Source organism: Watersipora subatra, chromosome 10 (genome assembly GCF_963576615.1).
Source record: "Watersipora subatra chromosome 10, tzWatSuba1.1, whole genome shotgun sequence".
NCBI lineage: Eukaryota > Metazoa > Bryozoa > Gymnolaemata > Cheilostomatida > Watersiporidae > Watersipora > Watersipora subatra.
Window position 1 is genome coordinate 4,543,960 of NC_088717.1, and position 58,380 is coordinate 4,602,339.

Consider the following 58,380-nt stretch of genomic DNA (forward strand, 5'->3'; position numbering starts at 1 on the left):
TTCCACCAAAACCTTTCCCTCATGACTGACTGACATGGCCACACCCCGTGCTGGTCTGGGCTCATTTTATGTTTGACTTGCTTCTGAGTTTCAGGATGGCCGGAGGCTGATCGAACTCATTTGAACATGTTTAAAAGGGTTTACGGCGGCTTTTGTTCTGAATGGAAGACTGGCCCTACCATTACAACAAGTACCCTAGAGGATGAAAATATTCGCGGAGTGAAGTTTCATGCAAATCGCCTTTTTCATGCAAATTCGCGGACTAATTTATTCACGGTGAACACGATCACTTTTTATTAAGAGTTAACTCTATTGCAGCTAGCAATAGATTTAACCCTTCGCATGCGTAAATCACATGGTTAGGTTTGCATTTAGTTGCCAACTACGAGTCGATCATGCTAAGCTATAAATTTCTCACTGCGTTCAGAGGTTTTCACTAATATTTATTGCTTTGGAGGCCTTTGATGAACCAACAACTTGCAGTAAGTAATGAGTTTTTTCAAAACCATTTACTAAATTAATAATTGAATTTTACTTAGGTTCTTTGGTGATACGCAATATTTATTTTTTCAATCCCTACCACTTCGTTAGGGATTAAACTAAACTTCGTTTAGTGTGAGAGAGGAGCCCAATAATATGCACGACCCATTTGCAGTAAAGCTAATAAACGCAGACTGAGCAGCGGTTGGTCATCTACCCCGTGAAATAAGTAGAGTAAGCCGCTTTTTCATTATACACGGAGGCATAATGACTGCAAGGGTGGTGGATGTCATTCTTAGAAGATCACCAATCATTTAGGGAGGTCTTGAAATTGAAGTAGAAGTGACCGCAGCAGCTAACGAGGAGAATATATCTGTTTTAAAAAAGGAACAAGAACGCTTTTACAATCACAAATTTTTAGCCAATCGGCAGATCGGTGCGATGGTAAGCCACAAGGAAAGTTCTAATGATAACTCCCTTACCAGCCTTGTAGTAGCAATATAATCACCTTTAAAATCTACCCAAGACAGTGACAGCGATATAGCGCTGCTATTACTAAAATAACTAGTCAGAGAGCACAATTACACGCTAGTATTTACTTATCAAGAGTATCAGTTTAATTTTATTGCCAGACAACCGCCATATGGGCCGAACTGTTTTTATTTACTCCATTCATTGTTTGTAAAATTTTATTTGTATTTGAAATATTTTATTTGTACACTCAAGTTTGTAATTAATTATAGTATATTTATACATAAAAATATCTTTATATAAATATCTCTAAAAATCATTAAGAAATGTCTATATAAATTTATATATACTTATAAAATATTTATTAATATATTCTGAATATATATATCTACATATGAATATATATAATACAATCATGTTTCCAATATTCATGCCTTGGTAAACCCATTCCGTATGGTAGCCTTATGTGATGGTAACAGAGAGTTCCTGTAAATCCGTGAAAGCTTCTAGCCTAGAGTAAAACCTTCACCTGTGTATACCACGTGTTTAGGTTTCTGTTTAGCTAAGAATTTTATGTCGATCATGCTAAGCTATAAATCTTTGATTTCATCCAGAGGTTTTCATGAATGTTCATCAATTTGGATGCCTTTAGTGAACCAACAACTTGGTTATTAAGTGGTAAGTTATGAGCTTTTTCAATGTAAAGAACTGCAGGGGATTTTTGTCGATGATGATGCCGCCCCGAATTCCGAAGAACTTGTGACAACCTTTAATAATTTTGTAAAGAAGTGTGATGCATTGGCAATGGGGTTAACTCAAATTCCCAGTGATGATTTAAAAATAATTTGGAACTCAGCTACGTTTGCTACTTCTGCCTAGCTACTAGTTTTTAATCTGAGACAGTAGTTATCCTCCTTTGTGTTTAAAAATAGAACTAATTATTCACAAAATTTAATAATTTGCGAAATCGTCTGTTCATGAAATCACGAATTATTAAATCCATCGAATATTTTTATCCCGCAGCATATGTATGATTGGCCCAGGCTTTGATGACCTAATATGCCACAGGTGGGTACCGGGATGACTCCTCTTTGTCTTCCCACTAGATCTTTATTTGAGCTTGTCTAAATGCATTATGCACAGCTTCCAACCAGCCCTAGAGCTTGATTACATGCGCATGTGTTGGAAAGAACCCGTAATGTGGGTAATGCTTCAGCTGCAAGCTGCAAGCTCTGTTCATGGAGTGTGGTGTGCCTCTGTGTGCCCTAATTAGCTTAATAAGGAGCAGGTTCCATTTGCTTTGTTTTTTGACTAACAGGACCCTGAGATAATCTCCCAGTCCCTGGTTGTTCTAATCCACCATTCCTTTGGCTTGACGATGATTTAGGGTGGTGCCTGTCTGTTCAATTCAGCAAAACTGACAGAGTTCAGCCGCTATCTAGCTGTCAAATAGAACCCCTTAGTCTGCGTGTACTTACAAGTTCAATGGTCATTATTACCCTGTAAGGTCAAAGCATTCTACCACCATTGAAATGATCCATGGCGACTAACGCACATCTGTTGCTGATCTAGGAGCAGACAGACTAACTCGTTGGCTATTTTGCTAAGAACAACCAGCATACAATTTTTGCTTGCTTCCTGCTATTGTAATCTCGCTGTACTTAGTGGCCTGGTACACTTCACAACTCTTTACTAGCCTTCTACTAGCGCCAGGTGAGTCGAAAGCGGCTTGCTACTTTTCTCACCCAAAAGTGAGACAAGGTGTGTGTCTGCCATACAGTGGACTCTCATAGGGTCAACAAGATGTTACAGGGCACCACCTCGAGCGGCTTTACTGACCTACCCACCCTTTTAGCTCACTTTTCAGACAGATTATGAGAGAACTTATCCTGCTGTGCAGTCTTCAGCTCTCTGTCTTCCATTTCTAACTGCTCCAAAGTTGCTTTTGTCTTGACAGTGATGGTTTGGTACATGACGGCTACTGGTTCATGACCTGCAGCCATTAGCTTTGCTCTTTCATGCTGTTGTCTGGTGCTCCCGGCGGCTACCTGTGTTGTTTGGAGAGACCCTACTGAAGGCTGTCTTGAAACTGACTCGAATGCTCCGATTGGGCTGCCAATGGTGCCGGTGGTCAATGTTACTACTTTGAAAGAAGGAAACACTTTCAGGCCACAGGTTGGTACTCATGTGATCTAAACCCTGTGAGTCAGTCACTTTGAGCCAATTCTTTTTTGTGGGCCTCCTATACTTCATCTCAATGAGCTCTCACTGGTGACAGCCATTGCATGCCGGCTTGCTCAGACCATCTGCATTGCCATGCTTCTGACTAGCTCAGTTTTAGTGTGTACCCCGTAGCAATGGGCAAGTCTACAGAGAAAGCTCTGTAGACAGAGAAAGTTCTTCGATCTGCTCAAAAAAAAGGAGGTCTCTAAGCAGAAAATATGCTTGTGACCTGCTGTTGAACCATCCGAGTTCTCATCCCAAGAGTGGTTGAACATAGGACACTACCTGGATAAGCTTGCCTTAAAATAGGAAGATCAACCTTCACTCAGCTGGTAGTAGCCAACCAAGGACATGAGGCATTCACAAGGCCAAGAGTTTCCCAACTGTCTGACTTGACTCTATTATGACAAAGAGAGGTGTTTGATTCTCTCGAGGGCAGTAAGGCAGGCCCAAAAACAGCGCAGGTAGTAAACTGACTCTACTCCACAAATTAATTCCTTTCCCAGAAAGTTGAAGAGCCAGCCCATCTACTTCCTTTCAAGCATCAGCTGTATGACAGAAATTTTGTCGAGGAAAAGGAACAGGCCAGCATCTCACTACCTCTGTCTTTCTTGGGTTGATAGACACTCTGTTTTTAGTGAATTTTGCTTAAGGACAGAACATTAGGCTGCATCAGCTTGTACTTTTATAGCTTCAGTTTCAGCTCGGCTCTCTGAAGCTTCTAAAAAGACTTCCTCAAAGAGGTGCAGGTGTGCTTTAAAATCAGGTGCAATGACAATAATGTTGTTTAGGTACAGCAGAAAATTACGCCTGTAGAGTCTGGGTAAAATACATTCCAAGAGCCTCAAAAAGGTAGCCTAAGGAGACGGTCAGACTAAACAGCAATACCTTCCATTTCTAAAGGCCCTAGTGTGTGGTGAAAGTAAACTTGTTTTTGGTGCCAGGGTCCAAGGGTACCTACCAGTATCTGTTGACCAGGTCAAGTGGGCTGAAAAGCCAGCAGCTAATTAGTGCAGTCAGGCTTCCGTATATCCAAAGAAGTTGATATGTATAGTAATAGTATTTAACTGCTAGTAATCGATGCAAAATAACTATTTCAGACTAACACTACTGGCAAGTTAAACGCACCAGCAGTTGGTTTGATAAAATCCTTCTACAAAAGGTCTTATATATGCCTTTATACTTTTGCCTGTTTTTCTAGTCCGAGCCAATGGGGAAGCTGGCATATGAGATGAGCACCTTCTATAAGTGAAATTGAATACTTAATACCGTAGGTCCATTTATATCTCCTTCACTCGTGCCGATTACAGTACCATAACTCTTCAATAGATTGACTAGCCCCTCTGCTTAGTCTGGCTTCTGGTAATGTGGTCAAGCAGTTTAGAGCAGAGCTTTCAGGTTGAAATTCACAACTCTCTTTGATGTTCTTTGATTTGTAATCTTCCACTGCCAGAGCTCTTTTTTATCCACTTGCTAGCTTTCTATCTCTGTGTAGAAGCTGATGGCAGCACTAGACCGTAAGGAAAAGCTTTGTTGACAAACTTGAGGTATCTCACAATTACCTGACTATCTGTCCTTGAGCGATTTAGGCTGATTGCCAAAGTTGGACCATCTAGGCTTTTCTCTAGCAACCTGAAAAGGCAGTAGTTTTAGATGGTCACCCAGCAACAGATGGCTGTTTTCAATTGAGCTGGCGTCACCAGCTCTCACAGCACTTGAATCTTGGCTTGCTGCAGAGGACTGTGTCTGTCTACACCAGTCAGTGATTTCTTATTCAATTGGACCATGAGCTGCTCGAACCCCGAAGAGCATTGGTGAACCACCAATAATGGACAAGCAAATCAGCTCAGAGAATGGTTCTCGCTTCGCATCTGCCAACAGCCTGTGGCTGTCATTTCCCTTGAGCCAGTATCGTACTGTTTGCAAAACTCGGTGAAACACTTGTTTACTCACAAGTTTTTGTCATACAGCCAGTTTCTAGCAAGAAATAAACAGGCCAGTCATTCAATCTGTTGAGAAGGAAGTAACTTGTGGCATGATTTCAGCTCTGAATCTGCACCATTACTGGATCTTCCTTACTACACTTGGGGAAACTTAGCATTTCCCAGTGTTAGAGTGGACTAAGTTCACACAGTTGGCAAATTCTGGACCTCATGAATGTTTGGTGTCCCTGCTGGTCAACTCTTTTTAGTTGAGTAGAGGTTAGTTCTGTCACTTTCAAGACAGGTTTTTAGCCATTTTCTTCGGCAAAGCAGGGTTTGATCACTTTTGGAATAAAAGCCTGACTGGTGCAGTGCCTGGAAGTTTCTGGAAGCCTCGTAGTAGTTATGGGTGGTCACAAGGTTATTTGGTTATTGGTTGAGTCCTCACAGGAGAAGTCCACTCATCTGTTCCCTCCGATGAGCTTGGGTCATCTTTTCTATATGTTGAGAAATTGGGTCTTTGTTCAACCAGGAGTAGAAGCTACTGTTGCGGTTTTTCCCACTTTTTTGGGTTGACTCTTTTGATTGGAACGGTTCAAACATGCCCCTTTCTGCCATGACCTTAGCAAATAGTGAGTTCCAAAAGGTTTTGCTTTCTTGAAACAGGGTGAGTCACTCCTACAGCTTCTTGACTTTTTGTGCCAGCTGGTGCATCATCAGCATGAACTGGCTGATGGCCTCTTCCTTTACAACCTGAATATAGGTGGCTTTTCATTTACTACACTGATGGGGCACCGGTAGGCTGGTGCTTTCCTATCATTTTTGTAGGAAGTCGTTGCCAGCTCTTATGGTGCCCGCCAGCATGGAGTGAGCACTGCCAACATATGTTGCCAAAAAGAAGGGGTTTTAGCTAGTTGCCATGTTGAACTGGCATGATTCAGGTAAGTCTTTATGGGTAACATGGACCAACTATTCTACTGCTATGGAATGCTAGTGCAAAGATATACCTTGTCGCTCTGCCTCAAGTAGCTAAGCCAATTCTGATCCTGTTGGAGGAACAACTCAAACTAGGCTGGTATTGCATTAAAGATAGCTGCTATTGACCCTGCCAATCTGCGGTCCTTGAATTCCTTTTTAAAAGACTTTTTAAACTGCAGCATAATGGCCTTTTGTCGAAGTAGCGATTTAGAATGTAGCGATTTGCATCTGCTACATTCTAAATGCTAATGCAACATGCTACATTCTACATAAGACGCCGTGCATCAGTACCATTTGTTCTGAGGCTTCGACTGTTTGGTCAGTGCTCAATTCCATCTGTCTGGCACATCTGTTAGCTATCATGCATCCTGCTATATTGAGGTTTCATATAAGCACTGAGCTGCCGGTTTTAAAGTGGGAAAAACCTGTGTCGTATCCACTAAGTTACAGTAGATGCTATTTTTAGGCCAGACTCACTCAGCTACTAGGTTGCCACTTCAAGGGCGGCTCTGCTTGTATCCTGAGTTTCTGCTGGCATTTTTTATGCAGAGCTTATTTAGCTGGTCCTAGATTTCTTCCTAGCTGTCAATTTTAAGCCAGTGCTGGAATTCCATCCAGCAAAGGGTTTGGTGAGAGCCTGGGATCAAGTTATCCCACCGCTACCACCGCTGTAAAAGAGCTCTAGGTATCTCCTTTACATAGGACCACATCAATGTCAAATCAACTGAACAGTGGTATATGTATAACAGATGTATATATGGACAATACATTACCATATACAACAAAGCACACATGTTGAAAAGGAATAAAGATGCTCTGCTTCTGTCTTGAGAGCCTACTTTTTATAAGTGGCTTGGCGGAGCAAGCTCTTTTCTTCTTTTCCAAGTGCCAAGCCATTTTCTTTATTTTTTTTTGTTAGGCCGTTTGGCTGAGTTGAACCAGGATGGCTTGAGCTTAGTTGAAAGATGACTCAAAAACAGAACCACCGTGCCAAAACGCACACATTGGGGAAAAAGTCTTTACATAATTTGTGAGCCAGTGAGTGTAAGAGTTAGCCCTTTTAAATAAAATATTTTGTCTTTAGTGCTGCTTTATTTAAAAAAACAGCAGTCTGAACTGTTGATCGCCATTGATTCTCTCATTGCATAAAAACTACAAATAGTTGAGTTGAATCAAGAATATGAGCTATACCTTCTCCCTCAAAACAACTAAAACCTCTATAAAACAACTTATTGTGTTATTTGAATTTACACCGAGGCTCGCAAGCTCATAGCTCGCTTTTCTGTTCGAAATTGAAAAGTTGATTTTACATCGAGGCCCGAAAAGTACCAAATACTGTAGAATAGTTCCAATATATAACTGGACTGACTTTGACATGGTTCTTAAGAAAGGTCAAAAACGTTCGGCTAGCTGAAACTGTTAAGCCGCCATGCAATCTGCAGCCATAGAATCATGAAATTATTGAATCGCTAAGCTGCACTTCATCATGAATGAAAAAGATATCTAGTCTAAGAGGGGTACTAAACCTGAGCATTAGTTATAACCCGTGAGAACACAACTCCTTATTACTCATACAAATCTAGATCTGTGCGCGGCTTGTGAAAAGCTTTGCCTCTGATCATACTTTAAGCTAAAAAATATCAAAGGAAGGAGAGGGAGAGTTATGAAGGTGAATAGCCTGATTCGGTAAGAAGGCACCTTTTGACTTAGCATATTTAACCTTTGTCCTCTCAATTAAAAATGGTTATTGCAAAATTGCTAGCCTGACATCTTGACAAAACCTAATTATAATGTTAGATAAATCTTTCAAACGCTTTACTGCAGGTTTCCTGACATCATGACAAACTCTAACAATGATATCAGGAAACCTGCACCACAGCGTGTAAAATATTTACCTAGCACCGTTCTAGTTTTTACAGGATTTCAAAAGAGTGTGTTTAAAAGTTCTGCAACCTACCACAGCACCTAACTAATGCAAGAATTCACACAGTCAGCTGTGATGCCTGTTTGTGCACACATGGCATTAATTTACAAATGTATATTCTATTTGACACAGATGTGTTAAATATAAGCATGTGTAGAAAGCAATGACTGTTTTGTAACTTTTCCTATGTCTTACAAGCAGAGCTAATCTATTAATAAATTCTTCATGCATCACTGAAGTTACCAATCCTTTGAGGAACGTGAGTTGCTTGCAAACGCTCATCATGAGAGGTTTTATTATTGTATGTATGCTGCTAAATGCAACTAGGCTTTGCCAAAGTCATCGAGAACATTGTAAAGAAACATATGTGAGCTCACCACGAGATGCCTACCGAGACAGATATGACAAACAACCAAATATTATTTATATCATGTCCGATGATATGGGTAAGATTATCACAAACTACATAAATAATATATTTTGAATATGCTAGAACTTATTTGAAAAGTCAAATTTTTCTTCACCACGAGTCTCTGAAGTTCTAAATTACTTTATTTGTTACTATTACTGTAGAGTTCTTTTGTAGCTTTGAACTTTACTTTACTCATGTTTAGTCATAGAATTACTTTTGAACATAAACATAGTATAACTAACTACTTATACATAGGGAGTATAATATATAATATACATAATATATAATAATTATAATATACATAATATATAAAATACATTCTCTCCTACATAATATATAGGAGGGAATGTATTTCACTGTTTCAAACTTGATAAGCAACGTATAGTGGAATACAACAATTTTAGGTAGCCTACGCTTAGTGTCTAAGCTGTGGGCTCAGTGCTTAGTGCCTTATGCTTAGGCTTATTAACTTGGCTCAAGCTGGGTTGTTTTTTAATTAGAATTGCTGTTGCAAGTATATTTAAAAATGTAGTTTTATGCTCAGATATAAATTTGAGATTATTTTTAGTTGATAAATTGCAGTAATAACAAGTTTTTAAAGAGTTTGGATGTGTTTAAATTACAAGCAACAGACCTTCTGTTGTTACATTTCAAGGTTGGAATGATGTTGGCTTCCATAATCCTAAGGTTCGGACTCCTCATTTGGACTCCCTGAAAGCAAAGGGAATTGAGCTTATGCAGTCATATACTCAGCGCGTCTGCAGCGCGTAAGTTCACCTACCCAATGACAAGAGTTTATAGAAAACAAGTAAAAAAATTTTGTAACAAGATGTCTGGAATAGTTCACGCAGGTAATAAAACTGTTTTGTTAGACTATGCTTCATTATACAGTAGTTTATTCCTTTAGAAATAATAGTTAGTTGCAAAGGGTAACTGGACAACCAAACTTGAGAAAGCTGAGACTATTAGCTTTCAGACTATGCCTTCCAGCGAACTGGAAGACTTCTCTATGATAGGTAATATGAAGGTGGTTGGAAATATTCTAAACACTCCGAGGTTGTACCAGTCATCAGTATAGCCTCATTGTAAAAGATAGCAATCATTTATTATTATACTATATTATAGTTGAATAAAATAAACTATAAATTAATAATACAGAGGCATCAGTGAAATTTAAGCATTTTTACCATATATTCTGTTGTATGTTATAACAGCAAATACAACTTATGACAGTATCCGTAGTATATTTTAGAGTATATTGTGCACTTTTGCATACTCTGAGTATTTTATTTAAAAGCAGGAAGCCACTGTGGTTTAAAAATAATGGCATTTGCTTACAGCAAAACGAAACAATAAAACTCTTAATGTCACGATATCTCTAACTTTTATGCATAAAAAATAAACCCCAAAGGTATAATCATAAACATTACATAATCTGGTGCTCTGATAGGATTAGTTAGCTTATAGCCACACTAACTTCACTAAGTTCTTATCAACTCTACCTGCTCCTTTAATTTGGTGTCATTTTAGTCATTGTGTGTATGCTGTTGCTAATTTTACAGCCCTTTTTACACTATAGGTTTAGTGTGAAAACTGTCACAAAAACCAAAAATGATACAAAGCAAGCTGTCAGTAATATTGTAAGCAAAAACCATGCTGTAAATATGCTGATGAGGGATGTTACAACTGCCCAAATACTTATGAATAAACAAGGTGCATTCTCTTACATGTATTCAGTACCCTATACCCTTGTATACCCTAGTAGTCAGTTAGTAGGAAACAAGTAAGGCAAATTAGAAGGACTTCATATTTTGAAGCTTTTGGCACATTTCTGATCAGCAGTACCTCTTCACTGCAACTTGTTTTGAACTTACTTATAATTATGTTTCCAAGAGTATGAGATGAAATCAAAAAACAGTTTCCTACAGCTCGCCCGCCGATCCGCTCGCCTGCAGATCAGACTGGTGTCATGCCATACAACTCCAACATGTTTTTGCTTACAAGATAAACACCCCACAAATAGATTTGTATAACTGGTTTCTTCATAGGACATTCATAAAACTTATAGGTCATTCCCAAGCTTTTACAAAAAAGAACAGTTTTCGAAAATATGTTAAAGGTTTGGCGTAATTTTAGATCAAGAGCTGCTTTTATGACGGGCAAATATCCTTCCAGAACTGGACTACAGGTAAGTGTTGAAGTCATGTTTGTTAGTACAAAGCAAAACAGGTTTTGGTATAGTACTAATGCTTTTCTCTTGGCTTTTCTTGTTACCCTATCAATAACGATTTAAAGATTAGGAGATTTAGATACACAGTGGTGTGGCTCGATGACCTGACACCTAACTTACATACAGGCCTGAGCCAGCAAGTCATTGATGCGTCAGAATTTTTGCACCATGCTTTTGACACCTACATATCACTTACTGAGCACAATATTTTTGAGCCGGTCATAAATGCAACTACACCCAAACTTGGATATCTATAGCCAACCCACTGAGACATTTGCTTGGTATGTTGAAACTATCAGGTGCTGGAGCAAAGATTCAAATTAGAATGCACTCTAATGTACTTGATTCATTTCAAAGTTTACTGTAGAGCGATAAATATGTCACGTAGTAATTTATGGCACTGAAATAAAAGCAGTATGCAAAATTATGTAAAATAATAATTTGAAAAAGTCAAACTATACATAAAACTAAGGTAAAAAAGTAACAACTAATAAAAAGAAGTTTTAATATTAATTGTTTTTGAAGACAGACAGTTGAAAATGTAGGTTAATACTGAACAAGCATGGTAGAGGAGGAAGTGATAACAATAAATAGAGATACTTCTTTTATCTTACAGTAAATATAGTTTCAATTGATTGTGTTTACACTATAGATGTCATAATCACACTTTCGCTTGGTCTGAGCGCCTTAATCGAAATCAAGTTTTGTCGATTTTTCTTGAAGCATCCTGGCAATCAGATCACCTCAAACATGAAAAGCAATCGCAAATGATAGAGAAATACAAATAATTTATAATAAGATCTACTAAACTTTTGTGTGATATCATATTTAACCAGACCAACCTTTTAGTACTTTAAGAAATAGCTTTTTTGCAACAACCTCTGGTAATTGCTTTATTGCTAACATGCAAAACAGTATTTGAAAAGAAAACCATTAATTCTTAACAATATTAGTGTTGGACCGTACTTGATAAAGAACATTATGAATTGGAGCGTAAAAAACATTTATTGCCAGTCAGTACAATCCGGACTTAGGTTTAGACAGTTTCTGTTTTCTAGGGTTTAGTTTGAGGACAACTGATTAATCATTTTGTCCTCAAACTAATACTAGGATACTATAATCATACTGACACTTCTCGATTGTCAGCAAGGAAGATATTGGCAAGAGAGCAGATTGATCATAGGTTTTTGATAAGATACAAAACTAGGTATCCTATATTAATATCATCTAACATTCACATCAAGAGCTGCTATTTCCTTATGAGTCTGCATATTTTTCACTTATTCATCAAATGACGCGTGTCATGATCAATGATAGCTGGCTTGCAATGATGCGTGATCATTTCCGTCAGCGGTAGTTGTACAAGTAAGCTGAAACTAAGATCGTAGCAGTACTACACGACATAATATAACTGAGTCTAGGCACAATTGCAGGTCGATATGACATGTTACTGATAGCGTCACAATTGGTACAAGGAGAGAGATCGATGACTAATATTGATGTTGTCCCGAACTGATAGTTACATTCACATGCAGCCATGTAACATAGCTTGTGGCTCAACCTTTTCCTAAAATACTAGCTCATTGGACCACAGATAGCGCTAACAGCCAAAGTGGTTGCATCAGAATTTTTTAACAAGCTAAATTTTACTTTGTACCAGAGAACAAATTAAAGGACATATATTTTGTTGTTACAAAGGAGTTATTGCTTTTTTCTATTGTAATTAAAAATCTTTGACTCTCCATTCTTTTAGACGATTCCAGGTGTTACCAAGTTCAATTGACCATAGTCTCATCGACTGAAAAGAGTACATATTAAAGTGATAAGATTCAGTTATATAGTAAACTGTAGCAAGGAATATACACCCAGTTAAAGTTAAATATATACAAACATAAAGAGTTATATAGAGTTATATAGATTTCTACAAAATTTTTATAAAGTTATGTAAAATTATATATTTATATAGGACTATATGAAATCATATAGAGGTATGTCGAGTTGTACCGGGTTATACAGACTTGTATGAAGTTGTGTAGAAGTCTACAGAGTTCCATAAATATTCATAGAGTTCTATATTGTAATATAACAATACATAACATGATATAGAGCTATAAAAAGTCATATAGAGTCATAGAGAGTTACATAGAGCTGTGCAGAGTTGTGTAAGTTTACATACAGTTCTAAAGAATTCTATAGATTTAAATAGAGCTACATATAAAGTTATATAGTGATTGGTAGTAGTAGTAGTAGTAGTAGTAGTAGTAGTAGTAGTAGTAGTATTAGTAGTAGTAGCAGTTGCATGCTTCTGTCATATGATGACAATGCTTGGTATTGTTTTATCATGTTCTCTGTTCCCTTATCAGGGGTTTCCTCAAAATTTTTTGTGTGTCAGCCTTACTGCCTGAGAAAAGTTTAGTTTTCCATTGCACTCTGTTCTTTGATACCGATGTCCAGGTGTTAAGGTCAATGTTAAAATCTTTGAGATCTCGCTTAAGTATGTCTTTGAATCGCAGAAATGATCTGCCGATTGGGCAGGTCCTGTTCTCCAGTACCCATGAAGAAGCTGTTGAGGGATTTTGTCAGCTGGTGATTAGTAATTAGTGATTTGTAAAATAAGTACATATTATAACTACCTGCATTAAATTCTTGAAATGCTTTGATCCTGAGGACATGACAGGCCATGGAAGTAGGCTTAATGTATGCTTTACAGTATACATTAAGCCTATTTCCATATAGTTAGAGCTTTCGTAAAGTCACACTGAAAAACATCAATAGGGTGCGTTGGCAACAAGTTTTCCTAAAAAATGATGCAGCTGCACAATGCTTGGTATTAACGAATAGACTGTCCAAAGACAACTGGCTCTGTTAGGCCCATGAGTTGGATTTGTAGACAGGATCATATCATTCAAAAGTTAATCCCTTATCATAGACCTTGAGGAGTTCATACTGACAGTAGCATATCTGCAAGAATGTTGCCATAGTTTCTCTAGCCGAAGTAACAACCAGATAATTATGTTGAATCAAATGAGTGAGTTTTAAAGCCATAAGTTATCAAACTACTCTGATGTTAAACTGATCTAACTCTCTGGTTTAGTAGCCTATGTAAGATCCTTGAAACACATCCGTATAGTCATAGTAAAATTTTCCCTGTTCATAAAAAATCTATTTGTTGCTTTGAAAGATGTTTATTCTTTGTCACGAAATATGCAATGAAAATCATATTTTTTTATTGTACTTTTGATTTATGCTTGAATCATATAAATTTAAAGGTACATTTTTGTTTAAAGATGTTTTTGTGCCAACTAAATTTGCGTATCCTGTAATAAACCAGCTTCTTATTGTATTTTTAGCAAAATAAAATCTAAAAGTTAATTATTTCATTGCATGCAAAAACTTAGAAAAATTGAAAATTGGTCTCTATTATTTAAACAATAAGTGTCATAAAAATCTTCAAATAGACAAGTTAGACAGGGAGTTATGGGCTCCCAAATAAATGCACTAACTACAAGCGGCTGTTGAATAAAAACCTGCTTGGGTAAACAATGAATTTTAATACCAAAGTGAAAGGGTTTAGTCAAAGAACAGATCTAGCCAATTTTACTGATCACATGTGGTATACTTGCTTACAAAGTCTATAAAATGCCTCTCAAAACATTTGAGAATGCAAGCAAAATAATAAATTATTGTCGGAGTTGAAGAAAAAAGTCAATTAAGATAGCTTTTACCTTTTAAATGTAAGATTTATATGTAAAATCATCTTTGTGAGTGACTTAGACATGTAGCACACTGATAGCACAAATCAACTGGCAATGACACTATCTACAAGGAAGTATTGGAGAGTTTTGCCTACGTGCATGTCGTCATTTGGGATAACCCTAACAGAACAGGGTTGCTGTAAATATTATCAAGAGCACGTTTGCAGTCTCATGGGCTGTGAGAGATCATGATCTATAATGATTATAGGTACAATAAATCAGAAGGATGTCAAGATTACTGCATAGTTTAATGGTAGGTTGTTTGGCTTCAAATCTGTACACCGGAGTAACTGGGGCTGATTTCTGTGGAAGTAAATCTTTTTTCTTAACACTCTTAGCTGACTTTGGACAGGCGAAAGAACAGCTATTGCTCTTATTATAGCAAATATTATTTTTGTAACAAATAACTATTATAATTGGTACATATAATTATGCTATATTAAATCAAACATCTTAATTTTACATGTAGCTTGGGCAGAACTATCTACATGTAAATTTGCATCTGGATATGACTTTTCTCATTAATGCAATTGTGTACTTTATGAGATATTACGTACTCTCTGATATCTTTATTAACAAGAGAAGATAATATTAAAGAAAGTTAGACCACTCTTTATCTCATTGATGTAATTATATACATTATGAGATATTATGTACTCTCTGATACCTTTATCAACAAGAGAAGATAATATTGAAGAAAGTTAGACCACTCTTTATTTACGCAGAAGTAAACTATTAATAACAATAATCTTTACTATAATAAGAGTCGTGTCTGTTCGTCTGCCCAAAGCCATGCAAAGAACACTAAGAAAAAACTATTACCTTCCACAGGAATCAAACCCTTGGTATCAGATTCAATGAAAACAACATTACCCTTACCCCACTCAGTCACCATACAACAAAATGAGATAGTCATACTGATTACTCATGACAGTCTCTCACAATGTAAGCGCCCGGCAGACATACTAGTAACTATAATTACACCAGTCTCACAAGGTTGAGTTTCATTGAACTCGCTTAGGTATCCATCGTTTTTTTTACGTAATTACTCTGTTCGCACATGCTCTCGTCCATGAAAAAGCCGCCATCTTTGTAGAAAACGATTGCCATTCTGTTGAATAATAGTATTTTTCGGTGTTGTTTTGATAGTAAAATAAAAAAATTTGCAAACAAAAGCATTGTTTGCAATAATTAATTGCAGAAGCTTCTTGTTTTTAATGATAAAAGTTGTCCATAAAGATGGCAGACAACGATAGAATGACGTCACGAAAAAACAAAGGATTGTTACAGAACCTGGAATCTTGTGTTAGTATTACTGGCTTTACTATTACAGCTGCTTATTCTGCTTCAAGAGACCCAGACGTGTCTTCCTATAGAACACAAGACCATGTTTGATTACATGAAAGAAGAAGGCTATGTAACGAAATATGTTGGCAAGTAAGCTGCTATATATACTTCACTTATTTCCTTATTGTAGTTTCTATGGTATGTCCCTATTTAACTAGACGAAACCCTTTAGAGAGCTTCTTCATTAGCTGAATGCCTGTTTTTATGATGAAATCCTCATGAAACCCTCATGAAATCCTCATGAAATCATCATGAAATCTTCATGAAATCCTCATGAAATCCTCATGAAATCCTCATGAAATCCTCATGAAATCCTTATGAAATCCTCATGAAATCCTCATGAAATCCTCATGAAATCTTCATGAAATCCTCATGAAACCCTCATGAAATCCTCATGAAATCCTCATGAAATCTTCATGAAATCCTCATGAAATCCTCATGAAATCCTCATGAAATCCTCATGAAATCCTCATGAAATCCTCATGAAATCCTTTTGTTTTTTCTGTGCCGAAGCATGATTGAAACTTGTAAAAAATTCCTGTGACATTTTCTTTGCCAAAATTAAAATAAAACTTTGAAGTCAGACATTTTAGTTGCCCTGGAGTGATATTTACTAAATAAAAGCCATGCTAGCATTACAGACCTCTTTATGGAACAATGAAAAAATTCATAAATATAAATATTTTATGAAGATATTTATAAAGATACTGTGATGCTATGCCATAAATATTTAGTTATGTTATATACAGTTTGTATCAGCTTGTATAATATCAAATAGGAGTAAATTTGCAACAGGAGCAGAAGTTATTAAGGTTTAACATGTACTAAATAAATATACTAAAACCATCTTACTATAGGAATGACTACATGAGTCTATGTGGCATTCTTACTTTATTGAGGAGATCAGGAAAATAATGAATAATATTGATTATAGATGGCATTTGGGATACTGTGATAGAAGTTGTCTCCCAGAAGCAAGAGGGGTTGATGAGTTCAGAGGTGTCAGGACTGGTTCAGTTGACTACTTCAACTGGAGTAAGTATAAAATTAGATTTAATGTTTTTTCCTAAACAAAAAACAAAAGGCACAAAGCATCATCGCCCACACATTCAAATTCTTTATTATATTTAAAAAATATATTAATAACGGTTTGTGCGGAACATAGCAAAAAGGCGATTAAACTAGCTAAAATATGTGTTTTAAAAGTTATTAAATGAAGTATTATGTACTAATCCATGCAATTAGCACTGAAACACATTAGTTAATACACAGCAACATCAGTGTAATAGTACAAAGTGCTAAAGATTTAAATATTTTACATTGATATTCAAACTTTAAAAACATAAATAAATGCTGTAAGAAACCTCTGAGGTGTTTGTGAACAATTTTTGTTCAATTGTTCTGTAAAAATTTGTTGCCAAAAATGAAATAGTACGTGTATTAATAATTAAAAACTAGTTTTTTAGTTTTTAGCAACAAATGTTTATAACATAGTTACAGGAAAGTTGCTTACAAAAGGCCCAGAACTTTGTTACTGTTTGTAATTACAGCTTTAAAATCTGAACAACTGAGTGAAATTTTCAAATGCAAAATCAAGAGTAAACTTTAGACTATTAACTGCAAAAATGAGTTTTTTTTGACAGAGACATGTTTCAACTTAAATGTTTTATGAACACAAACCTACTTGTAGTAGCATGTAAGCTGTTTGATGCTAGCACAAAATCATGCACTTATGAGGTTCTCTTATTGAGCTTTTCTCGTTGGTATAAAGTACAAAAATGTTACCTCTTGCTAAACGAATAAGAAAATCTTGTATTTGATGGTTTGCTTGTAAGTTCTATGACGGGAGCTTCAAATTTTGCACTGCAACAGATAAACCTAATAAAAACTGATCATAATTGAAAGGGTAAAGTTAGTCATTGCTAGTAAAACTCATCTGTAGACTGAGTTTCTACAGCCAGTATTCACGTACACCGAAATTCTCTATGACGTGTAAAGCAATTTTATTAATTCATTCGCCGCAAATATATAAAGTACCAAATTTTAATTCAAATTTAATTTATTTTGAAATTAAGTTTACGTTAAAATATGTACCGGTTACAAATAGCTGATCTTGTATGACCTTGCAATAACTGTCCTACATATTGACACTTGGTTTAACCAAAAACGTGTGCTTTAGTTCAATAACTCCTTTTCATATGGATGCTATGCCCTACTTGTTGTTTTTCTATTCAGTATTTTAAATAGGCTACACCTAAATGAGCTATTAGACTGACAAAGTATCAAGACTTACATAACAATTAAATACTAAAGCTTATCAAAGTCTTAATTTTCACCTTGATTTAAGTATTTTAGGAAATTTTTACTACAGCTGTTGAAATTATTATGCTTATTGATTAAGCTGTTAAAATGGTAATGCACATACTTGAAAGTTTTATGAGCAAAAAATAAATAGATTTCATGAGATATTATTATAAAAATGAATTTGATGCTTTATTTTAGCGGACAACGGAGTCATGCAAAGACAAGTCAATGGAGTGGCAAGCGTGGAAAATATAGGAACACACTTAACTGTATGTAACTACCATAAATTCTTCTATTGATTTCTTCTTTCTCTTTCGTTTCTGACAGGAAATATATGAACTCATAGAAGTTGAGCAATACCCCATGAATTAGTCCTGATGTTGTAACTATACTTGCAATCAGCTTCAAAACAAAGTTGCTTTATGTTGTTATTGAAACTTAAAATGAGAAAATAGGAGGGAGTATGTCAAGCCACCCGACACTTCACCCTGCATATAAAAGAAAAGAGCTAAAGCTCTTCTTATGAAACTTTTGCATAACCATTGTTTATCATTGATTATTGTTACAACTGTCAACACTCTATTGCGCTAATGTCAGATTTTAGTCACGCCTGGTTTGCAACTGAAACCCTGCTACGTAATACCCTTGGAAATAGCTTAAAATTCCTTTGATCATTTCTATGACTTGCCATAGTATTGATATTTTCCATTGGCGGGTTACTAAGGGACACTTACACATTGCTTGTCAAGCAAATACTAGTAGCGATTTTAATACTGCGAACTTGCTGTGATTGTTTTTTTAGAGGAGTTGACAAACATCAACACAACACACTGCTTACGTGAAAAACAGAGTTTGTATGTAAACATAAAATACAACCGACCAGGATCCTTTCCAGAAAATACAAAACTGGTCATTTAAAATCGTTTAATTTTGTTGCTTACACATCACTATAAGTGAGTTTAGGCCATAATCTTTCTGAAAAGTTTTATAAATTAAAATTCCATTCTACCACAAAATTCTAATGACAGGTCAAGCGCACTCAAGCACAACTAATGGCGAGTCAACAGTTAAAGAGATTAAATTTGAGCTTATCTCTAGCAATCTATCTGCTTATGGTTATAGTAATTTGTCTGAGTTGATGGAGATAAATACTTTAGGTACAAGATGCAAGAGATGCAAGAGAGATGATATTAGACCATAAAGACAACCCAGACCCATTATTTATGTGGATATCACCAACTGCACCTCATAGCCCTTTACAGGTGGGAACGCTTGTTATATATGCGTAGACATTATATATTAGTAGCGTTATAATCATGAAAACCGTTATTAGAGCCCTGGGCATCAGAAACGGCCGTTATTAAAGCCCTGGGCATCAGAAACGGCCGTTATTAGAGCCCTGGGCATCAGAAACGGCCGTTATTAGAGCCCTGGGCATCAGAAACGGCCGTTATTAGAGCCCTGGGCATCAGAAACGGCTATCAAAAGAGAAAAAGTTAAGCAAAGTACATTGTTGATTAGATTTGGTTAATCTCATGTGATTAGACTTGGTTAATCCCATGTGATTAGACTTGTTATTTAATCAAAACTTTTTTTTGTGAGACAAAAAAGAACAAACTAGCAGTTTTGCACAATATTTTGTGCATCAAAATCTGCTTGAATTTCTTGCAGTTGGTTTAAAACAAAAATTATATACTTTGCTGTAGAACACAGAAGAGATGTTTGCAGTTCATGATTTTTTGAATGAGACGGGTGAAGATACAAAAAAAAGAAGACAATTCCTAGGTAAGTTTTACTTGCTTACCAAAAGAGTATATTAAGAGTTATGCAAATTTAACAATGATATTTTTTGATAAAGCGTAAAACGCAAACGAGTTGCATATTAGCTAATCCAACAGCATATCACATTTGATTTGATCCAAATTCTATTTTTCTTGCTAATTCTGACAAAAGCAAGTTAATATGTGTAAAAAAGTAAGATAACATATGTAAATAATATAAGAACAACAATTTAATAGTATTTTAAAAAGATCTTATGATAATATCATAAGATCTCTTTTTATGTCTGGTGTAAGTTGTTTATGTCTGGTGTAAGTTGTTTATGTCTTGTGTAAGTTGTTTATGCCTGGTGTAAGTTGTTTATGTCTGGTGTAAGTTGTTTATGTCTGGTGTAAGTTGTTTATGCCTGGTGTAAGTTGTTTATGTCTGGTGTAAGTTGTTTATGCCTGGTGTAAGTTGTTTATGTCTTGTGTAAGTTGTTTATGCCTGGTGTAAGCTGTTTATGTCTGGTGTAAGTTGTTTATGCCTGGTGTAAGTTGTTTATGTCTTGTGTAAGTTGTTTATGCCTGGTGTAAGTTGTTTATGTCTTGTGTAAGTTGTTCATGTATGTTGTAAGATGATTATGTTTGTTGTAAAACGTTCATGTCTGATGTAAGATGCTTATGTCTGGTTTAACATGTTTATGCCTGTTGTAGGATGTTTATAGCTGTTGTAAAATGTTTATGTTTATTGTAAGATGAATATTTGTGTGAATATATTTTAGGACTTGTTTCAGCCTTTGATGATTTAATAGGAGACACAATCGCAGCCCTAGAAGAAGCAGAATTAGCCAACAACACAATAATTGTATTTTCCCCTGATGTAAGTTAAAGGCATTTTAATAGTTTGCTAAACAAAACATCTAGTGCAAATATACACTGTGCTGTAGCAGAGAGGTAAAAATTTAATGATTGTTTACAGCAATATTTTAAAATCGTATTATTGTGAGTAAAGTATGGCTTCTGGAAGACAACAGTAAAATATGTAAAAGTAAACTTAATACAAAGGTACACTTATACAAATGGCGGGAGCAAGAAGCTGCAACTATTATTCACAAAAACCTCTCGCTTATCATTTTAAAATCGAATGACAGAGCCTTTCCTTAAAACTATGTAAACAACACAACCAGAATTAGCTTGAAGATATTGCACCAATTTTTAAAACTTTCCTCAAATCATAAAAACTAGTACCTTAACAGTCTCTTGTGTCATGAGAGATCCTCAGGTGTGCTGATAACCACAGAGAAAAAATATTCGCTCAATTATTATATCAGGCTATACAGCGGTTGATTGGTGTAGGTGTTAGTGTGGTGGTTGAATAAACTGAGATTTGGGAGTTAGAATCTGATATGATGTTGCTTTTTTGCAACATCTAGCTGTAGCTTTGGACAGATGAACTGACACAGCTTTTATTATAGTAAATGTTATAGTACCAGTTGCCAAGCACAGGTGAACAGTACATTCTTTTTGCATATGTCCTGAAGTTGTAACTAAGATGGTGAAAAACATAGAGGATGACATTATCCGCAGACATTGGCACAGTGCCCACATAGTCTGAATGTCAAGCATATACAAGCAGCAGAGCTAAATTGTCAGTAAGCAAATTTCTAGATTTAGGGAGTAGAATTATGCAAAAATGTGACTGTTTGAACAAGTGTTTGTTATAGCTTTGTAGTGTGGGCATTACTATGGTTTCCAAACCATTTTTAGGGAAATTTTCACGGTAAAATCCTTTTGCTTTTTTTCAGCTAGCATTTTAAAAACTTCAACAGCAAGCGGAATAATATGTAGATGTATGAAGTAGATAAAATATCGTATTGTAAAGGAAACTGCTGGCTCCCTTTACTCTCCACAAGGCAGTTAAACGGCAACACCGATTTTTAAGTGTCAATGAAATATATATTTACTAAATAAATATAGAAGTTTACATGCATGACAGGTAATAAATCACATTTAAAGCATGCAGGGAGAGTGTGCCTATTACTCTGTAAAAATGACCAAATTTCCTTTATACCTTTACTTTTGTTTTAGCCTCCGCCCCGTTTCCTTCGCTCTATGATCAGTTTTTTTTCACGGTCTTCTTGGTTTCTTCTCGGTCTCTTCGTTTCCTTTTGGTAACCCGAGTTCTCTAACTATGACCAGGCCTTCCTAATTGTTTTAAAAACTCTGCCCCAAAACCGTGAGGATCAGGAGGCTTATCGCTACAGCCCTGGTCACGGCGCACTGCCGTAACAGTATTTTAATAATTTCTATCTAACTTTTAGTTAAAAAGTCAGAGTGACACTCTTTGGTAAATCCACATTTAAAATAATAACTTCTTTTGCCCTTTCAGCATTTTCTTGGGTTACAGCAAATGATATTAACTTGTAAAAGACAGGACAGAGAAGAAAATCATATATTAAAAATTCGGTTGTTTTTCACAGGCCATCATGATTTACCTTTGGGACAAAATTTAATGCGAAAAATTTCACTATGTCTGCAGATTAAAGGGACGGCCACACGTAACAATTTTTTGTTCATTTTGACCGAAAACAAGAAATGAACGAAAAACACAAAATTATTTGGCTGAATTTGACAGAATTGTCAGAGCTGTGCATTCACACCGAAATTGTCGACGAAACACTTATAATTGGCTAAACTTGCAAACAGAAATGGTTTTAGCCAAATATTGATCTGCACTGCTTTCAAATACTTGTCTCTTTAAATTTTTCTCTTACAATCAGTCAAGAACTGATCACTTACCTATTTTAGTTTTCTGACATCCGCATTATAAATTTATGCGATTTTCAACTCTTAAATAAACATAAATATACTTTTACATTTTATTTGATTCAACTAAAGTTTCCTAGATTTTCAGAACTTTTCAACTATAGAGGCAAGTATATACTAAAAGTTTTAAAGGTTTTCCTCTTAGGTAAACAGGTTTTTTTCACAAAATTACTTTTTTTTAGCAGTTTTCTAGTTTTTAGTCTATAAAACAAATAGCTACCAGTTTGAAGATTTTACTCTAAATATGACAAAACTATGAGTGAACTAGAACTACTTTTGTATCACTGTGGATTTGTTTTTGCCAAACCTAAGAAGCATTCTTGTCCTTACCAAAGTGACAATTTCATCTGCCAGTAACATATTTCATAATACAATATATGGTACAGTGATACAGCAATATAAATACTGTATATTTTTTACTCATGAACATTAAAGGGCAATCATGGGAAAAGTTGATATCCTCCGAATTTACAGAATGGGGGAGCCAACCCATCATCCCGATTTGGAAGCTCTGACCATTTAGCTAACAATTACCCTCTAAGAAATGGAAAGTGGACTTTCATGGAAGGAGGAGTGAGAATTCCAACGATTTACTATGACCCAAGGCTACATCCTAGCACTAGAGGAACAACAAGAAACTTTCTGGTTCATGTTACCGATTGGCTGCCTACTTTTGTTCAGCTAGCTAGGCGAGGATTAAAAAGCAGCAATTTTAATATTTCAGGTAAAATATTTTTCATGCATGCACAAAAATTTATAGAAGATTGAAGTTAATTTATCAATACTTTTCTAACACTTCAAATTTATAGTAGCATAATTGAAGCTTAGCGCAATATGGCCTAAAAATGTTTTTTTTCTGCAAAATACGTAATACCTAAATCAGAGCATATGTTACCCAACTCATAGTATATGATACCTAACTCAGCTTATATGACACCTAATTTAGTGTATATGATAGTTAACACAGATTGTATAATATTCAACTCAGAGTAGGCCTATATGATACCAAACTTGGAGTATATGATACCTAACTCTTTCGTATATGATACCATACTCATAGTATATGATACCTGTCTTGGAGTATATGATACCTAACTCGGAGTAAGTGATACCTAAATCAGAGTATATGATACCTAACTCGAAGTAAATAATACCTAAATCAGAGTATATGATATCCAACTCAAAGTATATGTTACCTAACTCAGCTTATATGACACCTAATTTAGTGTATATGATAGTTAACACAGATTGTATAATATTCAACTCAGAGTAGGCCTATATGATACCAAACTTAGAGTATATGATACCTAACTCTTCCGTATATGATACCAAACTCATAGTATATGATACCTGTCTTGGAGTATATGATACCTAACTCGGAGTAAGTGATACCTAAATCAGAGTATATGATACCTAACTCGGAGTAAGTGATACCTAAATCAGAGTATATGATATCCAACTCAAAGTATATGTTACCTAACTCAGTTTATATGATACCTAACTTGGAGTGTATGACACCTAACCTGGAGTATATGATACCTAACTCAGTAAACAACAATTTCAAGGATGAATAACCTTTCAAATTTAATTTTTTCTTTCTTAAAAAAGAGTTAGATTTGCTGAAACTAGAAAATGTTAATACTAGCTGCTAAATTCTTTATTGTATCTATTTGTAAAATACATTTTCAAGTAAAAGCTATGTACATGCCTTTTGCGAAGTCTGAGATAAAACGTAACTTATTGACGTATTTATCTACCAACTAGTCATGTGAGGTGCTGCACAAACATATGTATGGCTTAAAGTTATCATAAGCTTTGAAACCTTTTTTGATATAGTAATCTTTTAGGCATGAAAATGTGCAAAACTAAAAAAAGGAAATTTGAAAAGAATTTCATGTTACTGCATAAATTTCCAAAAAAGAAGTGTTTTAAGAAAAGTCCTTAACAACTAAAATTGACAATTTTTGTTGAATAGTTTATGTTGAGGGCGCCATTTAGAGTGCCTTTTTAAAAGTTTGATAGAGTCATTTATATTAGCTTGTTAAAATATCTAATTAAGCTTCTATTTAATTTTGAATTTAAAAATTGACTTTCATTAGACATTTGAACACAAATAATTACAAAAAGAACCAGCTGGGTTTGTAAATCAATAGAGATACACATGTAGAGTAAGTTAACAACTGAAGAAAGGCTCTGGCAGGCTATTAGTTCAAAAACATTAATTTGTTTAGGCAGGTAGACAATTAGAATTTATAATAATATAGTAGTACATAATATTATAGTATAATAATTATATAAACATATGCAATTATGACTTTTAAAAGTATCTTCTTTCAAAGATATACTCCAGGTGTGGAAATATAGGAGTGTGTATGCGTATATGTGTGAAACCGTCCATAGCTAATGATTGTGTAACAAAAAGTTTTATGACTCTGAGAGCTTTGCTAAAAAGTTGAAATGAGTTGAGGAGATTTCTTGCTGACCACATATCACAGATAAGCCCAACCCACAAAGATATACGCCCTTTACTGATAGACAGCTCACTCAAGTTGTCTCCACCACAACTAGTATCACAGTAATGTTTTTTGACTAGTTGGTTTGTATAGGATTAGTATTACTTTTAAAAAAGACTACTGCATCAGACTTGTGGTTTCATTATGAGCACCCTAAGACTAATATAATTAGAGCGTGAGATGTAATAGAAATATACGATTTTTACGAATATTAGTCAGATTTTTGGTTGAGATGTTATAAAGAAATTTCTGCCACATTTTAAATTTTCACAAGACGCCGTTGTGAAAAATTATCAGATTGACATTTGGCTAGCAAACCTCTACACAGAGCAAAACTGACTAATATACATGTAGTTGGATCATGAGATGTAATAGAAATATACAATTTGTACTATTACTGGTCAAGTTTTTGGTCGAGATTTTATGAAAGGTTTTCGTCATATTTAAAATTTTTACATGAAGCCGCCATAAAAAACTATTAGATTTATGTAAATATTATGCAAACATCTACACAGAGAAAACTGACCAATAACAAAGCAAAATTTAAAGAGTTTATATAAAGCTTCTGTAAGCACTGAAACTCCTAAATCTAAAATTAAAGCCAACAAAAAGCCTACAAATATTCTGTTTTTCTTATATATTTGAAATCACAAAATAGTGAGAAATGATATTTGAACTTCATAAATAAATGAAAAACTATTACAATTATAACATGTTACCTGTGACAGATATAGATGGTCGATCTCAGCTAGCTAACTTGGGCTCAAGATACAACTGCAGAAGAAAAAGGCGATACAACATTCGACATAAAATATTAGTCGATCTCACTGACGCAACAAACAACTTTGGTAACCCTAATCCTTGCGCAGATGAAGATGCAGCCTTCAGGTAAGAGATGACTCACTTGTTCTGACACCTTTTCATACATACAGGATTAGATAACAATCTTTGCTTTCATATTGTTGAGCCAGTAGTGTATGAGCTCAGTCCCAAGATTCCCTTGCTACTGGACCGATACATGTCCAGCAAAGATCGCAGAGCCATGATCTTCACAACAGAGCTTTAAAAACCATGCATGCAGTTTCTGCTGACAGAAAGCTAAGCGTACATCCTACTCAATCTTTAAGGAGACTACACACATAACTTTGCTAATAACAGTAATACTTTTTTTAGATGATTTGAGCATTAACCTGAGTTAAGCTTCGCAGCTGTATAGGAAGATAGGCAGTGTGGATATGTTTGAAATGCCCATGAAAAAGGGCTGAAAACAGCTGCCTGTATCTGCATTGATATTCCTCTTAACCTTATAGGTGGAAGGATTATAAGCTTGTATATGGCAATCAGTATTATGGAAAAGATCCTGATACAATTCCAACAGAATGGACAAAGCCTCAAGAATCTCCAGAACTTCCAGATATCTTTGGTGATAACTGCCACAGGATTGTAAATGGTGAAAGGGTGGTTAGATGTCTCTTTAATGTTATTGGTAAGCATAGTGGCTGGTGATTTTACCAACATCATAAAATTTTACATGTTTTTTTTCATTTTTTCTCAAAACGATTTGCAACTTTGATTTTTGGAATCAGGTGAACCAAGATGAGTTTTAAAAGAAAAATTAAAAATTTCTTTAGAAACAGATTGCACATATTGAATGACAATGAATGACTCAAAAAATAAAGTTTTAAAGAAGATTGCCAAAGAAAAGTGAAATGGCACTTAAAAAGCTCTCTAGTAATATATTTTTGCATTATTGGGTAGTTAGTTGAAACATTTTTAGAAAAAGCAGCAATCTGTCTGAAAACAAACTAATAAATCACGTTTTGTAATTGTCTATCAGTTAATTTGCATAAACCCTGATGTACAATTAAGATTTGTTGGCAATTATTATCCAAAATTGCAGGTATAGGCTTCATGCCTCTAAATAGTTAGCTAAAATTATTTGGTTTCAAAACTTCATCTGATTCCCAAGAACCAGCTTCTTAAACACTCACCTGCAGCTATCTGATTATAAATAAAACCAGTCCCGAGCATTGCTACGCTTACTGCTAGTAATGAATACATCAACAGTGCGTCTTTACAAAGACCTCTGCAGTATTATGCCAAAAATCTTTCAAAATTCACCACAAGAAATTCATCAGTGGCAGAAAAAAGTCATCAAAGAGTCATTTGTTACTTTAAACAGGAATCAATACATGTAATATTTAGTAGATTGTCAAAAATAATAACCGAGGCTAAGCTGCTTATGTCATTAAAAATTAGAAAGAGTTTAAAAATATGAATTCATTTAATTGTTGTAATACATAGTTTTGAGGCCAAAATATAACACAATTTGTGACAAAAATGATCCTTTCAACAAGTTAAATTTTCCATTTATGAAATACTCTCTCTCTCTCACGTGTGCTTCTGGCATTTAATCAATGTTAATTAATTGATGGCATATTACTGAATAGGAAGTCGAGCTATCTGTAGGTAATTAGCCAATAAAGAGATTCCTATGTCTACAAATCTTCCCAACCAAATTATGCTATCATGGCTTATTGATACATGTATTGGAGTGGAAACATCTTAAAATTTGGCCGACATACCGGTTTGTAACGGAGTAATGATGATTACATTACCAGCTCTGTTAGCTTAGTTCTATATGACTCCTACCCATACTAGGGTCAAGATAAATTTTTCGTTAGAATCCAAGGTTAACCAGCTCATTTCATAAAAGTGTTTTTTGTCAGATGATCCAAGTGAGACGAGGAATCTGTATGATGAAAAGCCAGCTGTTGTGGCTAGAATTCTTCACATGATCCAAACTGCACGACAGGCAGCGGTTAAAGCGTATTTTAGGCTGCCACTGCCAGTTAATGATACCACAACTCAACCATTTGAAGGATTTCGAGTGCCGAGACATGATTATTGTATTCCTTCTATGCATTTCCCATTGGAGCCTGCGAATCCATCTTGCTATCAGTAAAGAAAATTGATGACCAAGATTTGAAAAATATAGTGGCTCATCAAGGTTGCATAAGAGAAGCACATTTTGTTCTTGTTTTCAGCCTACCAAATATATAAAAATAGTTACATAACAGAAGTAGAAAGAAGGCCTTTATCAAATGCTTGAAAAAATACATTTAATTCATGAGTTCCAAAAAGTAACCCAACTAAGTTATAAATCTGTAACCATCTACTCGCACAAAATGAGACTGGACTACTACAGCCAGCAGCCAACCATTAACAAGGCTTATATGTTCTTGATTTCTCTCTGAAATTGCTTTGGATGCACTGAGTTACATAGTAACTTCGCTTTCCCATATAAAGCTCATTGCTAATAAACTTTGACTAAAACACCTCAACTTTGGTTTTAGTTGCTTTGCCGTCAGATTTAGTCTGCTGTACCAGAGGCTGCTTGTTTAATATATTAGTAGTCAGAAGCCATACGGCCAGTTATTGCTTGAGTAATAATCAGTAGAATAATTGACAAATAGAAACTATTATTTGTGGTTTTCCACGGAACGATTTAAGAGCTTATCCCTTGAGTAGTTAAGGTACACCGTAAGCTGAAGGACCTTGCTAATATGTCAAGAGAAGTAGTGCTAATAATCACTCTAGATGGCGACCTGTAATCAATGCAAACAGGCCTGAAAAGAGCTGACAATCTTAAAACCATAAAATGTCATACATATCTTTAATTCAATAGACCAGCAGCAATAATGCTTCATGAGGCTTGGCGCCTCAAGTATGAGGAGCCAAGCCTCACGAAGAATATAGACAGATTAGAGACCTGTAACGCTTCAACCCGAACACACCAGTCGATATCAACTATAGCACTGATAACGACTAGTGATGTCATTGTGCACATATTTTTCTTCCATTTGTTTTAACTGCGATCAAGTTTAGTCAATTGTGAGTAATGGAATTTTGCTCGCTTCTAAAATGAGCTGACATCTGATTTTCTAGAACAAAAACCCTAGCTTTAGATTCATTGCTTTCTGCAAGTTGGTTTTCAACAAGGCACCCATGAGCTGCTCTATCACGATATCGTGATGTTTTACATGTACTTTGATCCGAAATGATTTTTCATCATTTATCATATCTGACTTCAAGTTGTTTTTAAACTGTAAAATGCATTGATGTTTTGTACTAAACTAGTCATCATCATTTAGTGAAAACTAATGATGAAGTGATTAACCAAAGACCAGTCAACAGTAATAATTTATCTGACCAAGATTGATTCATGCATGATTCATCACAGCTTCTAGCAAACGCTTCTCAAATTGACACATAGAAAAGGAAAAGTGATTCTACGCTCCAGTTGTCATTCGGGAAGCACCATGAAAGGTTTGACTCTGTTTTGTGTGTTGGTTTGTGCACTGGAGGTGACTGCTGGCTACAATGGTAAATGCAAGTTTCAATCGATTGACTCTATTGACGATGAATACAGAGACCAATCTGGAAGACAACCTAATATTGTCTACATCATGGCTGACGATCTGGGTAAGTCAAATTTAAAAACCAGCCTAGCTTAATGCAAGCTGACTTTTAAGTATGAAGAGTTCAACATTTTAGTTTATCTTGACAAATGAGAGCCAGATTTTTCTCATGAAAATTTCTTTACTAAAAGATTATGGCATTGCAGACATTATGTGAATATAATTGGTAAATAAAGTAAAGCATTTGACATCTCCAAATTAGTTAAAATTTTGCAATCAACCGGTTATGTTTTCTCCAAGCTTATTTCTTAGAATCTCTTTGTATCCAATTGTTGAGATACATTTGAGTTGTCTCAAGGCAAGCCTGAATTGGTCCTGAACATTGAATCCCGAACATTGCTTTAACTTTTACAATGACAGTTTTCATTTGTTTGCAGTTTGTGGTCCATGATGATCCTTAAAACCAGTAACCCTCAAGAGCATGATTTAGTCTAAACATAGTTTCTAAAAGAGTTTATGTCAAAATTTAAAGGAGTAAAATCTATTGTGGTGACTCTTTGGGTAAAATCTCTTAAAACTCTACAAGTCAAAAGAATATAAAAGAATTAGAGTTGTGAGAGCAAGTCTTGAATCACAGAAATAAGAAAACTTTTCAAGAAAACTGAAAGTGCTGGCTAGCAGTTTACTATATAACTTACAGCTCTTGCCAGTCAGCATGTCTCGCTAAATACTATCAATAGTTTTTAAAAGAGTCAAAAGATTCTAAGATCATGATAAGTTTAGAAATATCTTACTTTGAACCAAAACAATAGCTAATAACTATGACAGTCATAATGGCTCTACCAAATAACCTGCCTTCATGCTGATTGTAATGTAAATAATTGTGTCAACTTTCTCACGAAAGCTGTTGAGATAAAGATTGCTGACATATGCATGCCTTAAAATGTTTTAATGTTACACATACATTAGTTACATGGTGGACCACTTGGTGGGCTGCTTCAAGGTTGATATATGAGCTTCAGGTTTGCTATATATGAAAGTTTCTTTATATACTTTGCTATATGAGCAGTTCAGTTTTGTTAAAGGTATGCAGTTCATATCTTCAGTTGGTCCTGTACAAACCTTTAATAAGTCGAGTTTTTTACAAACACAAAGGGTACAAGTAGACAGCTAAACAATGCCTTTATTGTTATTACACCTACAAGGTTTATACACGTACAGAGACATAACAGCTAATGTAAAGTTAAAGCTAAACCTATGAACTGTGATAACATACATGAGACATTCCGTGTAAAAATGTTTTTATATAACAATGCTAATGGGAAGAACAGTGTTTTAGGTTTTTATTATTTGCATAAAAAATAAAGTTAATGTTGCTAGTAAAAGCTCAAACCATTTGCCAGTTTTTACAAAATTTCTACAAATTTCATTAATGAATATTCATTAACACTTTGCTGCCGCTAAGAAGTACACCTTACCACAATTTATCTATCATACAAACATCACAATATGTCTTAACTAATCTTCATTTACCTCTTTTTTGTGTCTCTTGTACCACAGGAGTTTACAGCAACTTACATAACATTGACTTACAACTATAAGTTATAGATTTAAATTTACAATGACTAACCAAGTTTGAGGGTTTCAGTTGTCAACAGTTGTCACATCTTTGAATAATAAACTTGATGCATGCTTTTAACATCTTCACAGCATGATTAACAGCAGTGCAACTGGATTCTCCTTGCGTGCTGACTGAATTTTTTTTGCATGCTCACCAGATTCTCCTTGCAAGCTCACCAGATTCTCTTTGCATGCTCACCAGATTTTGCTGGTGCGCTGAGGCTCCATGCTGAAGTAAAGCATTATTGCTGGGTTAACATCGGTTTGGTTAAACATTGACTATGATTATCATATATATATATATATATATATATATATATATATATATATATATATATATATATATATATATATATATATATATATATATATATATATATATATATATATAGATATATATATATCCAGCCAGTTATATATATATATATCCAGCCAGTTATATATATATATATATATAACTGGCCGTGAAAATTTAACTACTAGTAATGCATGCATAAGAGTAGTTCACATAAAATGAGAGTGATTTAGTGTAAAGTGGTCCAGATTTAGGTTTGAGAATAACATTTTCATTTGATTTTAAAGCAGTTGTCCAACAGTAACTAACATGTCAATTTTTGCTAGGGCATGACTTATGTAAGATGAAAAGAGGATCAGCCTTCAAGTTATGTCATCTAAGGCGTAATGAAAAAGTTCATTGTCAAAGTTCTACTACTTTTTAAAAAAATTTTTGCCTTATAAGCTACATGGCTTATTGCAAAGAAACAAACGATCAGATATTTTCTAGATAGAACCCTTTTATACGCAGCACAACTAAAAAGCTTGTACAAAGTACAGAAGGTTTTGTTAAAAAAAGTTAGTACAGTATCCTTAACAGACTCATAACATGCTAGGAAAGGTGAAGCAAGCTTTCATCATGATAATCAGAGCGTGAAAAATACTATAAACAAATTATTAAGTAGTTGATGTGCATTTTATTATATGGAGTTTTTTAAGCTAATGCTTATGTTAAATACTAGAAAATATGAAGTCAGGAACAAAGCTAATTGTTCAAACCATTTTGTCACATGGCTATCTTTCTAGCAATGCTTAAAGCTTAAAAGCCTGAGCACACTACCGCTCAAATGATCGATTCGCTGTGTGATGGACCACAATGATTAGCTGCTATGACATCATTTTGTGATGAGTGCCACACATAATCATTGCTAGTGATCAAACAATAAGATTTCAATGTGTTGAGCTTTGACACTGATGGCCACAACTGTAAGCAGTTTTATTGCCTGTTTGTTAACAGCATCAGGCTCAATTTTACCGGTTGTGAAAATTAATGCCAATGTCATTTAAAGAACAGCGCTGCTCGTGATGATTTAATCAACAATAAAAAAAGACTTGCGATATCAGGAATGCAATTTTGTAACATCCATTGGTTGTTGGTTAGGGATCACTGACAGTTAATAGCTCGTGGAGTGTACGTCGAAACTAGTGATGACATCGAAATTAGTGATGGCGTCAAAACTACTAACCGCTGAGCCCATTGCACAGCTAAACGTTGATTTGAACGACGGCGTCAACGGACCTTAAGGGAATGTGTTGGTATATCTTCGTGGTTAAACTACATCTTCGGACATCAGAACTGATCATATAATGAGCCCTTAGCATCAGCTATAGGACACATCTTAGACTTGCATCAATGTAGAGATCATGTGACCTAGAAGCAGAGAGTTCAGCAACTTCATGTCACAACAATTAAACTAAAGATCAACCATTTAATCAAATAATGCAGCAGATGAAAATCATCGAGAGCTATAATTCACCTACTGATTTTAATAAAGATATTAGTCCGTAATTTTATGAGTTTTTTGGCTTTTTATATGGTTATTCAAGTATACAAGCAAAACACACAAAAACCCAAATTTTATTGTCAGTGTAGTTTTGTAACAGCTTTACAGAAGTTTTTCAAAAGTTTGCCAAGAATCGATAGCTGACTCTAAAAGACTTATTTGGCGTCATTTTAATATACATGTATTCCATATATTTAAAAAAATCACAACTTATTAATGGCTATTTAAAAATATGATGCTATATATATTAAATTTTGAATTCTACAGTCGAAACACATCAAATAAATTTAATAGACTTATTTTCCTTTACTTGAATTTCTTATAAGTCTCTGTGCTTATTAACAAGTTACAAAATTAAACGTAAAAGACACCCTAAAACTATACAAACAATTATGATTAATCCCTTTTCTTACTGGTTTCTCAGAAACTCTGATTTGAGCTAAAAAAGATAAATTTATATATGATGCAAGATAAGCTCAACCTTGGATTACTTCTACTCATATTGTTAAAATTTTGTCAAAGACTTTAGGTTTTTGGGAAATGTAAATGTAAAACCTATTCATATTAAAAAAACCAACTTCTTAGATCACAATTATGTCTAGCAGCAACATGCATGTACATTGAACAAAACCGATCTAGCAAAAGTAGAATGTGTTATACATCTCAATAAATGATGGCCATAATTACCTGCTTACCTGTCGATTTGCTAGACAAGATACGCAACGCATGTATATTGTAGGATGGAATGATGTGGGATTTCACAATCCTAAAGTAAAGACTCCACATCTGAATGCTTTGAAAGCAAAAGGAATTGAACTCACACAGTCATATGTAGAGCGTGCATGCAGTCCGTGAGTATTGCCACAATGCGTCAACAAGCAGAATATATGCAGATTAGAATAACAAAAGGAAACACTTTTCTAAACACTGATATTTGTGATTTGTTTGTGTTGTTGCGCTCGTATAAATTAAACAAATTATAAAAATGAATCAAAGACACAAAATTTATATAACAAACAACTAAAAAGCCCATTTTAAATATTTTAAGAAAAAAATGCTGCTGTTATATTAAAAATCCTAATGTATTTCAAATTTATGTTTAGGACCAGATCAGCACTTATGACAGGAAGATATCCATCAAATAATGGACTTCACGTAAGAACATTATTTTATTCCATTTCCAACACATCAAATCACTGTATTATAGCTCTAAGTAGCACCATGTAACAGTTATCTTTATATTATATTAAAAGCTTAGTAGTTGCTATCAAAAAATCTCATAACTGATGCTAAACTGAAAGTTGTTCCCAAGTCTACAGCTTATCTGCCTTCCCGCCTTCCCGCCTTAATTGTATGATTATTGTGGTTAATCTATTTATAAATCTCAGTGTTTGTCTTTTTTGTTGGTATTTCTATCTGTTAGCCTTGGGTCCAGATATAGGGATTAAATCTAGTGATGAAAAATCCATTATGCAGAGGATTTGAACTAGCAATATTCAACTCACAATTCTACTAACAAGCTCGCCTAACTACTAGACTAAGCTGTTTTTATGATCTCCAACGCTCTTACCATATCTATCTTCATTGCAATTGCACACCCCAAATATACACTTTCTGTTATTAAATTATATTACCTTAATGCCTTTGTGTTATTTTTTATAAATTTTTGTAATTGATTTTTACCACTGCTCAATACCTATTTTTTAATTTGTAATTTTCAAATGCGCACAATTTTCACGATGACATTTGTATTATCTGGAGTAGGAATTGTCTCTACATTCTCACTCTGTTTGGTCAGACAAAGTATTAGACAGAGACAGTCTGATATCTCATTTTTACGTTAGTACTACTATCGAGAGGTGCCAATACCGCCCATCAAAACTTTGAATACAACGAGCTTGTTTCAGAAGAAACTTTTTGTATACACACAATTCCATGCCCTCTTTGTTTATTTTTAAAATTTATTTGAACTGCACAAAAACACTTTTCTCATGACATAAAGTTTAATAGGTAGAATATTAAATGTTGTATTTGTAAAAAACAGTTTTTTGCACAAAGACCTTTTATGTAAATCTCAGTATTTGTCTGTTTTCTGTCTGTCATTTATGTGTCCAGTCAGATCAATAAAGTTATAGGAATGAAAAGTCTGCATTGTACTAGATTTGAACTCAGGTTCCAAGGTTTGAAAACAGGCGTGCTGTCATCTAGGCCAAGTGGCTATGTTGCTATACAATTTAACAAATATGACCATTCTCATTACACCGGTGAAAATATGCAAGCTTGAAGCGCTTGCAAAAATACTATCGATTACTACTACCATGCTTAATAACCATGATTAATTGCCTGAGAGATCATGGCGGTAACGTAATAGTTACTAGCTGACTTCGTGGCTCATATATTAAAGATTTAGACCAGCTTAAGTTACTAGCTTAAGTTACTCAAATTCATTGGTAATTGTTTTATTCTTTGTTTCAAGCCAATCATTCATCTAGTTTATCGTATAACAAGAGTCATGTGCGGCTTTCAAAGCCATAGTAGAAGACTGAGAGAAACATTGCATTATACAGTATTGTTTTATTGTTTTATTCATCATCATATCGTTTTACTATTGTTGTACGGCCTAATTTGAAAAACATTTTTATTTGTGAAATAAAATTATTGCCAACAAAGTACTATATATACAGAATTCAAACTTATGACATTCAACTATCTGAAACAACACTCTATCATCTGAGCTAACTGGTCACCTTCGGTTGCATCACAACAGTTGTACACACCTATTTACTGTGCATCACTGACATGCCCGTTTTTTGCTGACAGCATTTGAGAATGCCAAGGTACAAGTTGCTATAAAACCTTCTAACTAGGTAGAACCCCTCACAAACGAGAGAGAGATACATTGTTTTAGGTTTCACGGATTAATGGATCTTGTGTGATTAAATGAATGACTAGTTTCCATAGCAACTTCTTTTTTAGAGATTAAAAGGAAGCTAAACTTGAGCTCTCTTTTACTACTAGGCATTAAATCTTTGGTAGATTACAAACGGGAAGTAATATTTTACAGGTCCTCGTGGTATTGTCAGAAGCCCAGACTTGTCTCCCCATAGAACATAAGACTATTTATCAGTATATGAAGGAAGAAGGATATGTAACCAAGCACCTTGGAAAGTGAGTAGTTAACACTATAGCACTCTCATTGAGCTGTCACTGTTAATTGCACATACAAATTTTGAAAAAAGGTTTTTGCACACTATTACATTAACCACAAAATCAAAAATTGTTATATTATAACAGTATTTAAATACATTATCAAATGCAGTATTTATTAGCATTGAAAGCATTACAAATGTTGAGGGAACTTTTTAAGCTAACACAAAACCTGCAGAACAACCTTAGCCTGGCAAAAAGTAGTTTATGAGGTTTTTATATCAAAATGATAAAAAGCTAATACAGGTCTATTGAAACCTTTATAGGTTAATAGTCTGCGTTGTTTCTCTTTCAGTACACAGATTTGCTAATCAAGTTGAGAATCACAAAATTTGTTGGAAATTGTAACCTGTTTCAGGTGGCACTTGGGATACTGCAATGAAGCCTGCCTACCAGGAAGTAGAGGGGTAGATGAGTTTAGAGGAATTAATACAGGAGCAGCTGACTATTACAACTGGAGTGAGTTATCCTTTGATCACTGTGTATAATATATTATATGCTTATGATGTGCCTTTTTACACACCGTCTCTTGCATTACTTTTTGATCTCAAAGCATTTCATATTATTTTAATGCTTTAGCTGATGGTACAGTTATGCAAAGGCAGATTAATGGCATTCCAAGTACAGAGAATATTGGAACTCACATGGCTGTAAGTACTTATTGATCACTAGCATTGCCTAATCCATGAGTCACGTATTTTTCCTAGTGAAGGATACAAAGATATTCTATGCTCTTCAGGATACAAAAATATTTTGTAAACGGTGCTTTAGTTGTCATTATGGAGAGAATCATTTCATTATGGAGAGAAGTTTTCCCTGCTGCCGAAGAATAGGCTACTAGTCAATCTTCAAGATTTTACTCTGATAACTGGTTTGATATACGAATAGCTGACATTGCCAGAAGGTATGAAGTAGCTTAAACTGAGTGAGCCGTGATTAATGCTGTTAACAAAACAGTTGCGAGGCTTGGCAATCCTTATCTATCAGTCACTATTTTCCTTTGTTTGTATGATGCGGATCTTGAATTGTATGCATATTAAGTTAGGGATAAATGTTTCAGTGGACATTTGCATGTTGTAGATTGCTTTATTAAAAAAGATAGGGAATTCTACGCGAGAGGTCATAGCAGCCTACTCCGACTATTGAACTGTACAAAATGTATAAAATGAAATAGTTTGTGAGGCGTTTTTTGTGCATCATTCACAAGTGCGGTTTCCATCTTTTGCAAACATGACCCACTCGATAAAAATTTGCAAATAACAAACCTCGCTTGACTTGTGGATTTTTGTCGTTTCCATTTTGCATATAATGCAAACTTGCAGATTACCCGTGTCATACAAACAAAATATATGAGAATTCAAAATCTGTTGAGCAAACAATAGCCTAAACTCATTGAGAAAGTGGGAAAGAAGAAAAATGAGAGTGGAGAAAAGAGCTATAGAGTGAGGGAGGAATAGAGAGATAGCGAGAAGGAGAAAAAGGAGAGAGAGAGAGAGAGAGAGAGAGGGAGAGAAGGAGAGAGGGAGAGAGAGAGGGGGAGAGGGGGAGAGAAAGGGAGAGAGAGATAGAGAGAGAGATAGATAGAGAGAGGTAGAGAGAGGTAGAGAGGGAGAGAAGGAGAGAGGGAGAGAGGGAGAGAGAGAGGGAGAGAGAAAGGGAGAGAGAGATAGAGAGAGAGATAGATAGAGAGAGGTAGAGAGAGGTAGAGAAAGGTAGAGAGTAAGAGAGAGATAGAGAGAGAGAGAAAGAGAGAGAGATAGATAGATAGAGAGAGGTAGAGAGAAGTAGAGAGAAGTAGAGAGAACGAGAGAGATAGAGAGAGAGAAAGAGAGAGAGAGAGAGAGAGAGAGAGAGAGAGAGAGAGAGAAGGAGAGAGAGAGGGGGAGAGAAAGGGAGAGAGAGATAGAGAGAGATAAATAGAGAGAGGTAGAGAGAGGTAGAGAGAGGTAGAGAGAAAGAGAAAGAGAGAGATAGAGAGAGAGAAAGAGAGAGAGAGAGAGGAGAGAGAGGAGAGAGAGGAGAGAGAGGAGAGAGAGGAGAGAGAGGAGAGAGAGGAGAGAGCGAGATAGAGAGAGAGAAAGAGAGAGAGAGAGAGAGGGAGAGAGAAAGAGAGAGAGAGAGAGAGGGAGGGAGAGAGAAAGAGAGAGAGAGGGAGAGAGAGAGAGAGAGGAGAGAGAGGAGAGAGAGGAGAGAGAGGAAAGAGAGGAGAGAGAGGAGAGAGAGGAGAGAGAGGAGAGAGAGGAGAGAGCGAGATAGAGAGAGAGAAAGAGAGAGAGAGAGAGAGAGAGAGAGAGAGAGAGAGAGGGAGAGAGAAAGAGAGAGAGAGAGGGAGAGAGGGAGAGCGAGAGGGGGAGAGAAAGGGAGAGAGAGATAGAGAGAGATAGATAGAGAGAGATAAAGAGAGAGAGATAGATAGAGAGAGGTAGAGAGAAAGACAGAGATAGAGAGAGAGAGAGACAGTTAGAGAGAGGGAGGGAAAGAGGAAAAGAGAGGATAGTGAAAGAAATAGGGAAAGACGGTGAGAAAAAGAGACAGAGGGAGAGAAGGGCATGTAAAATGTGTTCCTTAAGCGCTGAAGTGTGTACATAATTTACACAGTGGTAAGTGTTCCATAAGGATGTATGTGTATATGATAGAAAGAGTAAATGTGCACAGGTCACACAAATCTATTTGAGCCTAGCCGTATTAACTGTGTACCTCCACGTAGGCTGAGTTCTATATATTAAGGGAGGTGGTTGTTTACAACAATCTTTACTTTAGCCTTCTCAAACCACCGCATAGCTTAGCTTAGTACAACTGTCAGTCGCTAAAATATTTGATGGCACGCTTAACAAGATTACCTCTGATGGCTAAAAATTTTCATTCCGGCTACTAAACATTTAAACCACAAGTTGCTTGCATAAGCTCATATTTTTATCAGTTTTGTTGACTTCTATCTATTTTAGTACCAATGCAGTCCAGCAATAAAACTCACTACTATTTTAGTACCAACGAAGTTCAGAAATAAAAATTGCTACTATTTTAGCCACAAATGGAGATGATATGTGTCCTGACAATTAGCATAATCTAAATAAATAACGAATATATCAATAATTTGATGTATAGAACATAATATAATAATGAGCTTGATGTCCAAAACTATTATAAATATTATAACAAAGCAGTTCAGTAAATTAGCTTTAAAACCATTTCCCTAGTATTTGTATTAAAAAGACAGGCTAGCTAATGTTCTTTAAAAATGATGGCATTATATTGCAACTATATGAAAAACCTATCTATGACTAACCTCAACTGTACTTAGTGTATTGTTTAATATGTTTTAATAATTGTTAGTGTAAATAATTTTAAACTATGTTGTTTGGTGAGCTGGTTTGAAGCAGATTCGAAGCCCCAAAAAAAAGCTTCTTTGAAAACTGTCTTTCAGTGTACTATTACCTCCTTTTTGTTCTATTGCCTCTGCATATGACAAGCAACTGCTGATGACTCGCTGCTGCAAATGCACATTTTCTCTGTTGTTTTGACTCCATTTAAAGTGAGACAATAAAATTGAAGTCTAGCTGAACTATTTCTAGTTGAATCAATGATTGCATGGCATACTTGTAAAAATCCGCAGCCCACGCTCTCTGCTTTCTGCAATGACAGATTGAGATTTTATTTTTTAATTTGTAATGATTGTACAAAGAATGCAGCCATAGTCAAGAAAACATTGCATGACAAGCCACTATTAAATTTCTACCCAGAACTATTCATAGTATATAGGTATTACAGTTCTATGCAACTGATTTTGTTTTTTATTATAATAATGTAGCATATTGTTAACACTTTTTGTTGTTCTATCAGAAATTTGGTTCATTGGTAATAATTGCAGATGAAGATAAGGTCTTAGCAAAAATTACTTCATATTAGAGCTATGGTGTGCAACACTTAATATATATTCTCTCAAAAGTTGCACATTATGTTCTCTTTGTGTGGATGATGTAGATTTGGAGTTGTGCGCGCGTTGATTTACCACGCAATAAGTATTTCGATAGACATTCTTCGCGTGTTGAAGACTAACGCAGTGCTTTCTTTTAAAAAGGAAAGGAGTTTTACGCCAGAGTTCATAGCAGCCAACTCCTGTTTTGGCTAGCATCTCCCTTTAAAAATAGGAACAACGCCAGTGTTTAAAATAGACTAGCTTGCACGTCAGTTTCTTATGCATCATTCGTAAGTGCCGTTTCCACCTTTCACAACGGTGAAGCATTGGATAAAAATTTGCAAGTAACAAACCTCGCTTGACTTGCAGGTTTTGGCTGTTTCTATCTTGTAGATGGCGCAAAGTTGCCAAATAATTGTGTCACGGAAACGTAATGAATGTGTTAATTTACTTTCAGCTACTAGTTACACCCAGCCGTGATACGCCTGGTCATGCAAGAGCACTCAGTTACAGAGTTGATATGTCTTGTCTAATTAAAGAAACTAAAAGCAATTCAATAGTAGTCTTTCCCTAATGTGATATAGCGTGCGACACGACCAAAGTAGGCTATCTACCTGCTATAAGACTTCACAATGTGAAAAGTACAGGATAAAGTCATAACACAGATATGTTGAGACTAAGGTTATAACAGCGATATTTTTAGACTAAGGTCATAACACCAATGCGCTTAGACTAAGGTCATAACACAGATATGCTTAGACTAAGGTCATAACACAGATATGCTTAGACTAAGGTCATAACACTGATATGTTTAGACAGCTGATACGCTGTCATTCTAATGTTAAAAGGAACTAGCCAAATGCTTGGCATTGCATGGGTAATAAAACATGATATGTTATGAATTTGAGTAGTTTACCTGGTAAGTAGTGGTAAGTTTTAATGGTTTACCAGGAGATCATGAGATCAAATAATCTGCAGCAGATTTTTCATTCCTAAATTTTAATAACTATGATTGGACAAACTTTGAGATATATATATATATAATAGATAATAAAAGATCAGCTCAGGAAACTTCGAGCACTTTTATGGACAACGGGATACAGTTCTGATTGTTTATATATATATATATATATATATATATATATATATATATATATATATATATATATATATATATATATATATATATATATATATATATGATGTATAGATATATAGAGCAAGGAAGCAGCTCACAGCAATTATGTTTATTTTGCTTCATTAGAAGCTAGGAAATAGGCAGCTGATTTTCTACAGTAGCGAGAAGCTACGATTTTCTTCATCTCCAGTAGCGCAATAAACATCGCTAAGGTACTGTATGATATACTGAGATATTAAAATGCTGCAATCACATGCATTCGACACAACTATCTCTTTAAAAGCAAATCAAAATTTTGAAAGGTAACTTACAATAAAATTCAACATTTTCTATAAAAAGGTAAGTCCAGCAAAATACCGCAAATCATCAGATTAAACCACTAATGAGGGGTGTATGACGTAACACTTGAATATCAACCAGCATTTGGGCTTTAAAAGCTCTGAACGCCTGTCACGAAATAGCAGGGCAGGCAGGTTGTTAATAATTTCTAGCAGCAATTTATCTTCTGTTAGATACTGTTTTATTACCTGCACTATGCCTCTATAGATAATACCAGTATAATAGTAGGATGAGCAGGTTTTATGATAAGCTGTAACAACATTTCTTTTTACATGTAGGTTTAGCATTATTACCTGCACTTTGCATCCATAGCCAATACAAGTATAGCTTTCTACTTCTCTTTTGACTATTACAGCTGCAAGATGCTAGAGATGTCAGAGAAATGATACTGGATCATAGAGACAACCCAAAGCCTCTATTTATGTGGGTAACACCTACAGCACCCCACGACCCACTTCAGGTTAGGTTATTGAGAAACTAGCTCATCTATTTACAGTTATTATTTAGTTGCTGTAACTACAGGTTTCCTTGTGCTGGTGTTTGTAGGCTAGTCTTGTACCACTAGTACGACCTATTGGTTTCAATACGAAATTAATATTTTACTTATACTAAGCTTCCATACAGCGATATTGTAGCGACACGCCCCATATGCCATCATGGAAACAGCCATGTTGCTCTCATTCTGTCATAATTCAGTGCCACTGTTTGAAAGTGAAAACACTCGTTTGAAAGTCATCAGATTGATTGATTGATTGATAGACTGGCACCATTAGATTGATCAGGCTAGTATCAAACACCTCCATTATTTCCAAGTCCATGGTTTGACCAACCAATGAGTTTACGTGAAGTGATTTCATATAAATTTCAACTAACCTCAGGCAGTTACATTATTACAAAAAAGTGAAGGATTCAACAGCCTTCAGTTGTGCAACCGCTAGACAAAATCTGCTATGAAAATTATATAAAGCACACAAGAATGTGTAAAAGATAATAATTTTAACATAGAGATTGTGCACTTTGGCCATACAAATAATATGTATCAACAAATTCTACTTCGGCATTGCTTGTGTTTGTGTCTGTTAGTCTGCATTAACGCTATGTGTGTCCATATTTTTTGCTGGTATAGTACAAAATTTAGACGCATATGCTTCGTGTCTTCTGCTAGGTTTCTAAAATATTTGGGTTCAAAGTTCCCTTCAGTTTCTGAGAACCAGACTTTTAAACACCCTCTTCCAGGCTATCTGAATAAACATGAAGTAATCCCTGGTCGTTGCTGGGCTTCCTACCAATAAAGAATAGAGACCACTGCTCGAGTAGAATAAAATTATAATGAAGTCGGCAGGATTGCTGCTGGAAGTAAGCAAATCTAACTAGCTGAGTAAATGTGAAATGAGATTCAGACAATGAAGACACCCATCTTGTGGTCCATTAGAAGTGGATAAACACAGAATCAGTTATACTGCTTTTACTCCCTAAACACTTGACAGCTGACTAAAACTACTGTCACTACTCCCAGTCTTATATCTGTAGTGCATGTGAGTTTAGAAACATCTAAAGTTTATTTAGCAAATATGTTAGTTTCATCTTTCCCCCCGACCAAACACGAGCGAAACGATTGGTTGGGAGATTTATGATAAATGCACATGTGCACACAACTCTCGAAAATTATTCATTAACGGCTGTCGCAAACCCTTGTACTGAAATCTCATCAGCAAGTTTAACCATTTTTGTGTAGAGTCGTTTAAATATAATAACGATACAAACACATATAAACATTTTTAAATATGTTACCAACTCTTTGAAAGGTTACCGCCATAACCTTTTGTTTTGCATAATTGACCTTTTGAATTTCAATTCAAAACAACTTGACAACTACCATGAACATACAACCTCCCAGAACACCACGTTGTTGCATTGGCCATCCACGTGTCTCCCAATTATTACGGAGGAGGAGAAATAGAAGGTCCTCACAGCATCCATCAACATCAAATGCTAATGTTCAACAACACGCTACTCAAAATAGTAACAACAACTCATCTGATTCAGAGAATTCTTTAGTAGATGTTGTAGGCGAAGCCTACAACATCTAACTAAAGAATTCTACTTTTGTAGAATTCTGACCTTTTGTAACTACATTTTCAACAACCAGCAGCACCCTTTTTTTTCCATTATTGCTTTGGTCATGGGCTGTATGGCAGGGAAATTTCTAGTAATTAATACTAAAATCATAAAAAGGCTAATTCGGATTAGGAGATGTTGTGAAAGCTGACATTTTTTTTTGTATTTACTATACCTCACAGTAAATGAATGCTGGTGGTACAAATAGAGTTATGTATTTTAGAATACTGATGAGATGTTTGCTGTACATGACTTCCTTAACTCTACAGACGATGATGCAAGGCAGAGAAGGATATACCTAGGTTGGTAGCTCAATACTTAGTCGTAACTAGAAATCAAGAGAGAACAAATCAATAAAACTTTCAGAGACTGACGAATCAGTTCACAGCTATGGCTGATAACAAAACAGATGTGTTCAACGTATGCTTTGGCACAAGCTCTAATAAGAAAAATTCGAAAACATTTGTACCTTTTTAATTGCGTTGACTAATTCTGCTAACAACAAGTGCAAGTTTTGAACATTGAAAAGTGTCCAGAAAAAAAAGGATGTTTGTTCAATTCTTTTCAAAACAATCAAAAATAGAGGATCGTTAAAAATAGCCTTGAACTTGTACATGTATTAGCTAACACGCAAAAGATGCTGTCAAGAAAAAATAATTGTGTCCATGAAGATGCCTGTGAAACATTAATATTCCTTGTAGCTGCTCAAAGCATTGTTTTACTTTATTCTTTACACTAGCATCGTCATGGCAACACTTCCATTACATGATGCTGTTCAATCCAAACAGCGTTATGTTACTTGGTCTTAAGTATGAGGTTGCAACAGTCTCAATATCTAACGCCTGTTAACTTTGTTCTATGTTGTCCTTTATATTAGAACTAACTGAATGCCCAGCAATGCACGAGTGATAAAAAAGTTTTTGTACATAAAGTTTATTTTTCATCAACATATTCAATGTCAACAATTACCATTCTAATTAATTTCTTTGTTTATTTTGGTGAGCTGTGCTATTTCTGTTTACTGTGTTTATTTCTGTGTAATTCATACCATACCAGCTGCACTGCCTATTACAGATCTATACTGATTGCAATAGTCTTGTTGGCTATATGAGTACACATTTTTCTTGGCTTATAGGCATGTATATTTTTTCTTGTATGGCTTCACTGATTTTCTTTTGGTATGGTTTGCTCATAATGCTAGCTGCAGTGTTTAATGTGAAGCCATGAAAGATTTGCATTGATTCCCAGTATGTGTCCAACTTATTCCATAGTATAGCCAGTTGAAAAGTTTAGTGTATAATTGAACAAATGGCTGCCCGTAGAGCTGGTGGTTGTGAGTTCAAATCTAGTTCGCAGCGAATATCTTACTATTTAAGCTTTATTGCTATCTGGACAGACGGAAGTACAGAAGTACAGACAGACAAACATTGGGATTTATACATATAGATTAAATAAAATTAAAAAAGATGTAAGAACCTTCTAGAAGACTTTGAAGAATTCCTTCTAGAAGGCTTTGAAGAACCTTCTAGAAGGCTTTGAAGAATTCCTTCTAGTCTTCAGTCTTCTAGTCTTATTAGACAAAGCTTTAAAAGTAATACAGTACCTTCTTGCATATTTACACCCAACTGGCCAGAAAGTGTTATCTAGTGTACATTTGTTTGCAACATTGGGTTTCTCATGCTTACAAACAAGCATTATATGTAGGCCTACATGTCTTCTTATTCTAAGTGCATATTATTGCTGAACCACTTAATTACTCCATCAGTTGTCGTTAGTTAATCTTGTTGCTATACTTGGTTAGCTGTCCATATTACATTGCTATACATGGCTAGCTATCTAACTTCTACGGCTATGCATGGCTAGTTGTCTATATCTTATTGCTCTACCATAACTACTTGCCTATATTATATTGCTATACCATGGCTAGCTGTCTATATTCTATTGCTCACTATATCAAATTCTTTATTAAGTGTCTTTATATTTAGCCAGTCAGCTAAAATATAGTGCTAGATTGAGAAAGGATGTGTAATAGCAAGTTAATTGCTAAGAAATTGTTTTTAAGCTAACTTATCCAATCGCTTATTGGCAGAAATTTTTTACAGAACTAAAATTAAACAGAATTTGATCACATATGCATAACTTTGATCAAATATTTGCAGCCCTAATACAAGCCAAGATTGCATAGTATAAAATAACTCATTATCTATTAATGTATAATGGTCTGTGCAAGCAAAGTTATCAGTTAAGTGGCTCGCATTTGACGGTCTGAGTGTGACTTGAAAATGCATTTAATTCTCAGGCTATTCTTTTTTATTTTTCTAATTTGTTAGATTTGAAAAAAAAACATTTTTTTTGTTCCATAGAAATTGTGACAACTCTAGTTCATGTTTAAAGTTGGTGTTTATAAGCATTTTTAGGGATGGCTGCTGAGCTGAAAACACTTGGAGTAAACAAAAAACACCAGTAGGCCCTATACAGCAAAGACAAGTCGACAATGTCAGATGTTATTAAAACTGCTGATTGTGGCTTGTCATAACAGGACTAGTTCCTCACATTTTTACAAAGATCACTATTTGAGGATGAACAAATTATTGCTATTGTTTTAGGGCTGGTATCTGCTTTTGATGATATAGTTGGAGCTACCGTAGATGCGTTGAAAGAAGCAGGCATGGATAACAACACAATCATTGTATTTTCCTCTGATGTAAGTTAAACTTACACTCAATGGTTGAGATTTTGGTCGCATAGAACATGTTGAAAATTAGTCTTGTTTGTGCGAAGTCGTTTTTGTAGTACAAGCTTATTAGGAAGATATATTTTTAATTGGTTTCCAACAGATAAGGTATATCATTTACATATTAGTATCAAAGGTTGATCAAACAACTATTCCATATCGGATAGTTGGTTTAAATTTGTATTCTACTAGAAAATGTACAGATTTGTGGAGTTAAGCATGATTGGCAATAGTTATGTAATGAGGAGGCAGTAGAAATGGCATATTAGTAATCAATCAATGTGTTTCTAATGGCTGCCTTAAGCTGAGCGAGAAAGGTGAATGAAACCTACTGTTTTAGCTAAATAAAGGTCTTTTGTTAGCTTTTCCATTTAGAGGCCACCGCAACAAACAGTCATTATTGTGTTTCTTTTTTCTTATGTATGTTGAGTTCTCAGATAAGCACTCACGCATACGCTTTATAGTGTTTGGAATATTTAAAAAATAACACAGATTTTGAGCTGATTATAAAAAACTGAAATGTTTTTCTCAGTTAATGAGATATTAATGAATCTTATTATGCTAAAATATTAAGAAATCAATACAAAGATACAATTTTCAAGTTTTTGAAAAGTAACTTGGCTCCGCTTTTAAACATTTCTGCCCAACTCTCATTTCAATTTAGTTTTTCAAATAAATACACTGTAACTAAGTGATTGAACAAGGAGTTGAACTATTTGACTTATTAAAATTAATTTATTTTTATTGGAAATATTTTTTTATTAACCTGAAGACGGGTTGTATACTGAAATTATATTATTGTTCAATTCATAGATGTGAAACAGTCAATGTCACAATTAAATTTATAGAATGGGGGCTAAATCTTTTTTAAAATATTTAACTTTTTAAAGTTTTCTTTGGATGGTTTTTTTAGCCAATCTGAATTACTAAATTTTTACATTAGTCAAATAGGGAAATAAGTTACATACAATCAGATAATTGATAAACTGCTTGAGCATTCAAATCCTTAATGTTTTGAGAGTTTTAGATAATTAACATCTTATGAACGACTAATTGGTGTATTTAGTTCATATTATTACTTAATGCCCAAATGTGATGCAATTAATTGCTAAATCAAACTTACAGAATGGTGGACCAGATCCTTCTGGTGGATTTCCAAATACAGACAAACATTTATATGCTAGCAACTACCCACTAAGGAATGGTAAAGAAACATATATGGAGGGTGGAGTTCGGGTTCCCACAATTTACTATGATCCAAGACTTCATCCAAGAACAAGAGGAAAGAAAAGAAGTTTTCTGGTGCATGTCACCGACTGGCTACCAACATTTCTTGGACTGGCTAGGCCTGGTCAAACTAATGATACTGAAATACCAGGTACCTGATAAACCTATAAGTATTTTATGCATATCAAGTTATCAAATAGCTTATGTTTACATAGTCGATGATATACATGTACTTTATACTGATGAAATACTATTGGTGTAAGATAGACAAATGGTTAACAGCTAAGTATCCAAGCTGACACAAGATGAAGTGAGCTGATCAGCACAATTGTATAAGTTTATGACTCTGATTAGTTAGTTATTGTAGTTGTTTGTGCGACTATCGTTCAGATGTATTTGGGCAATGACTACTAGTTGCTTACTAATAATTCAAATCATTTATTGCTATTACTGACAATAAAATACATTGCTTATTTAAAAATATTAGCTACAATGCTACTTTATATTTATGGTTCATGAGACCTAATGTTAGCAAATTAGGATAACAGCTAACAAATGAAATCCTAGCTAATATTTATTTATTTATTCACTCAGTGTGTCAAACCAGCTGCTTATTTTTGTGTCTTTTTTTCTGACCATCTCAGTTTGCAAATTACATAATTCTCTACTGAATTTTGTTGGGACAGCTGCTGTTTCTGTAGTTAGATTTTGGTAGTTTACATAGCAAAAATTGCCGTATTTACTAAAACTAAAACATGACGTATTTACTAAAACTATCAAATTGTTTTTGCACCATAAAGGGTTAGGTTAAACAATTTTTAAAATATTAAAAGCATCATCTTTTTGTTTCTAACTGGTAATATGTATTGAAAAGGCAATTCTCTATTACCATATATTTTTGGGCAAATTCACTCAATTAACTTAGCAAAGCAGTGCATGAGGAGTTATTGGTCTGGCTCTTCCCTTGCCAACCAAAAATTTTTAAAATGATGTGTTGCTAACTCACCAGTTGTGGTGGATAGCTGAAGGGTCCGTCTTAACCAATTTGTGCTATTGTCAGTGACATCAACCTCTTGTGTCAGAGGTAGAATTACTGTGCTTGCTTAGGTCAAGGTAATTTTTAGTTATCAGGTTAACTGGCGTAAATTTTATGATATATTAATCCTCTTTCTGCACGATGAATAATGCTAACTTTTATCCTATCATTGTCTTTGTTACACAAACAGTACAACTAAAGCAATTATTATATAATTGAGCAAATCAATTTTGTCTGGAAGCAATTTTTTTCTTACCCACAAGTCAATAAAATGAAATGATGGTGCTATTGATTTCATGATAAATTTCGATTTTATACAAACATGTAGATCGTAATTCAAACCTGATCTAATGAGCTGATGGAAGTAGCTTTAGACATCCTAGTTCTAACATTTTTATTTTTTGGACGTTTAGATATTGATGGCGTCTCACAACTTGCCAACTTGGGGTCAATCTACAACTGCGCTAGAGAAAGGAGGTACAACAAAAGAGAAGAAATGCTAGTGGCATTGTCTGATGCAGGCACCAACTTCCGGAACCCATCACAATGTGGCACTGAAGATGCTGCCTACAGGTTTGTCTGCCATGATGACAAGTGATTGTTCATTAGTTTGCTTGTTGAAGTGTGAACAATTTTTGAACACAGATACCAAACGATACTTTCACCAGGTACAAAAATGAGCTACCGTAAAACCTGGGTTCAAACGACACCTTTATTTGAGCACCATTCTAGAAGAAGGGTTGAAGAATAGACCGCCACCCTCTATTTGAAGGACACTTTTATTTGAAGGCCACCTAGATTTAAGCAACACTTTGACATTCATCACACTAATTAGTAATCAAAGGTATTTGATTACCAACTAGCGTGAACCTACCTAGGCATAATGTACTAACAGACCAGTGCGATTTTCGTTTTTCTACCATTTCGATGAACGTTGAGTTTTGACGGCCAATATTAAATGCATTGATCATGCATCAAACATGTGAATAAATAATGCACCTAGATCATGGTGCCTGGAGATTGAGCCTACATTGAGGCCTTGGTATTCAACTAAAGCGCTCCTACCGCATACATTGGGCGTTAAACTTCCTCAGAGCAGTATACGAGAACATAACTATAAACTTTGTCGGACATGTTGAGCAAACATAAATCCGAAGATGCTAATCATAAAGTCATTCAAAGCATGTGGGCTGACCAATGCTCTAGATGGCTCTTAAGATAATATGATTTGCTGTTTCAGGTCAGATAGCTCGATTGAGACTGGACCTAAAATTCTCCAGCAAGCGCAGGCATTACCAATAACAATGACATTTAATTACATGTATTCGATGCTGACGAGCAAATTCTAGAGATTGACGAGAACTGTTGCAATAGCGATGTACTATTTGATTTTAAACACTAGAATTTTATTACTCATGGTAATCACCATATTATTTTGTATTATACGACTTGTATCATATTTCTTGTCGTATAATTTTGTGTTTGTTATTATTTTATTGTTCATTGTTTGTTAAATTATATTATAAATTTTTGTTGAAATTTATGCTATAGTTCGTTATTCGTTAAATGAAATTTCAACTTCTCAAATTCCTGAGCAGCTAGTTGAAATAATTTAACGCCACCCTTTTATTGAACATCATCTCTAATTAAAGGCCATTATAAAAAAAAGGTTTAAAAGTATAATGCCATGCCATTCAAATAAAGGTTTGTGGTAATTGAGAATAGCCTTTTGTAATTACTAAAGCGGTATACCTTTAAATCGACTAAAAGCAATTGCAATGACACTACTGTACGTCTATACATCTCTTTTGATTGAATGAGTTGAAACTCTCAAATAAATCTGAGCACTTAATTGCAAAAACTCATTTAATACCTTCAAGCTTGAGGCAAAGGTTTTTTTTTGTCATTTTCTTCTTTCTGATCCTACGTAAGAGTAAACTTGCCTACATAGTTTGGCTATTTTTGTACATCCAGTTTACGTAAAAGTACCAGACTTGGGAAGTTTAGTGCATAATACACTTCAGTAAAGTTCCAAAGTTTGATTAGACTATTAGTGCTTGAAATACTGCCAGAATACCGAGTGCATTATTAATTAACAGAGAAATGAAACATGACTACTTGCAGAACATTATTTTCTCATGGCAAACCAATTGAAACTTTTGGTAGGGAAGTTTTAAAATAGACAAAGCTAGAAATTTTTAAAATATTAGTTACAAGATAAAACTGTTAGCCCACTATCAAAGTAGTCAATATTTAATTGGCAACATCTGGCTGCAAAAAATGCTACTGATGTTTTTAAGTATTGTCAAGGCAGCCACTATTTAGCACCAAAAGCAAAGCATGATATTCTCAACTGTTGCAAAAACACTAAAAATGTTCTAGAAAAATTTCGAACAACATTAGTAACACATCAAAAATATTTATGACATATGGTCATAAGCAAAAATTGTACATTGTCGAATGATCAGCTAATTGTAAAATTTTTTAGTATTTTTATATACTGCACTTTTCCACAAAATTTAAGCATTTTTTTTCTCAAATAACTTGCTATTGGTATTGATGACTAAACAAGCGACTCAAGTCTAAATGTTAAAGGTCACAAGATTTAGTCACGGTACTAAAATGTGACTAAATCAAGCTTTGGTTACTCCTTTTAGGTGGAGAAACTATAAACTGTTCTATGGAGAGCAATACTATTTGGTGGAGCCTGGTTTAAGATCTTCTAATTGGCCTTTACCTGAAGAATCACCAGAGCTGCCAGAAATTACCGGAGATGACTGCCACAGGATGGTGAATGGAACAAGAGTAGTCAGATGCCTTTTTGATGTCATAAGTAAGTGCCGAACTCTAGATAATAGATTCATCAATAGAAAACATGGCGTGCTGAACTCTTCAGAGTATTTTGGTATTAATCTTTTTATTTAGCTTAAGTTTTTAAAAAAGTATTGAAATATTGGGTTTAAATCAAACAATTTTTGATATTGATAATATATTGATGGTGATGATATAATAATATTGATGTTGAACAAAGACCCTCAATATTGTAAAGTGTACTGCTCAAATTATTTGTACTAGTACAGTATTAGTACTAGTACACTAGTAATTCTATGCAACATGAGAGATCATCGTGAGTAATCAGCATGTTCATAATTAATTAATGAAGAGGCAAGGTAACCCAGTGGTGCAGGGATTAAAGCGTTGGTTTGTAAATCAGATTGTGAAAGTTGAAATCCCGTGTAAGGTGGTTTTTACTAACGCAATATAGTAGTGTGTCTCTGAACAGATGGTTAGACAAACTCTGCTCTTATTGCAGTAAAGATTAACATAATAAGTAAAACTATAAACATTATTATTATAGAGAAAAATGAGCTAATAAAAATATTTGGTAGGTTTTAAGTAAATTATTTTTGGACAATAATCAATAAGAAGCATACCAAACTTACTACCAAGGACTTGACAAGCGTTATACAGGTTAGAACCAACATGATAGACTTAGATAGTTTTTAAGTAAAATGAAATAAAAAACGGGCTTAGTCATACACCACCCAATAAGCTGTTGCTTGAGCAGTATTTATAAAAGCCAGTAATATTATAGAAAAAATTGTGTATGAAGTTTAAATTTGGTTAGAGCTGTCATCTGTTTTACTTCTTTGGTTAACATTGGATATCTTCATGGCATCTTAATCCAAATATTTTTATCAATCAAGTAGATCTGTAACTTTCTTTTTTATTTTTTGGTGAAAGCCTTTCAATAGCAAAAACAATTATTTCTAATAACCTTTTGGTTTTTTCTACCAGATGACCCAAGCGAAACGACCAATCTTTATGATGACAAGCCAATCGTGGTTGCACGAATTGTTCAGATGATAGAGGCAGCAAAACGAGCATCAGTAAAGCCAGTTTTTAATCCGAAGCTGCCAGCTGACAACTTTACCACGCAGGCTTTTGGAGAATATATCGTTCCTAGGCATGATTATTGTGACCCTTCTGTTCATTTTCCACTTGAACCAAATGACCCTTCTTGCTATGAATAATTATACAAGTCTTTTCAGTATTGCAATAAACCATCTTTGTAAACTATAACCATTATATTAGAGTGTAGCGGAATGTTGCCACTACTTTTTGTTTGTCTATTGCCCACTACTAGTTGTCTATTACTAGTTGTTTGTCTGCTGTCTACTACTATAGTAGTAGACAGCAGACAAACAACAAGTAATAGACAACTAGTAGTGGACAGTAGACAAACATTTAGTAGTGGACAGTAGGCAAACAACTATAGTTGTTTGTCTACTGTCCACTACTAAATGTTTGCCTACTGTCCACTACTTGTTGTTTGTCTGTTGTTCACTACTAGTTGTTTGTCTGCTGTCCACTACTTGTTGTTTGTCTACTGTCCACAACTAGTTGTTTGTCTGCTTTCACTAATAGTTGTTTGTCTGCTGTCCACTACTAGTTGTTGGTCTACTGTCCACTACTATTTGCTTGTCTGCTGTCCACTACTTGTTGTTTATCTAAGGTCCACTACTAGTTGTTTGTTGACTGTCCACTACTCTGCCATCTTGTATCATTTTTTCTCTCTTGTTCATATTGTACCCAAACCTGTGTTGTTCATGCAGCAGGATTCCAGCTTTTTAGCATGCAAACAGAAAGCCTCAAATATACCTTTTGGTTTGGCTTAATACTCCTGGACAGTATCACATTCTCACTTAGCAATCTGAACTTATCCGTACAGTTAATAAATTTGATAGATAATAAAGTATTGGATATTAAGAATTTATAAATGAAATTTCAGAGCTTATTAATTCTTCTGCTGAGATTATTAAGTGAGAACAAAGTTTCAGATTAAAAACAATATTGTATATTGTCACTCAATTTCGGCTCAACTAGTGAGCTTGAGTTAACATGTCACAAGTATAATACCCTAAGTTCAATAACCGAGTGCTTTATCTTGCTTGCTGATACAGTCCTTCGCTGACGATTAGTTGATGGGACTAGGAGTTTTCATCATCCAATTAGTGCACATGGCATCCCCGTGCACTGTGAGAGATCATCAGGAGCGATGAGTACGGAGATAACTATTCCGTGAAGAGGCCATGTGGCAACTGATGAGTACAGAACATATATATATATATATATATATATATATATATATATATATATATATATATATATATATATATATATATATATATATATATATATATATAAAATTTATTCATGTAAAACCTTAGATAAAAAACAACTTCATTACTATTAGTTTCATGTCTGTTACGCAGACAATCATCAGATAAAATTGTTTTGGTCCAACTGAGTTATATATGTAAGAGAGGTGTAATTACTATAACGACTGATAGCTATGTAATTGCATTTCGTAGTGTGTATTTAGTAGAATGTCGGCATGTGGAAGCTAGCTCGTTACGCTTGTTGAGTGAGCTCATTTCTGGTTTTGTGAGGATGATGTACTTTTCTAATATGCACAGGTTACAACGCTTGGTGGCTGGGTCGTATGGCCTTGCGTGTTGAACGATTTTCCATTTAATTGTATACGGTGTGTTCAGGCCTTTTAGCTGCCAGATGTAGTTACTAAGCTCTGTGGCAGATTGCTTGTCCTGGTGCCTGAAAGATGATATGTGGTTGCTGAGTCGTGTCTTAAAGGTATTTTCTGTGAGGCCAATATAACTTTCTGTAGGTTTGCTACCGTCGTCTGCGGTGACTACAGCTTGGTAAATGAGCGACTTGCTAAGACAGTTTCCTTCGAGAGGGCATTCATTTGGTGCGCGACAGTTGCATGTTTTGTTGTTTGCTGGGTGCGTCGAGGCGTTGTTCAAGAGCTTCTTATTGTGATTGTTGATGGTTTGTTTGATGTTAGGTTGATGGTTGATAACAAACCATCAAAAATCACAATAAGAAGCTCTTGAACAACGCTTCGACGCACCCAGCAAACATCAAAACATGCAACTGTCGCGCACCAAATGAATGCCCTCTCGAAGGAAACTGTCTTAGCAAGTCGCTCATTTACCAAGCTGTAGTCACCGCAGACGACGGTAGCAAACCTACAGAAAGTTATATTGGCCTCACAGAAAATACCTTTAAGACGCGACTCAGCGGCCACATATCATCTTTCAGGCACCAGGACAAGCAATCTGCCACAGAGCTTAGTAACTACATCTGGCAGCTAAAAGGCCTGAACACACCGTATACAATTAAATGGAAAATCGTTCAACACGCAAGGCCATACGACCCAGCCACCAAGCGTTGTAACCTGTGCATATCAGAAAAGTACATCATCCTCACAAAACCAGAAATGAGCTCACTCAACAAGCGTAACGAGCTAGCTTCCACATGCCGACATTCTACTAAATACACACTACGAAATGCAATTACATAGCTATCAGTCGTTATAGTAATTACACCTCTCTTACATATATAACTCAGTTGGACCAAAACAATTTTATCTGATGATTGACTGCGTAACAGACATGAAACTAATAGTAATGAAGTTGTTTTTTATCTAAGGTTTTACATGAATAAATTTTATATTTAAGCTCTGATCACTCATTGAGCACTATCTGGCAGCTTTAACACACTACATTGGAATATATATATATATATATATATATATATATATATATATATATGTATATATATATATATATATATATATATACATATCAACATATATATGTAGACAATATATGGAGACAATACTTACACCTACCAACTGCTATAGATCACTATTGTCCGTCAACTTGCTTATGGAATACTCAATGTCTGTGTCTATTGTCATATTTATCGGAAGTACTCGGATAAAGTAAGAAATACTACAGTTACTATAATGCTAAGAGGATCAAGGGTTAACTCCATATGATTATTTGTTTATCCATTTTTGTGCAAAGCAGTATAAGCATATTATGTTTAATACAGAAGATATGATAAAAATATTTTGTTGTACTGTTTATGCAGTTTCCTAACAAGCAAGAAATATATGCAAAAGGTACATCACTGTATTGGTAGTCTCTTACTGAATGTATATTACTACTCTGTTTTCTCATGTTGTGATGTTGTACAGTTACCAAAAGGTGGGTTTATGAATATTTGTGTAATTGCAGAATACACGTTGTCAACTCTTTGTATTTCTAATTGAAATTGATTTCTCAAAAGGCAAATGTATTACATCATAACATTTACAGTTTTAGGCGATTTTGATTAAGAACCAGATTATGCCTACTTGCAGAGCAACAGCAAACTAAGTCTGTTTTATTTTGCAGCATCATTTACTGCATAAAGCTTCAGCAGAATACTGTAATTAACAGTTTAGAAACAGCCTTTTTGTAAAGATTTTACTCGTATACCATCTCAAATCATAATTATAGAAGTTAGTCAATTTTAACTTTACCATGTATGTCAAAGTAGTGATGGCAGAGCAGGTACTTTCATTAAAACACATAGGTTTTTGTTTAATCTTTTATTCATCCAAAAAAATTTGGTGATCAATTATGTAAAGATAAAATGAAAGAAAATAATATTATCTAAAGATAAATTAAATTTATTGAAAATCAATAAAATGATTTTTATCATCATTGGCCTCAGTTGAAGACAAACAAGTTGAAGCGTATCCTCAAGTGTCTTCACAAAGCATAGCCTCAGGGAAGAAAAAAAGGATAGAGCTTGAGTAGACTTTAACTTCATAACACATATTTTAATTTTTTGGCAATTGTTGCTTTTTTTATTCTGTTTTTGTTTATCTTATTAATTTTTTTTACTCCCTTGAATCCATCTCTTTATCACAATCAGTTTTAATCTCACTTTCCTTTTTATGGTCACTACTGACAGATTTATTGATTTTGTTAAAGATTTGACCTGAAAGTGGGATATATGATTTGAAAACTAGAAAAGAAAAATATGAAGGTCTGTTTAATATTGTTCAAGCAATGAAGAGTCATTCTATAAAAAAGGGAATTGCATAAACATGTGCTGAGGTAAAAAACCCACAACGATTTGAAACCTTTTAGAGGTCATATGTTGAAACTAACAGTGGCTTTTGACACAAATATTTGATAAAATTTTATTGAGTGTGTCAAAAGATTTAAATGGTAAAGGGATCATAAGTTGAGGTTTGACTGTATTTCATAACCTTAGTTAAAAGTTTAGAACTAAACTTGTAAGTGATAATTGGAACCCTTCCAAAATTAGGGCACAGTCGATTTTTTAGAATTGAGTACACACTAAGCATTTGTACCACGTCTATCCACGAGTTAGGAGGTATCTTTCATATACCTAAAATATCATATATTAGTCGGAATTTACAGTATACATCTCTGGTGAATTGACAAGACAAGCACCAACCCGTATGTTGGCCAAGCCAAGTGTGCTGGAGTAAAACAACCAGTTGCTGGGAGATGCATTCAGGTCCCTACTGCTAGTAAGGTATCAAAACAAATACATAATAATACAAACAAGAAAAGACAAAAGGTTCTTTACGGCAAGTAAAATAGGGTAACTTTGTATATAAGCAAACTATAGTTGTATTGGCCTAATGTTTATATCAGTTGGGTGGGGAATCTGTCTCATTTACAAAAAGACAGTTAGAGTTGTTCTTCCTTTTTTTGATAAAATTTTATAGTGAAGATAAACCCATTAATATTACTATGATTATTATTCTCTTACAGTGAGGTTGTGGTATTTTGACTACATTGCGTTTTCAGTTAGAAACTGTTTTCTCAACTTTGCATGTCACTTTGCAAAGCTTTGAAATGCCAACTGGTGGTAACACTCGGTGGCCTTGAACTCAATGTATGAGCAAATGCATTTTCAATTGTTGAGTATATCAATGCATTATTCATGATATTTATTTGAATATTCTATTTACAGCAGTAATTACTCTGGTTATACGTAAGCCAATAGTGTAGCAGAATATGATTAAAGCCACTCTCATCGGCCTTTTTCAATATCAGGAATATTAAGAGAGTAAAAATGAAGCTTAAAAAGCAACTTTTTAGAGATTTTAAGTTTCAGACCAAAGAAACTAAGCATAAAAAACATCATTAATGTTTTTATTACTTTGATAGTAAGTATATGCTTTGTATATATGTGTATACGCGTTTGTATAACATGCTTTTAACTATTTATCCAATTTGCCAAGTTTTGTCAAACTAGAGTTATTAGTTTGTTCAAATTCTAAAACGCTTTAAACTCGAGCTTAAATCTAAAGCCATTTTTACCACTTTTGTTTAAATTGTTGATTATTGCTCTTAGTGCAGACATGCCAAATTATTTAAAATTATTTACTCAGATCAGACCTATAGTCAGCAATGTAAACATACTGCAGTATAATTGCTACCGAGTGAGCTATCGACTCAAATGAATCGAGAACACATGAGGTTAAAGGTTAAGAACATTAGAGGTTAGAACATCCAAGGTTTGTCATGCTCTTTATAAATGATGATCGCCATTGATGTTTTTTTCATTTTGCCCTCCATGGGTCTTTTTCTGTATTTGATACAAACCGAAATGGTTTACTATCACTTAATTTTAGAAGTTGTTTCATCAATGTGCCATGAGTAGATAACCCTGCTTTAAGCCAAGTTTAATGACATTGCATTACCCATGTGTACTACACCTTTGTTTCAGACTAAAAGGTA

The 58,380-nt window shown here is 34.7% G+C and overlaps 2 protein-coding genes across 2 annotated transcripts; both read left to right on the forward strand.

Moving 5' to 3' along the window:
* The first annotated feature begins 8,280 nt into the window (after nt 1–8,280).
* Nucleotides 8,281–28,489, forward strand: LOC137406127 (arylsulfatase B-like). The gene is made up of 13 exons (XM_068092657.1): nt 8,281–8,444; nt 9,066–9,177; nt 10,547–10,598; nt 15,729–15,832; nt 16,677–16,777; nt 18,245–18,315; nt 19,204–19,308; nt 19,753–19,831; nt 20,589–20,686; nt 23,107–23,356; nt 25,874–26,033; nt 26,456–26,631; nt 27,875–28,489. The coding sequence occupies exons 1-13, from the start codon at nt 8,282–8,284 to the stop codon at nt 28,108–28,110; spliced, it is 1,707 nt and encodes a 568-aa protein (XP_067948758.1). The 5' UTR covers nt 8,281; the 3' UTR covers nt 28,111–28,489.
* Nucleotides 28,490–29,459: 970 nt separating this feature from the next.
* LOC137406180 (arylsulfatase B-like) lies at nt 29,460–52,836 on the forward strand. Its single transcript, XM_068092713.1, has 13 exons — nt 29,460–29,630; nt 33,764–33,875; nt 34,128–34,179; nt 36,089–36,192; nt 36,590–36,690; nt 36,811–36,881; nt 41,980–42,084; nt 43,966–44,044; nt 46,349–46,446; nt 47,602–47,854; nt 49,153–49,312; nt 51,397–51,572; nt 52,538–52,836. The coding sequence occupies exons 1-13, from the start codon at nt 29,468–29,470 to the stop codon at nt 52,771–52,773; spliced, it is 1,710 nt and encodes a 569-aa protein (XP_067948814.1). The 5' UTR covers nt 29,460–29,467; the 3' UTR covers nt 52,774–52,836.
* Nucleotides 52,837–58,380: the final 5,544 nt, after the last annotated feature.

Bases quoted from the DNA above. Each gene is read 5' to 3' on its own strand.
- LOC137406127 (XM_068092657.1), top strand. From the start codon at position 8,282: ATGAGAGGTTTTATTATTGTATGTATGCTGCTAAATGCAACTAGGCTT. The intron at 9,178-10,546 runs GTAAGTTCACCT...GCGTAATTTTAG, and splicing joins ACTCAGCGCGTCTGCAGCGC to ATCAAGAGCTGCTTTTATGA. The intron at 20,687-23,106 runs GTAAGTTAAAGG...CCGAATTTACAG, and splicing joins TAATTGTATTTTCCCCTGAT to AATGGGGGAGCCAACCCATC.
- LOC137406180 (XM_068092713.1), top strand. From the start codon at position 29,468: ATGAAAGGTTTGACTCTGTTTTGTGTGTTGGTTTGTGCACTGGAGGTG. The intron at 36,691-36,810 runs GTGAGTTATCCT...TTAATGCTTTAG, and splicing joins AGCTGACTATTACAACTGGA to CTGATGGTACAGTTATGCAA. The intron at 51,573-52,537 runs GTAAGTGCCGAA...TTTTTCTACCAG, and splicing joins ATGCCTTTTTGATGTCATAA to ATGACCCAAGCGAAACGACC.